General features: G+C 39.5%; 5 protein-coding genes and 2 pseudogenes across 8 annotated transcripts in view; 3 read left to right on the top strand and 4 right to left on the bottom strand.

Annotated features, from left to right (window-relative positions):
- GH9A4 (glycosyl hydrolase 9A4) overlaps positions 1–653 on the bottom strand; it is a 5,361-nt gene extending 4,708 nt beyond the window's left edge. The window contains exon 1 of the mRNA XM_078585483.1: positions 1–653. This exon is cut by the window's left edge and continues 19 nt beyond it. Within this exon, the coding sequence (XP_078441609.1) occupies positions 1–191 (191 nt within the window). The 5' untranslated portion in view covers positions 192–653.
- Positions 654–26,065: 25,412 nt separating this feature from the next.
- LOC144711059 (PHD finger protein ALFIN-LIKE 4-like) lies at positions 26,066–29,536 on the top strand. The gene is made up of 5 exons (XM_078584979.1): positions 26,066–26,355; positions 26,501–26,533; positions 27,206–27,434; positions 28,464–28,587; positions 29,063–29,536. The coding sequence occupies exons 1-5, from the start codon at positions 26,259–26,261 to the stop codon at positions 29,360–29,362; spliced, it is 783 nt and encodes a 260-aa protein (XP_078441105.1). The 5' UTR covers positions 26,066–26,258; the 3' UTR covers positions 29,363–29,536.
- Positions 29,537–34,243: 4,707 nt separating this feature from the next.
- Positions 34,244–36,509, top strand: LOC144711057 (Mitochondrial substrate carrier family protein). 3 transcript variants are annotated; one of them, XM_078584974.1, is made up of 4 exons: positions 34,244–34,522; positions 34,807–34,896; positions 35,010–36,125; positions 36,346–36,509. In XM_078584974.1, the coding sequence occupies exon 3, from the start codon at positions 35,096–35,098 to the stop codon at positions 36,110–36,112; it is 1,017 nt and encodes a 338-aa protein (XP_078441100.1). In that variant the 5' UTR covers positions 34,244–34,522; positions 34,807–34,896; positions 35,010–35,095; the 3' UTR covers positions 36,113–36,125; positions 36,346–36,509. The 3 variants fall into 3 exon arrangements, with proteins under 3 accessions (XP_078441100.1, XP_078441102.1, XP_078441101.1); XM_078584976.1 differs by having other exon boundaries at positions 34,785–34,896; XM_078584975.1 differs by lacking the exon at positions 34,807–34,896.
- A 33-nt stretch (positions 36,510–36,542) lies between these two features.
- Positions 36,543–39,810, bottom strand: LOC144711058 (protein Brevis radix-like 4). Of its 2 annotated transcripts, none has more exons than XM_078584977.1 (5): positions 39,659–39,810; positions 39,389–39,558; positions 37,457–37,592; positions 36,853–37,139; positions 36,543–36,785 (listed from the first exon to the last, which is right to left on the bottom strand). In XM_078584977.1, the coding sequence occupies exons 1-5, from the start codon at positions 39,773–39,775 to the stop codon at positions 36,707–36,709; spliced, it is 789 nt and encodes a 262-aa protein (XP_078441103.1). In that variant the 5' UTR covers positions 39,776–39,810; the 3' UTR covers positions 36,543–36,706. The 2 variants fall into 2 exon arrangements, with proteins under 2 accessions (XP_078441103.1, XP_078441104.1); XM_078584978.1 differs by having other exon boundaries at positions 36,853–37,136.
- A 3,605-nt stretch (positions 39,811–43,415) lies between these two features.
- PDAT (phospholipid:diacylglycerol acyltransferase) lies at positions 43,416–52,897 on the top strand. Its single transcript, XM_078584958.1, has 8 exons — positions 43,416–43,516; positions 45,785–46,348; positions 48,050–48,272; positions 48,606–48,889; positions 49,632–49,959; positions 50,676–50,941; positions 51,428–51,920; positions 52,718–52,897. The coding sequence occupies exons 2-7, from the start codon at positions 45,831–45,833 to the stop codon at positions 51,909–51,911; spliced, it is 2,103 nt and encodes a 700-aa protein (XP_078441084.1). The 5' UTR covers positions 43,416–43,516; positions 45,785–45,830; the 3' UTR covers positions 51,912–51,920; positions 52,718–52,897.
- Positions 52,898–53,451: 554 nt separating this feature from the next.
- Positions 53,452–54,723, bottom strand: LOC144711398 (putative tatC-like protein ymf16 pseudogene; annotated as a pseudogene).
- Positions 54,724–54,886: 163 nt separating this feature from the next.
- LOC144711397 (putative ATP synthase protein YMF19 pseudogene) lies at positions 54,887–55,318 on the bottom strand (annotated as a pseudogene).
- Positions 55,319–71,172: the final 15,854 nt, after the last annotated feature.

The following is a 71,172-nucleotide window of genomic DNA, read 5'->3' as shown; positions in this document are numbered from 1 at the left end:
TTGAGGCCAGAATCTCCCCTCCATCGGATCCTTGAAGCACTTGGAAGCCTGCCTGACCGCTGAGCCTCCAAGAACATGAGGGACTTACCAAGAACCTCTCTATAATTGTAGTTGCCTGAGGCCAGGAAACCATCAGAGATGGTGACCCAGGCAAGGAACAAACAGGCCAGCCAGCGACTGAGAATCCTCATGGGACCCGCCGGAGATCAACACAAGGGCAGGTTGCCCACAAGGAAAAGCAGCCAAAGTTAAGTAAATTTTGGAAGAAATTCTGAATGGCCGGGGCAGAATGAGCTTTCCAAAACGGAGTATTTATGTGGGGATGACGTTTGGGCCCAGTGGCTTGGATTGGAGCCTGTTGACTAATATCCCCTTGGCAAATGCTGATTGGAACTTAGCGATGCGCCGTCTCAATTTAGTAAAACAACATTCTCCAATTTTGGAGGATGCTGCGGGCTGGCACCTATTTTTAACAAGGTTAGACGTGTCTGGAGTTAAGGTGAAAACAGAACAATGCGTAAGGGGCGGCCATGACATTCAGTGTAGTAAATCCTCTATGTATAACTAAATGAAAAGTTGCATTTCAAAACTTTCACCAGAACTTTTTATCAATTAATGGTACTATCAAAGTACAAGTAGCCCCGACTAGCCCACAAAGGATTAAAGACCCAACATCAGGCATAGTATAAGGTTAAACATGGATTCATGTGCGATAAAAAATGTGCTATTGTATTTAATTCATAATATTAGATTGCACAAAGAATATATACAGCAGTAGATATTTTTTATTTCTCCAATATGGGATAACAAATGTGCTGTTGTTTTTATATCCGCATCGGGATGGGGTGATAAGCAACAAAATGATCGTGGCCCAGCAGACCACGATCTTAAAAAACACATAAGAAATTGTGACGTGGCTTCGAGCCAACTTGGCTCGAAGCCCGCATCATTTCAGGTGATTTTAAAATAAATGGACACAATCTCAGCCATCCGATCTTCTTAAAGAATATCAGATGATGAGATCTACCCAATTTTATCTAATAGTATTTTCTGTTTTTCAGGCTGTCTGATTGACAAAGACAACTAACGTGGTCTGGGGACCACAAGAAGTAGCAAATCAGAATGGTTGAATGCTTACAGGGAGGCTGACGTGGCAAATTGACATAAACGAAGTGGTACACCGATTAGGGATCGGTCCACAACTGTGATTTAATCGCAGCTGTAGACCCATTTTGAAGGAAGATTGAATGGCTGGCGGGCAATACAGTCTTTCTTTGCCCTGAATTCATCATCCTTGTATTCATATACAAGGCCATAGGCCGCTGATAAGGGGACCGCCATAGGCCGCTGATAAGGGGACCAAGGGCCGATCCCACGGTCCTTGGAGGGCCGTTGGATCAAGCTTGATCCCTTGACAGTTTGAGAAGAACACTTTTAACCCCTTAAAGGGAGTTTGAGTGATCTATTTGCACCATCTCTCGTTGTAGGGACAAAGACAGCCAATGGAGGTCCCTCTTGAAGTTGGAAGCTTGTGGAGGTGTCGTGACAGCCTGGGCGGGTCTGTGCCAGATCTATGCCAAGGAGGCTTCAGGGAAGAGTTAGAAGAGCTCAGATTTCTGCTAGGACGGAGGAGAAGAGCGAGGGAGATATCACACCGAAGCTAGGTGGCGGTGACCGGTGCGACTACACTCGCTCTTGGAATCAGAGTCAATCTGGTGATTTTCTGGTTTGATTCTTGTGCAATAGAGTATAGGATTTACATATACTAAAATTACGCTATTTTAGTCATCAATCAAAGCCCATAATGCAGTTTTGTTTCGGGATTCTGTTGAACACTTTGTATGCTTGAGGAATACTCTTCAAGTTATACACATATTTCTTTTAAAAATCTTATAACAACATATAAAAATACATACATATCGAACACCTCTCGAGTGTTGGACAGAACTACCATCTTAATTTCAGTTGTTGCTTTATAAAAAACATACAAATATTATACACAAGTATTCATATATCTGAATTCGATCTCCTTTGGACCATTTTTTTCTAATACCTCAAGGGTGTTCGACAGAACTTCCTATTAACTCCAGAAATGTGAGTATAAAAATGATTAAAAAACATTAAAAACATATGAAATAGATATCTCGATTTTATAGTTAATATTGTACCTATAAAAATCAGATTCTACTGCTATAAGTGACTTTATAAATATATATATACTCCCTAATTACCTTTTAGCAACCTCTTTATTCTCTCCAACCACTATCTCTATATACTTAATTAAACCCCTATAAAGCTACATAAAATATATTATCACTGCTATCATTCTATTTAGCTCTTTTCATATCAATCTATCTGTAGATATCTATATTCTAATATATATCCTAACTAATTTTAGTTAGGATATAGATTAGTATTATTATTATTTCCTATTAGTTAAATAAATATCATTTACTCCTATCAATAGTATCTTAGTAATATATCTATCTTAGTGGTCTAATCTACTTCTTAACTACCTGTATTAATATCATCTTCAACTCTAACAATACTAATTTATCTCAACATCATATTTCTTATTACCTTTAATATCTAGAAGAAATATAATTCATATCTAATATTCTATCCGTATCCAATCTTTCATACACTTAATATTGATAATCTACGAATTTGGGGTCTAGGTTAATTCTACGAAATATCACTAACCTAGGTCGAGTGAGAAGTTCCCATGATTAAGCAATAGATTTATATTCCTCACTATTAGGGGTGAGGGTTGAAACACAGAGAGTAATGTACCAAATCTGTGTGGATTTAAGCTAAAAAAAGGTGTATAAGAATTCTAGGAACTATATTCAATTTTAGTTTGACAAAATGGAGTGCAAAAGATAGTGAATTATGACTTTCTCCATTGAAATGCTTTTTAACGAGTGTAAGAAAATTTTGGTATGTTCAGAATATGTTTTAGTGATTTTACGAAAATTTTTATATTTTTTTCCTTATTTAATTTGTCAGATTTAAACCAGGAAAATATTCAGAAGAAAATAATTGCTTCTTGAACAAATTTTGGTAAAATGAATTTTGACCAATATTTGGAAGATTCAAGTTCACCCCACTTTTCTTGAATTATCCTAGTGTTGTGAATGGAATTGGGTGTGTTCTTGGGCCAAGAACACTGAATTCCCATAGGGCAGGAGGTCTAGACAGAACCCCTAATCTTGATTTTTACCACACGAAATCAAGATTATTCAAAATTCCAAGATGTTGTTCCTCCTCACACGTGGGATCTGCCAAATATTGAATATGGAATTGGGTGTGTTATTGGGTCAAGACCACCCAATTCCCATGGGGCAGGTGGTATGGACAGAGAATGAACCACTACTCTTTATTTATACCACAAGAAATCAATATTAGTCAATAAGGAGTGGGTACAGAAAGAAATAGTTGGCTTACCTGGCTGGTACGCCCCTCGTTCCACCTCCACAAGCCCTGGACGCTTCCCACTTCTGGGATCCTTTAGCATCTCCAATTTAGAAAGAGAGTGAGAGAGAGGAGGACTTCTTGGGAGAAGGAGTAGAGAGAGAAGGGTTTATCTCTCCCACCCAGGCCTTGTCAGCTCACACTCTAGAAAGACAGAGAGCAAGAAAGGAATATTCTCACTCTTTCATTAAAATTCCAAATGAAAATTCAGGATACTTTTTGCAAAGGACTCTCTAAAGCATTTTTAGACCTGCTTTAGATAATGATTCAATTTGGGCCAAGCTCATAGGCCCATTACCGCCCCTTCTAGAAGATCTGAACCCTTTTAAAGGGTCTCTTGGAGCCCGTTTTTGGGTATTCTCTCAAGAGGGAGGCCCATTAGCCCAATGAACTCTCCCTTGAGTTCATGAAAACCCTTTGGTGCTTGAATCAGATAAATTTTCCTAGTCCTGAAAAAGGTCCAAAATTATCCCAAAGAAGATATTAGATTTAGCCCACTTGGCTGATTGGCCAAGTGGGACACATTAAGTACAAAACTATACTTCTATGATATTTAAAAAGACGAATATATGTGAAGAGTTCTAACATGATATTTCACTAAATGCACATGCTCCAAATTAGAATTTAATATGAAATCTGAATAAAATGTGCCTTAATGAACTCTTTTTAGTACCTTTCTATTGATTTATCACTTATCAATTACTATACTTACTACCCTTATTATTATTATTTCTTTTTTAGTATAACTCAATTATTAAATACACTTCTGAAGTCTAGTCCCTATGAAGATGACTTTACTCCAACTACAATTGTGAGTAAGTTTACGCCTTTTATCAAATTTCATTGATTTTTGGAAAATTAAAAATTTCAACAACATCAAAAATTATTACGCAATTTGCCTTCATAACTAATTCATAACATTATTTTCTAATGGTGCACAATAAATGATGATGGGGTCATATTATTTAAATGTGAACATGGATGTGGATTTTGAGATGAATAGGATAAGATAACTGCTGGGTACTTTGATCAATCCTTGTATTCTTCCAAGATTATGATAACTTGACAGTGGGAGAGCCCTACCACTTCTCATTGGCATTTACTATTTAATCAATCATGGACACAAAAAAAAAACATAATGGATCACTGAAAATCAACTTCTATTACTCAAGATATCGATGTATGATAAATTCTAAGGTGGGTTTTAAATGGACAGAGAGTTGTTTTAATAGTTCAAAAGAAAGCGGAGAAAGCTACTCCCAAACATTTAGTGCAAAACTATCTGGCCGTCGCATATCATACACTCTCAAGTGTAATAATTGGACCTCCAATGTTTAAAAGAATCTTCTGGTTTGCCAAAGACTTTCCCATGCTTTATACATTTCAACTACCAATTTGATTTCCTCCCAGGTTCTGTGAGATATTTCTCATTTTTCTGTTATTGACTTCCCCAATTTGGCACATGCATCTGCATTTTCAGCCTGTCAGATTCTAGATGATTGAATTATAAGTTCTCAATATTAAACTAGTGGCACATATTTTTATTCATTGTTCCATTCGGTTTCATTTAAGAAGCTGAATTTTCCAGTCCACAATTTTTTTGGATGCATCTATTGCATATATTTGCTGCTGGCATGTGTTGTTGCCAATTAGAAGACTGGAATGCCTAACGTAATTGGGTCATTATAGCATTGTGATTTGCAAGGCCAAAATGTCAACTGTTGTAACGCTAATCATACCTAATTTTGGACAAATCTCAGCCCTCGGTTCTCACCCAATAATTCTGATAGTGACATGTGGAAAAGTTGAGCACAACAAAAAAAAATTAACCCTTAAATATATCCATGAAGTTCTTGTATCATATCTATGTTGTGAAAGTGAAGTCTGGATTAAAAATAACTTATTGTTTAATATCAAAACATGTTAGGAAACGGGAGACCTTTTTCTTGATAGAATGTCTCTAAACTCCATAAAATATCAGAAAGCATTCAGCATTAAAATACTTCTTTAATTTAAAAAACAAAGATCATTGAGATAATCATATGGTAAACGCATGATTAATTGATGCAAAAATTACAAATTTCATGTAATAATTGTAATAATTACTATGTCATGAGCAAACAAATGTATTACTTACCTAAGCATGTAACATGGCATGACTCAAAGTCAGATACATATGGAATTTATGCTTCTAGAGGGCTCTTATTTGTTAATAAATTCACCCCTTCAGGGTCCTTAGAAACTGACGCAATAGACTTTGCAACAAAATATATGATTTTTTTACATGGTGGTTATCTGATATTTTCTACCACTTAACAGAAACGACTTAACAAATGCATATTTTTCTACCATAAATTAGGCTCATTCTAATGCTAATAGAAATGATAGGGCTTCCCAGTGATACTCAAGTAATATCTGTTAGCAATTATATTATGTTTTTTAATGCCTTGGGTATTTATTTTAATTTTAATTTTGATTCTATCAAAGACTCTTAAATACTCCTGAATCACCAAGAACAACTAATATGCTATGGAGTTCAATCCTGTATAACATTTATCTTAAAACTTGTTAAACATTCACTTTTCCCTCATCACATTAATAAACATGTAAGATTGTTTCACAATGAAATATCTCAATCCCTAAGATCTATCAAGGTCATACGTAGTGTCTCAAAGATCCTCCTTCATTTGGAAAATCCTCATTAGTTTTCAGCATAGTTGTTATTTTATCCTGACATCGCTACCAGTAAAGAGAGAGCCGAGGGAAGAATGAAGAAGAATGGTGGCCATCTGAACAGTTCTAGTTTTGAGGAAATTCATTTAGGGACTTCCCCTATTTAAAAGTACTCTGAAGTTTTCATTAAAACCATGAACATTAAGTACATCTTTTGAAATACAATGCAAAATTACGTGTTACCCTTTATCATTCCATTTAATGACTCCAATTGCCCAATAACCTTTATTATCCTTTTAAATTAACTATATATATCATCATATAAATAAATTTATTACTCATGGTACTAACACATGGACTATAAGGTCAATTCCCATGAAGTTTACATGAGTTATACATTTGAAAATGTATAAATGAATGTTATTAAGCCTAAAAGACTCCAATATTTTTAACAGAATATTTAAATTATTTTTAAAATTACCGATAGTTCTAACAGTTTTTGAAAATGTTATTTTAAAATAATTTATTTAAGTTAAAAATATTTTAATGAGTTGTAAGAAATTTATTCACATTAAAAGTTGGGATATGTATGTCTGTATATTCTAACTTATATTTTAATTAAGTAAGAATTAATGAATACTATTGGGGCCAACATGTTGTCTATTTGATTCAACCAAGTGGCAACTAATTATCTAGAATTATTAGTGTGTCTAATCATCGTGGAAAGGCCGTTATGACTGCATTTTGTGTAACACGTAATTTATAAATACTCGATGGATTAACCTGTAAGGTGTAGGATCACGTGAAGTCATTGGAAAAAAAAACACATAAAACTATAATACTTGTGTGGGTGAGGACTGATGAAATATCACTATGTTACATAATTTAATAAAAACTAAAATATTAAGAAAGATGTCATGCTTGTGTGGCTTTACAAGATCGGCATGAAAAGAACAAATACGAAAGTTGCATCCCAATCTACATCGCCGCATCATGCATATATGTCATTTTTTAAAGAGAATGACATATATCAGTGATCCAGTTGAAAAGGGAGGGTGTTGGCATTGGATTTGAGTTGATAGTGAGCTTGTTTGTGGTGTTCTTTTCTAGATCATTGAATTTGCTTACATTTTTTGTGGGATAATTGAAAGAGACAGAGCTTCTATGATCCATCAAGATTTTCTTAGAGTGATGGCTGTTTGAGGAGACACATTACATAAGGGGGTCTGATCTGGACTAAGAACTCTGTAGTACGTATATTAACTTAGATTATTTATTTTTATCATCACTTTTACATTACACCCACATTATCATCACCATTGCATCATGTTTTTATTATTTCTGTCACACCACATGTCTGACACATGACTGTTTCATCTCAATTACGTATATCATTATATCATTTGATCATCACTTCACACTCTATCTCGCCCATTCATGTTATATCTATCATATCATTATATCATATCCAGAACAGTTTATATTAGTTATCTTAATATTCCTAATAAGTATCATCGCTGAACGCACATTTTCCTTGTCTCACTGTCCCATTTTTTATAGGTATCTCACATCATGATATTTATTACTATAAAATAATATATAGTTATGAGTTATCCTCCACTGGAGAGAAGATTCATACTAATTACTAGCTTGATTTATTTATAGGACTAAATGCTTATATATTTATTTATTAAACTTGAAAACCCATAAGATAAATTATAACCGTAATTTTGAGTGTATCTGATAGAGTAAACCCAATCTATAGATTGTATATCAAGCAGGTGGGGGTGCCAAGCTACACGTCATATTCAATAAGATACTTAGGAGACTATTCACTCAAGCATGGAACCTTCCTGTCATCGATTAATGTGTGTAAAATTGCTCATGTGCTTCATGATCCTATTATGACACAAGGTACAATCAACTATCAAATCCTGATGCTTTTGTACTGATGCGTTTACAAGTCAGGTGAAAACTCTTCGTTAATAATCCCCTGCCTGGGCCAAGCACTCTATCCCATCATCCACATTGAGCTGATTTCTCTTCTGCAGAGAGCGGGTCGCTCCATCTTGACATTCAATCATGTTGATGCACTTTTTTTTGCACATGAGATAATACTGTTGGAAAATCCATCAATGTAAAATCTTAGGTAAAGTCGAAGTGCAATTCTTCATTTACACTGTCTTTGGTGCCTGAATCTTAAAATTAATGAAATCCATTTCATGATTTTAAGACTATATTATGTCTTAAATGTTCAATTACAAGGAATATAAACATTTCATGCATTGATTCACGTATGCTATAAAGTTCCCTATTTCTTCATAAATTCACATAAAGGAAAAATTAATCTAAGCTCAAAATTTTAGATATTTTATAAGGCAATTGGTTTCTCATAATAAGTTTAAAACATCTATTTTAAACCATAGAGAGCTTCAGAAACATGCTTAGGGATAGAGACAAATTTATGGTCAAAACTAGGTTGCAGTGGATTAAAAGTTAAATCAGCAAAAGTCAGAACTCGGTACATAATTGCTCTAAGCAGGTGATGAACGACGGTTTTACCCACATGGATAAACTTAAGGGTTTTACAATATTTAGGAAGTGTTTTGGGTGGAAAGAGGAATATGTCTAGGACAGGAGGGAGTGGTGCGATTAAGATGGTGATCTCAGAGGGGTGGTACTAATTGCTTATTGAGGACGTGATGGTAAATAATAATAGAAATATGTAGGCTAATAAGAATAGGTCTAATGGAAATAAGAAAGTAAGATATACAATGATGTAAGGGGATTCTGATGGATGTAGAAGATAAGAGATAAGGTGAGGAAATTAGTGATTAAGGGTTTATGATTTCCCGGAGAATAGAATAAGGGGCATGACTGGGATGGGGTATAAAATATGTCATAACATCGAACTGTGACGATAAGGTGGAATTGAGGTGATGACATGTTAAAGATGTAACAACATTATGTATTGAAGAATCACACATGTTATTTAACTGATAGAATTAAGTAAATTTGCTTATCCCTATCAGCCTCCCTACATATCTATGGACGCGATTTCAGAAGTGAGGAGACCAAGAAGCTTTGATAGGTGCTGAAAACCCCCCACTCTAGCTATTTTATAGATATGCGAGACATTATATCGATCTTGCCTAGAGATGGATACAAGAGAGCAATATGAAACCATTCTCAAGTTTTCAGCTCAATGGGCCTTCTAGATTGTCAGATTTGAGCCTTGCACTGAGATGATTCATAGTTGTTTAGTTAGACCAAGTTATCTATCTCCTCATTCTCATAGCCACTGTTATGTTACTTGCAGGTTTCTATATTGATTTCTATATTGGCCAAGAATCTCTTGTGTTACTATAGAAAACAGAAAAAATAAGAAAAAGTATAAGACTAATAATAATCATAAAATGATGTGCATCACACGGGTCGGGATTGAAGAAAAAATAGAGACCTTTTTAAAATGTTGTCCTGGCAAGGAGGTCGTCCTAAACCAGAACTTTTTAAAATTAGTTGTTTTAATATATATCTGGGACCTTCCTAAAGGAGTTCAAATGGTCAGGGCAAATGCACAAACTTTCTTGCAACTTTCATCTTTTTCCAGCCGTTAATAAGCTAAAGATATGCTAACATGGGTAAAACCAATCTGATAGTAGTTGCTGACTGGGTAGCACTATAAGGGATCGAAAACCATCTTTTATAAAGAGGCTCCATGCCAAAATTTTAATTGAAACTGCTGAACCCCTTATTTATTAAGAGGCAGTTGTAAGGGGAAAAGCTGTATGTTTCTAACCTGAGCCATCATTCGCCATCAGCGAGCCACTTTAGGTGACACAGATACAAGAATTCTAAGAACATCTTAGTATATTAAAACCCAGTTTTTGTCTACCTTGAAACAGTCATTTTAAATAAAGGATGACTTATTGAACCTTAAATGGAGGATGACCCTCACTTTACTATCATAAATTCCTCGATTCTTTCAATAGCAGAGCCTTGAATTTTAAATAAAGGTATGGAATGAGTGAGAAAGGGAGGAGTATTAAATACTAACTTGAAGGTGGATGCCCCTAGAAAAGGATGGCTTGAAGGAGCCAATGACCCCCCATGACTGTGACCATTTCTAGAAAGTTGGCTACTGAATAACCCATATATGTTGTTCTTAGATGAATATATAAAAGAATGAGGCAAACCAATACTTGCATAAGTCTTTGATTTTATTGTGCCCATTGCATCAAACACCTGGTCAGTCCTATTTTCTGATTATGTTTCCATATTGTTGTCCAGAAACTACATCAATAAAAAATATGATATTAAAATAAATTGATCGGGTCTAATTCCCATATATTTATACCATTTTCCTGGTTGCAATGAAAAAATAAAATCTGTGGTAATTATTGTGAGTACCCAGTATCTGTACTTAGTGTTTCTACACTGATTTTTAAATGCTTAGCCATAATCATCAAATGCGTGGGACTTGGTACCTACATATGCTGATTTTTGCAAGCATCCTTCAAATATGGACATTCATATTACAACACCATGTTTTTTAAAGAGCAGTGATCTTTGTATTATGACAACATTGCTATTTGTTTAAATAAATCATTTATTTGTGGACTTCATCATAACGGAAAGACATGCATTGTAACAGATATAAACTATTAATGAACCCTAAAAGAGGTATAAAATGTGTCATTGGCTTGTCAACGACATATATTTCCATCTACCATCACATTATTTTATATGTAGTCTTTGGCTCTCATTTCACGAGTAAATAAGACCTACACAACTTACTCCCGAGTAAATATGAGTGAGTTTAATACATAAGAAGGGTGCCAAAATATGAAAATGGTGGATATTGTAGGTCTGTATTATCTCACAAGGGAATGGTAAGATAATCATCAACCGTTCCAAACAAATGTGACCTTCTTTCATAAAATTCCTGTAATTCTCTTTCTATTTTGATTTTTTATTTGTTTTTTATACCTTTCGTTTCTTTAAATTGATAAAAAATTAGAAGTTTGTTCATAACACCAAGGAAGTGTTGAGCAAATAAATAGTTGTTGTATACTCTATCCATGATACTAAGAAAGAAAATAAAAAGGTTGAGAAGATCTTGGGGAAAAAATCATTGGGGAATAAGAAAAAAATATTATTATGAAAGCTAGATATCAGAAACGGTAAACCAGGAACTCATGGGTGGACTACGTATCATTAATTGTTAGGGAAATATTAGATAATTGATGCTATCGAAATATGTGACGAGGGTAAAAATTGGTGAAGATGGCATAGTATGATGCTACTCTTAGATGCTTAAAGAAATTGATATGTTGATCCTAGAGTATGTTTCAACTAGTTGGTGGTGAACAGAAATAAGTAGGTTTGCTTCATAGGTCGTGGTGATCTGTGGATGTTCACACTTGTCCATTATCAATCCAAATATTGTAGTATGTAAATTCATTCATTTCATGTCGGTTCTGTCACAATATGAGTTACCCTTGCATTGGGGAGTTCCCCACATACTGTCTAAAATCATTGTTCTAGCTATTTCAAACATGCTTCGAACATGCACCAGGACCTTACTTCTGTACACATACAAATATGTTCACATGTGGCCTGAAAAGGTTATTCTGGCAGACTAAAAGTGTTATCATGCAGCTTATATCAAGGGATCAATTAAAAAACCTATGAAACATTGTATGAAAGCTACCAGCTACTATTTCATGCATAAAGCTTAATTGATAAAAGATGGATAATTTAAGAAATGATGTAATTAAAAATCAAAAGGGGTAGTTATTTTTCTTCGCGGATCATGCCCTTGTTTCCATTGCTTGTTATCCTCAAAGCAGTTTTTTCCCATAAAAAAACATAAATTTGTGTGATGGAAAATGTGCCCACTAAAAAAAATAATAAAGGAAGAAAATAAATACGAAATAAAGTTTAATGTAATAAGTTGGTTGCATTTTGTTCTTCAGTGGATAGCTGCAGGTGGATAGAAGTTGATTGATAAAGTAATTCAGTTTTTATGTGCAACTTAAGGATGCATACATTGACTTTGAAGCTTTTAAATGTCTAATGATGGGAAATAAACACATCCTTACATTTGAATACTTGAGAATAATAAAAGTCCCATTATATATAGACTCTAAGTTCTGAGAAAAGCTTGGAACTCCTAAATTTTGAACTTAACTTTTTTTTACTTTCAACATTTAGATTTAATGTTTTTGTCTAGGAATTCCTTCATTTTCACTAAATAGGCGCTGGATTTCTAAGAACATCATTTCCAATTTACCTGAGACTTTGATGGATTTAAATTGTTCTAACTGTTTTTGCATCATTTAATAAAAATGTAGTTTCCTTATCTCACAATAGTTGTTGTGCTTCTAATCCACTCGTAGATGACACCATTTATGAAAGGTTATACGTAGAGTCATTATATGCAGCTCTGTATGCCCATCTTTTCTCATCTAAACTTATCGATCAGTTTTTTCTACCCAGTCTAAAAATTTTATTGGGAATCTTATTAGTCTTCCCATTTGATTGTTAAACCTTTCTATTGGTACTGAATGGTGACACAATACAGCACACAAGATGGACTAATTTGCCTTAGAAATCATATTGAGTCAAGTTTTTCATCACAGCAATCATTTCCTCAATATTAGATGCTTGTAACAAAGAAAACATTTTATGTAGAAACTACAGTTTTTTAATGTCAGGAACCATAGTCTAGAGCAGATTTGCACAATACATTTTTACACGAAGAACAAATCAAGTTGCTCAATGTTGCCACTCACTGAAAGTTGGAAGCCACTTCTCCTGAAAGTTAAGTAATTTGAGAGTATTTCAAAACTTCCCTTTCTTTTTTAAAGAAGCCCATGAATTTAACAGTTATATTATGCTTGCCATCATTTTTTTCAAATCCATGTTTATTATATTTGTAGGTGGTTATAAGTAATAGGCACTAGAAATAATGGAGACAAACTACTTTCTAATTTTATCTATGTTTACCGGATTTGGTTATCCTATAAACATTGTTTATGACAATCTCTCTCATGCTAATAACCTTATATGCATTGATGAGCATTGCATGAGTGCAAAGGCAGCCATGATGGTTCTTTCCTAGGATAGATTTGTATTCCTACATGATAAATATTAGTCTCAAAATGATTTGGAGATATCCAGTGTTCACAAAGTGTTTCATAAAATTATCTGACTTTAGAAGTTACTGTAGACTGTCCAAAAATATGAATCACTATCATCCAAAGACTTTAACAAGCCTTCCCTGACACCATGTCAATTAAGCAGAGAGTGACTCATGGTATTATGATACTTTATATTTATCCTCAAGATTGATTAATGTGGACGTCTATTTGTCTTGAGCTCATTTCTTGATTAGACCAACTGATGGAGTGCGCCCAAACGACATCAACGAATCATCATCAGAGCCATTTTCACCGTCATCAGCATCACCACCGGCCCGTGTCCAGCCCGACTGGCACGGCAAAGCAACCATGAGCATGCCCCAGTTTAAATACCCTGGGTAGAGCACGACCATGCACGTGTTCGCATTTTAATTTACCTGTTTTGTTCGTCCAATTTCATGCTCGTGTTCATCATGGCGAGCTCACCGTACTCTTCATGACGCATCCGTATCATTGCATTTCACCCCTCATTTTATTTTCAGTCGTTTTAATACTTCTTTATGTTTCTTTTTCATTTTTAGTGTTGTAAAAGGGATCCCTTATTTGGCCCCTATGTGTACTGTGCATTGGGTCCGTCATGGCCCTATATAAGGCCATGATGGACCACGTTCAGAGTCAGATTCGTTGTTGTTTGTTGGAGTTACTTGTTCTGAGAACCAGGTCTCGTCTCGAGAAGAGAGGAAGGAGAAGAAGAGGAAGAGAAGGAAGAAGCAGAGCAGGAAGGAGATGAAGAAAGAGGAAGGAAAGAGGGACCATTGCAACCTAACGTCGCTACCTAGGTTGCTACACCCTTTTACCATTTTTGGGGGGGGGTTAAGAACATGAGCACCGTCTGGTACGGTGTGCGTTCAAGGCCTACGGCATCTCCCGTGAGCAGTCTTAGCGCTGATTCTGGACCTGATCGCATGACCGAATACGCTGGAAGTTGTTTGGACTACCTTACCCGGTGCCTCCCTTGTGCGTGGTCAACATGACCGCCCGACCTAAAGGGCCCCTTCCCCGCCCGCGCTGATGTTGCATGTAAGAGTGTTTGCATGTACACACCACACAAAATAAGCTAGAAATGATAAAATTTTGTTTGATTGTAAATCAAATATTTTGGTACTTTTTTGCCGACCCATCTACATGTACATTTATTAAGATTGGTACCTACACATTTGGTTTATATGTGCATGGTATGCCTGTAAACTAAAAAACGTGCTTCATTAGTAGCTGGCCTGTGTGACATTACAATTTGAGATTTCCTGAAAATGACACCTTTTCATAATGGTTAAATGCAATAATGAGTTCCAAATAAAATGTCAACATGTGACAAAGGGAAACTTAGGAGAGTAAAAATTAAATCAAATTTAGAAAATATATATATATATCTTAAAGATACACAAGTAAGATATTATCACACTTAATGTGAAAAGATTTCATGTAAAATATAATTAATGTGAAATTATTTTTTAATAAGGGATAATATGCGTTCAAAATACACATTATGTTTATTTTATAATATGTATTAAAATAATGAATAAAAATACACTTAATCCACAAACATAAAATATATATTCAACAATATTTTATTAATTGTAGGTTTTATAAACAAACATATATAATAGTTTGACGTTTGAATCAGGACTATTGAATTAATATGTGTTCATATTAATTCAAGTTTTATCAGCAAACCTTTAAACAAAAGGAATGAGTCACTGTGGGAAGTTCTAAATTTGTGTGATTGTCATTTATTATATTGGTTGATCCAAATCCTTTGAAGTGAACATGGAGAGGGAACCATGGTCCTGTTTATAACATTAGGCAGGGCTAGACATTCACTGTGCTTGTCCTTTGTTGTAGTCATTAATCACAATCTCTTTAACTCTAGTTAGTAATGTACAATAAAGGTCAGTCAATATAGAGGATGAACCAATAACTTATTTATAATAGAATGCAGGACTTTTTTTTTAACATGCTCTACGATTTCACAAAGATATATTCTCATGAAGTAACAAATACCCTTCTTAGTCCAACTTACTCTAGGATGAATAAGTATTTGGGATCAAAGTAGAATTCCATCTTGCCCCAAGTTGCATAAAGCTGCAAGTCCAATGGTGTTAATCAAGGTGGTACTCTATAATATATATTATGATTCTTAGAGAAAGCACGATGTCACTATATGTTTACTAACAGTTTAACCCCCATAATGGCATGGCGAAGTTTTCTGCTTTAATACTCTTGATGGTTGTAAAAAATGATCAAAAGACACAATCGTATTCTTCTCAAGTGCAAACATGTACGATATGTCCACTAGAAAAGTAGTTTTGTTCACACCGTATCAGATGCAAATAAACAAAGTATTGAAAATTGGATGATGTTTTGACATGTGACACTACATACAAGCTTATAGATGCAAGCAGTTGCAGAGGAAACATGAAGATATTCAGCTGAGGCCAATTCTAATTAATTTTATACTGTAAATATCAGAGAAGAATACGGATTAGAGAAATGTTATATCAAAAGATCTATTCAAAGCGTGCATAGATGGGGTATCATCAATAAAGGACCACATTGTAAAGAGAATCCCGTATCAAGAAGAGCATATAATTCATTCAGAAGTCAACAGCAGGTCCTAACGATATTTGGTAATACATAATTTATCCGCCATTAATATCATGTCAAACCAGAGCTGTGTTAATCTTATTTTCCACTCCATAGAGCCTTTCAAATCATTCATCATATCATCAAGCTCTTCGTAGACCCTTATATGATCTACACAACTTACCACATTTTTTTTATGAATCCATATAGTACCTTAGGAACTTGTATCAAAGCACAGACTTCCGGGTCAATTAAGGTGGGCCTTCAATCCATTGTTGAAATGTTGTCAAAACACCAAATCAGAACAAGTAACACATTAGCACACGTTGTAAGTTCGATAATGGCCTAGAGGCCAATTTTCATGAGTGTTTATCCAATGTCCTACCTCGCATTCATAATGATTATAAAATAATAATAATATCATAAAATAATTTGGAGGATCAGGCAAAGCCAGAGTTGACATCAAATGGACCATTAAAAAGTGCACAAAATGAATCCAAATTGATGCATCAAATGCTATATGTATTTATTCAAGGGTATTTCATATTATTTCTAGAGATATAATAATGATTTTAAGATTAATTGAAAACTGATGCATTTACTGGTTTTGTTTATTAAAAGCAGTAATTTATTTTTATTGTGATTATTTTTATTTTATGGGGCCATTTATTTATAATTGCAAATTATGGCTTAACATTATGTGTTTTAATATGTTTTTATTATTTTATACATTGGCTGTTCTTTATTGGGCACAACTGAATTAAAATAAATATCTAAAAATAAATAAACAAAAATTCTTTAATCGGGCACCAGTGAACGGTCAATCCCACTGACAGCTAGCACGATAGTAACACATGGAAGGTAATACATCATTATCCTCCATTAATATTATGTCAAACCAGAGCTGTGTTAATCTTATTTTCCACTCCATAGAGCCTTTCAAATCATTCATCATATCATCAAGCTCTTCGTAGACCCTTATATGATCTACACAACTTACCACATTATTTTATGAATCCATATAGTACCTTAGGAACTTGTATCAAAGCACAGACTTCCGGGTCAATTAAGGTGGGCCTTCAATCCATAGTTTAAATGTTGACACAAAACAAAATCAGAACAAGTAACACATTAGCACACGTTGTAAGTTTGATAATGGCCTAGAGGCCAATTTTCATGAGTGTTTATCCAATGTCCTACCTCGCATTCATAATGATTATAAAATAATAATAATATCATAAAATAATTTGGAGGATCAGGCAAAGCCAGAGTTGACATCAAATGGACCATTAAAAAGTGCACAAAATGAATCCAAATTGACGCATCAAATGCTATATGTATTTATTCAAGGGTATTTCAGATTAATTTTAGAGATATAATAATCATTGTAAGATTAATTCAAAACTGCTGCATTTTGGTGGCAACGACGTCAACGTATCAACACTGGAGGCGTCACCATCGTTATCTGAAGTCAACATGACCGCTGAAGACATGCCACCATCGTCAGCGGATCAAGTCAACACACCAGCATCACGCACGTCTCCACCCACACACGCCCCCTCATGCGTCCTGACACGTCGCCTAAAGCAGATCCAGAACTGCCCCCTGGCGTGACGCAAAACCACGTCGCTCGTCACGTCACTCGTCTTTATTTTTATTATTTTTAATTGTATTTTCTCTTTCCTCCAAGGCCTATATGTATAGGCCAATGTTTCAAGAAACAGTTAGGTAGTCATTATTCAAGAATTGAGTTTGTTTTAACTCTTCTTGGAGGACTGCCCAGCCTCCCCTATCCCATCTCCACCCCTACTACCGTCGCTGCCACCGTCGTCGTCGTCTCCGGCCTCCCTCCCGCACTTTCTTCTTCTTCTTCCTTTGTCTCTCTCTCTCTTTCTCGCCCTCTCTTCTCTCCTCCTTTCCACCCACTGCCCTTGCATCAGGCCGCCCAGTGCGCTCGCGCAAGACCGCCTCGCGCCGAAGCACTAGGCCGCCCCGCCCCTAGGCGCAAGGCCGCCCAACGCCCGAGTGCCAAGCCGGCCCGCGCCCTAGCGCCAGGCCGCCCCCGCACCCTAGCGCCTCATTGCCCTGCGCCAAGGCGCTAGGCCACCCAACGCCCTCGACGTCGTCACCAACCGCTCGCGCAAGCGACACGGCACAGGCCTCTAACCCGGTCGCCGACGCCCCGAATGCCCTCGCCGCCACTGGTCGTCGTGCATACCGTTTTGGTGTCGGGGCGCTGCCCCGCACCCCGCAAGGGGGCGACTCCCTCCTTGACCCCCGCCAACTGACCACGCAGTTGGATCCGCGACACCCTGTCAAAGTGCACGTCAACTGCCAGGGCCTCTCAACACCCGGAACTCCCAGTTATTTTGTCCTGTGGGCCATACAACGCCCGAAACGCCAAGCCTCGCCACGATCAGAACTACCCGCATCCTCTTCACGCACTCTGGTGCCGAGGTACACCTGAACTCTTTGGTGTCGAGTGTTTTCCGTCCAGTGCTCCGCGATAATTCATCCACCGCCATCGGATTTGTTTCTTGATTTTATTGGAATCTTAACAACTTGTGGATTAGGTTTACTTGTGATATTTTCTCGCGATGTGAATTCGGATTTGTTGAATTTGGAGCTTTGATTTCGTCACGGTGGTTGAAGACAATACTCCCGCCCTTGACAAGGAAAGGGACTGCACCACTAGTATTTCACCGAATTTAAGTTTTTGAAGCCAAATCGTGTGAATTTTTGTGGTCTATTTTATCCCTCTACCCAAACCCGTCCTGCCTTTTCCACCATCATTGTCATACCCATCTCCCTAGTCATCTCTTCCCTAGTCGTCCTGCATCATATTTACTGGTTTTGTTTATTAAAACCAGTAATTTATTTTTATTGTGATTATTATTATTTTATGGGGCCATTCTATTTATAATTGCAAATCATGGCTTAACATTATGTGTTTTAATGTCTTTATTATTCTTTACATTGGCTATTCTCTTTGGGCATGGCTGAATTAAAATAAATAAGTAAAAATAAAGGAACAAATATTCTTTAATCGGGCACCAGTGAACGGTAAATCCTACCGATAGCTAGCACGATAGCAGCCCATAGAAGGCCTGCCATGAAGATGAACCCTCCTCCACATACCCACTAGCAAACAAACCCTCAACATATGACCTAGTTGCACATAGGGATCATCAAATGTCATCCGTCACATCACACGTCACTGTGATGGACACGTAACGGATGACATGATGGTGACAGGGATGAATTGGATGAGGCGTGACGGTGACGCGTGATGGGTTGTCTGTGACGGTGACGTGATGGTGACGGTGTAGTCAGGACGCGTGACATGGCAAAAGGTTCGTCGTGGATGACGACCGTGTCGGAATTTTAATACAATTTTATTTTTTATTAAATATATGTGAATAATTAATTTGTTCCTGGATGGATATGTGTAAAAAATGAACGATTTTTTGGCATATGTATATATATATATATATAGAGAGAGAGAGAGAGAGAGAGAGAGAGAGATCCAATGCTCGATCTGTCTGAGCATTCAATTGATTATTTGGGCTAGAAAATCGATTTGGGCTCGATCTAGTACGTTGGGTTAAATCACATTAAATGATCCGGCCAATGTTTAGATCAGACAATTCGGACCAATTCAATTGAACAACTCGGTTTGGATTGGATTAGACTGAGTTGTTTGAACTAAATAAAAACAAATAAAACGAGAGAGAGAGAGAGAGCCGGACAGAAAGTTTGATAAACCACTAGTCACAGAAAGAGAGAATGAGAGATAAGGAGAGAGAAAGTGAGACAAAGAGAGCCAGAGGGGTAGAAAGAGAGAGCGAGTGGGAAAGAACACAAGAGAGAGAGAGGGGGAAAGAGCTAGAGAGAGAGAAAGTAATAAAGAGAAAGAAAGAGGGAGAGAGAGCGAACGAGAACGAGAGAAGGCCAGATGGAGAGAGATCATCAGAGAGAGAGAGAGAGATGGAGAAAGAACGAGAGAGAAAGATAGAGGGAGAGTGTGAGAGAATGAGAGAGGGAAAGAGCGAGCAAGAGAAAATGAGAGAAAGACAGAGCGAATGGCATTGAGAGACAGAGATCGAGCAAGAGAATATGAGAGAGAGAGAGAGAGAAAGAGAGCAAGAGAGAACGCGAAAGAGACAGACAGAGAGAATGAGCGAGCAGGAAAGAACAAGAAGGAGAGCACATGTGACAGAGAGAGAAATAATGAGTCAGAGAGAATGAGAGAGAGTGAAAGAGAGAAAAAATGAACGAGAGAGAGGGAGAGAGACAACGAGGGAGAGATCATGAGAGTGAGATTGAGGGAACGAGCAAGAGAACACAAGAGAGACAGAGAGAGAAAGAACAAGCAAGAGAGAGAGATAAAGAGAACGAGAGAGAGAAATAATGCGAGAGAGAGAGAGAGAAAGAACAAGCAAGAGAGAGAGATAAAGAGAACGAGAGAGAGAAATAATGCGAGAGAGAGAGAGATAAAGAGTACGAGAGAGAAAGAATGCAAGAGAGAGAGAGAGAAAGAACAAGCAAGAGAGCGAGAGATAAAGAGTACGAGAGAGAGAAAGAATGCAAGAGAGAGAGAGAGAGAAAGAAAGAACAAGCAAGAGAGCGAGAGATAAAGAGAACGAGAGAGAGAAAGAATGCAAGAGAGAGAGAGAGGGAGCATGAGAGAAAGAGAAAGAGAGTTCTCATTTTTTTGATTCGACTTTTTGATTTTCTGAAATTGAATCGACTTAAAATCTAGATCAAAATCAAGCATTATCCTTTTCGATCAAAAGATTTCATCAGTTGAGATCAAATTCCGTCTTTTCGATTAAATCGTCCGATCAAAATTCAATCGATTCAATTTGAGTTGTAATCTGATCCCCAGTTGATCGGCTAAATTCCACTAAGAAATGGTCTTTACCCAAATAAATCATAATATTTTTGACACTACTTATATGCTTTAATAATATTTGTGAAAGTTACTAACACCATTTATATATTTAATCATTTATTTGATCTCTCTCACCTCTTTATGTTTCTCCATCATTTCTCATCTCTCTATTTTGTTTCATCTATTTCTATTCGCTCATCTCTTTTTTTAACATCTCTCTGATTGATCATCCCTCCCTTATCTTGCTCGTTTCTCCCCTTTCTTATTTCGCATCTTTTTCTCTCATCTCTTGATTCTTATATTTCCATCATCTGGCTACATTGTCTCTCATTTATAATTGTCTCCTCTCACATCTCTTTCTCATCTCTCCCTCAATCGTCTCTCTTGTCTCTCATTTATAATTCTCTCCTGTCACATCTCTTTTTCATCTCTCCCTCAACCATCTCTCTTGTTTCTTATTTATAATTATCTCCTTCCAAATGTCTCTTTCATTTCTCCTTCAAGTGTATATCTTGCCTCTCATTTATAATTCTCTCCTCTCACATCTCCCCCTCAACTGTCTTTGTTGTTTCTTATTTTTAATTCTCTCCGTCCACATATATCTTTCATCTCTCCCTCAAGTGTCTCTCTTGTCTCTCATTTATAATTCTCTCCTTTCACATCTCTCTTCCATCTCTCCCTCAATTGTCTCTCTTTTGTCTTATTTATAATTCTCTCCTCTTACATCTCTCCATCAATTGTCTCTCGTGTCTCTCATTTTGAGATATCATTAGTGTTTTGCTGTGTGTTTCAGAATTTTAAATGATAAACTCAGACCCTATTGAGAATAACTGACATATAATTATAAGTTATAGAAAGCATCATGGTCCAAGAATACCATTTCGAAGGCACTAGCAATGAGCTAAGTTTGAGGTAAGAAAACTTGCATACTAATCATCTATTTATATTAAATTTATCTATCAAGGCGAAATGAATTCACAGAAATAAATATCCATATATGAATATTAATATGATTCATTCATAAACTACACATTTCTACCATCTTAAGATAATTAGATCATCAAATGGCTCTTGGAAATGGTATTATTCATGTAAATACAAAATAGTTTTTTTAGCTATTTATAAATTTTATGATTTTTATTAAAAAAATTTATTTAATAGATAAATAAATTTTGAGAATACGTCATAGATTATTCTGGGCTTTCAAAAATGTTTTCCACAGTTATTTAATATGTTCTTTGAAATTTAGGGGTTATATCACGGTGTGGCCCGAACTTTTTCGAAAATTCGAGTTACAGCCCATACTTTTTTTTTGCCGCGACACAGCCCGAAGTCCCATTTGGTCCGCAGCCTGTGACGTGGAGTCTACGTGGCTGCCAGGTGGAGTTCCGGCGGAGTCCACCTAGGCGGAATCCACGTGGCAGCCACGTGGATTCCACGTCACAGCGCGATTTGAAGAAAGAAAGATTTTAGCCCGCCCAATGTGAGTCACCCGGGAGAGAGCTGAGAAAGGCGACGAAGGAGAAGGAGACGGTGGAGAAGGAGGAAGAAAGGGCGCGAGGGAGAAGGGGCTTCTTCTTGGCTACGGGAATCGTTGCGAGCTTCTTCCTGGCTATGGGAGTTCCATGAGGTAGGGTTTCTCTGTTCCATTCATGTAACTTTCTCTATCTCTCTCTAGATTTCATGGTTTACTACTTTTTTAGCTACGTGTGGGTTGCTTTCTCTCTCTCTCTAGATGGACATACATTACTGCTTCTCAAAATACCGATGATCTTCTATCTTTATCTTGAAGCCCATATTTTATTGCTCTCTCTTCGATTCATGTAACTTTATGTGTCTCCCTCTAGATTTCATGGTTTACCGCATTCTTTAGCTACATGTGGGTTTCTTTCTCTCTCTCTCCAGATGGACATACATTACTGCTTCTCAAAATACCGATGATCTTCTATCTTTATCTTGAAGCCCATATGTAACTTTCTCTGTCAATTTTAAGATCTTGTTCAATGACTTTTGATAGTTATTCTCTCTGTCCCTCTCGTAAATAAAGATTACCCAGGGCTGCTATTAATTTTTAGCATTCTGTTCAGTAACATTTGGAAAATTGTGCAGTCTCTCTCCCTTTAATGAAGACTACCTTGGGCTGTTTGGTTGTCTCTATGTAAAACTTTCAAACTCCATTCTTGCAGCTTTCTCTCATTTTTCACATCTTGTTTAGTGACAGTTGAAAATTTTACGATCTCTTTCTCTCTTAAAGGAAGATTTCCTTGAGCTGCTCTTTTGATTAACAAGACATTGGGAAATTACAGTCTCTCTCTTAAATGAAGAATCGCTTGGGCTGTTGTTTTTTGTCTCCGTGTAAAACTTGCAGACTAATTGATATGGCCTCATTGAACGCTCGGGGCACATCAAAGGGGGCGGGCAGGATCGAGCCAAGCAGTCCACCTCCGGGCCACCTCCGGTCCGTGCTGGGCCAACCTCCAGGCATGGTTGAGCTGCATGCTCCCCGTCATTAGCTCTCTGATAAGCTGATAAGCTGCATGCTCCCCGTCATTTCAATGCCTCCTTCACCGTCCCCTGCTCTCACCCAGCAAGAACATATTTTAAATTCAAATTGCCAATCAAGAATAATGTTTAACTTTATTGAAATGCTGTTTATTAATAATAAACACATGGTGCAATATAGTTGTTCGTCTCACCTGGCATAGAATGCAGCCCGGCTGTGGGGAACTCAGTCTCCTACGTTGGAGTTTTTTATCTGTGGGGAACACAGAATCCAGCCAACTCACTTGCTTTTCTTGCCTGAAAATTTCGCTATCAACCGAGATAGGAAATTTGAAATATGTTTTTCAATAAATTCTCAAACGACATAGGTGCATATCTAAAAGCGTTAAATGAAAGAGAATAAAATAAAGGCAGGTTCACATCTGTAGGAGGAAAAATAATGTTCAACTGTAATGCGCCTTGGCCAGATCCTGGGGCTGTAAAATTTCAATAGCAGAACTAAGTTATCGTTCATCGACCAGCTCAGAAATTTGCGACTGGAGAAAATCCTTAGTGACACTGCTCAAATAAAGATGAGATTTCAGAATCGCAATCAGATGTACATCATCGATCAAATGCAGGAAAGGCAGGAGAAGTTATTCTGAGGTGTTTCTCCTTTTTTGATTGATTCTGCTTTCTTATGGAGGGCTTGGCGTTCCTCAAGGTAATTTCTAGCAACAACATCTTCAAAGGTGCTCGACAAACCATGGGAGATTTATGATCTTTCTTTTGCCTATATTGCTGCAACTGAATAGAAATGAGGATAAAAAATGAGAAAAATAGCATGAAATATCCGTAAAGAGAAAGAAACTGATGCTTGGAACAATGAAAAAGCAACATGAAAGGGAATTGGGACAAGAAAAACCTTCTTCCGTCCGGCGGCTAATAGATCCGTCGTGTTCTTATTTCTTTCCATTAGATCTTGCAGCATAGGCCAAGAGGGAACCAGGGGGTCAACGATTCAATCCTCACATGAATCTGCTCTGCAAAGAGACCCACCAATTAAAGAAGCAAGAAATTGAATCCTGAAGCAACCTAAATCCATGACGACCGCAAGAGAAAAGGCACAGATCTACCAAGAGAAAAGGCGACGCGGAAAGAAGGCGTCAAACCTAGGATGAATCAAACTAAGAAGCAAAACAGTCAAAGATGAATCTGTTCATCAACAGATCCATCCGTCGGATAACTGTACTGCTTAAAATAAATCTTGATTCAAATCACGAGAAACCAGATTTCCAACAGAATTTGACAAAAAAAGCATATGAAAACAAATTCGCTGCGTTTGGAGAATTGATTTCTTGGCAAATTGAAGACAATGCTCCGATCCGCGGGAATTCTTCTTCCCCCCCTTCTCCTTCATGCGAGAGTTCTACAGAGAGAGAGAGATTGAAATTTGAGATCCAGTCAGTCCACAGTCTACCATCACTCGTGGATCAAAGCAAAAAAGAATCGGCGAGGAAGAAGAATTGAAGATCAAATTTCAATGAACCCTAGAACAGCAAGCGCAAATGAACGAATGGGTATGGAAGAGCATGAATTTAGCTCGCCCATCTCCTCTTTATCCCAGGGCACCTCCGTGGCCCGAGAGCAGGCATTGATGACGGTGTTGTAGGTGAGGACCGTTGGCGCGATAGAGTAGGGCGGCCGCTTCAGCCGATCGAGGAGGGCGAGGACGAGGGCGTGCTCACAACGATTCCGGCGCCGACGGCGTTGATCAGCGCGGAAGCCCCTTCTCCCTCGCGCTCTTTCTTCCTCCTTCTCCACCGTCTCCTTCTCCTTCGTCGCCTTTCTCAGCTCTCTCCCGGGTGACTCACATTGGGCGGGCTAAAATCTTTCTTTCTTCAAATCGCGCTGTGACGTGGAATCCACGTGGCTGCCACGTGGATTCCGCCCAGGTGGACTCCGCCGAAACTCCACCTGGCAGCCACGTAGACTCCACGTCACAGGCTGCGGACCAAATGGGACTTCGGGCTGTGTCGCGGCAAAAAAAAAGTATGGGCTGTAACTCGAATTTTCGAAAAAGTTCGGGCCACACCGTGATATAACCCCTGAAATTTATAATGTCAAAAATCTGTCGTGCATAAGAAAAATATATAGGTCTTTTATTTTGGTAAAAGGGAGAGTGAGAGAGAGAGAGGAAGGGGGAGAGAGAGAGAGATAGGACGGAGAGAGAGAAAGAGAGGAAGAGGGGGAGAGAGAGAGGAAGGGAGAGAGAGAGAGAGAGAGAGAGAGAGAGAGAGAGAGAGAACCTGGGCGGAAACTACTGTGCTTTGTCTACCCCTCTAGAAAAAGACTACGGAGGGCAAAAGGAATGTAAGCCTATGAACAGTTACTGTGCCACGCTCCCTCGCAGGTCGATCGTGTGTATATATATATACAATTTTAAATACTATTCCAGAATATTAAGTTAGTACCATTTACTTGCCCTAATTTCAGAATCCTCGGCCCTTATCCGTCCGATCATCACCGGACGGTTCTCCTAACAGGGGTAGAAAGGCTAGATCTGGGGAAGGGAGGGACCTAACTAAAATGATTCTTATATTACTGATAAATATCATAAATAAAATATAATTATGTCATTTATGCAATATTGCTTCGATGACGTGGCGGACTTGTCTACGTTCTCTCCAATCGAGTTAACCCGGCGTTCCACGTCCGTTGTTATTCTGAACCTTCACTCAAACTAACTTCTCTCTCTTCAAAACCCCACAAATCTTCGAAGCGGAGAGTTCTTCCGAATACCATTTTTGTCAATCTCTCTCTCTAGAATTTTCGAATCTCCTCTCAATTTTTTGTTCTTGCGGAGATTGAAGTTCATCCAAGTTCGGATTCTCGGAATCTCGAAAGTTGGCCACTCGTTTGGCTGTTGTTTTTGTTGGAGTAACGGCATGGATGGATCAGCGCCTTATAATCCGAGGACGGTAGAAGAAGTCTACCGAGATTTCAAGGGCAGGAGGGCTGGGATTATAAAGGCTCTCACTACCGGTCGCTTCTCCTTTCCAGCGTTAAACCCTGCGCCTCTTTTCGTTTTTTTATTTTTTATAAATTTGTCTTTCCCTCGCTTTTTTAATTTTGAATTTCCGTTTTCTTTGCCTGATTTCCATCTTCTGTTTGTGTCTTGTTGTTCTAGGCGTGGAGGACTTCTACCAACAGTGTGACCCCGGTGGGTGGATTCTCCCTCTCGTTTGTTCCCGCTTTCGAGCATATTTTATTGTTTTTTTATCTTTTTCCGCGTCGACTGCCATTTTGATATCTTATTGGTCTCATTTCGATGTTCGCAATTGAGTGTCTTTCATGGGTTCCTGCACACAAAAGTTAAATCAGTATTATTTTTTGTTGAGTTGGTTGTCTTCTACTGCCGTTTCATTATTCGGTTCTTGCCCCCTTACCTGAATTAGAATTTTTGAGTTGTCTTCTACTGCAGTTGATTGAATGAGCTTTCGTAAATTAGGCGTCAGTTAGAATTTTTGTTCATTTTCTTGAAAAACTGCTATTAGAACTTGCTAGATACTCTCTCTATATCATTCATTCTGGGTTTTCCCCGAAGCTACATTTTCAAAAAGCCTTATTCCTATGTATTGGCATGCTCAGATTTCTGGGGTTCGATGGCTACATGATATGTTCGATTTGTCAAAAGAGGGCCTGAAGACAAATTAGTATGGTTTTATTCCATTTTATTAAACTTCACGTCCTGGAACTCTATGGACTGTTCTTTCCGTCGTGATTTTTTTTTTTTCTGGTGTTGAAAACTTGAAGTTTTTTCCCAATAATCTCTTGGTGAGTGCTCAATTTAAATTTCATATTTTGGAACTCAAGAGGATGCATTGACTTGCAGAGAAGGAGAATTTATGTCTCTATGGGCTCCCTAACGAGCACTGGGAAGTCAATCTGCCAGCCGAGGAGGTTCCTGCTGAGCTACCTGAGCCTGCATTGGGGATTAATTTTGCCAGGGACGGGATGCAAGAAAAAGACTGGATTTCTTTGGTTGCAGTTCATAGTGATGCGTGGTTATTAGCCGTCGCATTCTACTTTGGTGCAAGATTCGGATTTGACAAAAACGACAGGTACCTTCCTCAAATATGCTCTAAGAGTTGTCGATTCGTTCAGAGAAACTGAAATAGAACTGTTGTTCTAGTGGAATTAAACCCTTGATGGGAGAGTCACCAATTTTGTGTAATCTCCCCTATCTTTCTTCAAAATAAAGTATTTTACCATTATTTTTCCCTGTTAGTAGTATTATTCTGGTTTTTTACCTTTGTTCCAACCTTTCTCCACTAAGGAGGGTTCCCTTGTCTCTTTCTCTTTCACCCACCTTCTCTCGTTTTCGCTCCTACATCTGTTCTATAGCTATCTTTGCTCTCTCAGTAGCGTTCTTTCTGCAGTAATCTCTGGCTCCTGCAGAAGTTCTCTTTCTCCTTTTTCCTCATTTACCTTATAAACATATTGTGTCAACTGACACAATCCTCAATCCCTGCTGGGGGATGTTTTTGTCGTGTGGCTTTCATACAGTTCCGTTTAATACTTGTAACCCTTCCATAAGGAGTGCAGACATGAAGTTGTCAATGGATAGGCTGGGACATCCCCCTGAATGTGGTTCAGAGACCGTAACCATTGTACTTCTATCTTTCACTCTATCGATTTATCTTTCCCTTCTAAGATCATTTTCTGATGGAGACATACTTGAGGTCTATATCATCAACCCATGCGGAAAATACTATTTTGAAATTTTGATCCTCCAGGTGTTATGCTAAAAATAGATCGATTGATCTGTTAGTTTCTGTTTCTCCAGCTTAGTGAGCCGGAAGTCATGGGGGGGATTGGGGGGGAAGACTTCTGCTCGCTTGATTTTATATTTCAGACATTGTGTGATATTCTTACTCTTATGCTGGAGTTAGCGTGAACTCTAATTCATTTGTATTTTGCTTGAACTTCAAAAGACAAAATCAATGTTATCTTGATTCATATAAGGGACTGTTCGCTAGGTCTTTTGCAGTTTTCTCCCTCCTCATTTGTTTTTAAATTTTTTTGCCTGTAGTCGATTTCATTATAGTTATTATGATTTAAGAAATGTGCTATTGCTTCGTGTGACACAGGAAACGATTGTTTGGCATGATAAATGATCTTCCCACAGTCTTTGAAGTGGTCAACGGGAAGAAGTCGGGGAAGACATCGAATGGTAACAGTGGCAATGGCAAGGCCAAGTCAAATTCTAAAGTGGTAAGAGACCTTCCTTGTTTGCTCTGAGTCTCATTTCTTGTTTTAAAATTTCTTACCTGAACAAATGCAAAATAATAAATCGCCTTTCATTTTCCAATGTTCTTATATATATCCAACTGTGGAAGCCAAAGTCCATGGTCTTAATATTGTTGGTTTAAAACATTTTGCTCATTAGGGAAATATAGGCATTTTTCCCTATTGACCAATGTCACTCTCATATTGCTTTTTAAGACTTCTTGGAAATAAGATGGATATACAGTAGATAGAGCAAACACAGATGGTAGACAGCCGTGGACTTAGGCAGATACATACATACAGAATATGTGATTGTTTCAAATTTAATCATTAACTCCTATCCATCGACCAGTGGCTCCTGGAAATATAAATGGATATATAGATAGAGTGAGAGCATTATAGTTTCTAAATACATGATTGTTTTGTATCCGATCATTGATTCCTTGTCTCCATCGAGCAGAGGCTCCTGGAGTCACAGACAAAGCCTGTGAAGTCAGGGATGGCGATGCCAAAGGAGCAGCTAGAAGACGAGGACGGTGTAGACGAGGCAGAGGACGAGGAGGAGGATGGTGAGCATGGGGACACTCTCTGCGGTGCCTGTGGCGAGAGCTATGCCTCCGACGAGTTCTGGATCTGCTGTGACATCTGCGAACGATGGTTCCACGGGAAATGCGTCAAGATCACCCCGGCCCGAGCCGAGCACATCAAGCATTACAAGTGCCCCTCCTGCAGCAAGCGGGCCCGCACCTCTTCTTCTTAATTAATGGGTAATTATCCTCTCCCGCTCTTCTCTCTTCTCTCACTAATATTTTACTCAGCTTTATTATATGCCAGCTAATTGGGACAACACACACTTCACCTCTTGATTGTGATTTATATAGGGTTAATGTAGTTTAATGACCAGTGAAATTCTGCCATTTGGGCTTGCATTTTCTCTTCATTCTCATTTCAATTCTACCTTACAATCACATGATCTTCGTCCATCTCGTTGTTCAACTGTTTGCACTTGCATTTTCTCTTTCGCCTAGTCATTATCTTTTTACAAGGGCTTGTCTCGTCGATGGACCAGATTCCTGCTGGATCAGAAAATTGATCAGGCCCACTGGATCGATCGCCTATATCAAAGCAATCCTTGATCAATCTCGTTGATTGATAGACTTGATTTCTAAGGAATAAAATCCTATCAGTCCTTACTCGGCCTGGCCACTCCGATCAGATCGCTGAACCATATTTTTTATCATGCTTTAAGCGGTAACCCCTGCCCTGCCTTCCCCCATATTACACAGTTATTATTGGCTGTTGGGTTAATGTAGTTTAATGACAGCCTATTATTGATTTATCATGCTTTAAGCGGTAACCCCTGCCCTGCCTTCCCTCATCTTACACATTTATTTTTGACTGTTGGGTTAATGTAGTTTAATGACAGCCTATTATTTATTATTGATTGTTTGGGCTGGGATCAAACTTTCCGTCCCTCCGTCTTCCTTTACCTCTAATTATTGATTTATAGGACTAATCTTCCATAATATCCTTTAAAATTTGACACAAGTGCATTTTAGTCTTATGGTTATGATGTATTTCCTTTAAATAAGGATGCCCTTCTTTTAGAAAAGGCAGCCAAGAAGAATGAAGCAAGACACTTGCCTCACCTCTCTATGTTTAAGTACCCTCTCTCACTTTGAGATCCCCGTCCCTTGTGATGGCTATATACATCACTGTGACTTCACGTATCTTGTCCCCAGTTGACCCCTGCCTTGCCCATTTGACCTCTCCTCGTCTATCCTCCCCCCCCCCTCCAAAATATGAGTCTGCATCAAGGTTTGTACCATAATTAGCTACCTGGGCTTGTATTTTCTTTCTTTCTCTCCCTCTCTCACTCACTAATCCTTCCCTTAGATTGATGCCCGCAACTCATCCACCTTCCTTCACCTGGTGAATGTGACTCATCTAGCTCAATGATTGACGTCCACATGCTCTTTGGGCCTGCATTTTCTCTTCCTCTTCCTATCTATGAAGGAAATACTCCTCAGGTTTTCTATGACTCCATCTGCCTTGACCTCGCATCTGTGATTTAAAGTTCATCTAGCTTCATTACCCTTAGAATTTTAATACCTGCACTTGTTTGTTTCTTAGATGTATGATTTCATTGGGTCATGATTAAACGTGGTCGTTTTGTTCTTTTTGTGCAAATTGTTCGTTCTGTTCAGTTTTCTGAACAGAACAAAAACGAATCCGAACAGAACATTGCACAGACCCGTGTGCGGTTCTGTTGTTCGCTTTGTGCGAATTTTGTTCTAGTTTTGTGCGAATGTTCGAATTTTGTTCATTTAAAAAAAAGAACAGAACAAAGAACAAGGCCCTGTGCAGTTCTTTTGTGCAATTTTTTTGTTTGTTTCAAACAAACAGAACAGAACAACCTTGTCTTGTCATGATAATGGGCGATTAGCATGATGACAATGATCATGATGATGATGACTAATGGTCGATGCAAAGGCCTTAACCAAGTGATGCAATACATGCCAAAATAAGGAACCCTCATTGTCCTGTGTCTTATGACAAATGAGATGATGATAGTGACACTGAGGATGGTCATCCAGCCAAGGGTAGAAGTTTGCTTGGTATGCGATGATAATGATCATGCAGGATCCGGCATGTGTCGACTGATACGATACCTTCATCATCATCGTCACTGTCAATGCGCCTATGAGCTTCGATGACGTTGACGATGGCTTGATACGGCATATCAACCATGCTCAAGATGGTGTTGGCGATGACTTGATAGTTAAAGGCAGATCAACTGTGCTCAAGATGACATTGTCAACCTCAACCCTATGGTCATACACATGATGATGATAGGTATAAAGATCATAATCATGACGATGATGGTGGACATGAAGATCTGAGCCATGCATTGAGGTCCCCTACAATAATGAGAAATTTCTTTATTTATGCATATTACGAACCCAATAGTTCAAGTTAATGCATACAATGACTAGAACATTAAGGATGATCATGGTGAAGTTGAAGGATTATCGCTTAACTTTTGATGTTGGATGATGGCTATGGGCTCAATAAGGTACTGAAATTCATGTCCCTTCAATAATAAACCACTTGCTTACGAAGATATTAAGTATGACCATGGTGATATGCACATATACAAGCTAAACATTCATTGTTGGATGATCATTATGATGGCAAAAAGATAGCCAATTACCGAGTTCATGTCCCTTCAATTTCAAACCACCTTGTAATTTATTCAATTTATGATCCTAATAGCTAATGGTAATGGTTTAAATTACAATAGCATTAAGGATTATTTTGATGCTATGAAAGATAAAAATTCAGTATTAAATGATGGATGATGGATACGATGAAGGTCATACAGATCTTAGCATTCAATGTTCCCAATGATCAATATAATTGAAAGAAGCCTATCATTCAATGTTGGATGAGGATAGTGATGAACATATAAATCATTGCCAAATACTGATATTAGTGCCCCTTCAATAAGAAAATGCTTATGCACAATATGATCTAAAAGATATAATATAATAGCTGTAATCTGATGACTATATCAGTGATGAAGATGCTGATGCCATTCAAAGAAAGAATCTTAGTATTCACTGCTGGATGGAGATGATGATGATACTATTTAAAGTCGTTAAACAAGTACTGAGAGTTCATTCTTCATCAATAGGCAACAACCTTGCCCATTTACACCTTGTGTTTGGAGACGATCATGATCATGGGTGTGGTAACAATTACATCTATGTTGATAATTCTATTAGAAGATAGAAGTTTCGCATTCAATGATGGATGATGGTGATGATAATCACGATGACAGACACAAAGATCATAGTCAAGTGTTGTTTTTTTTGCCTGTTTTCTCTAGGAATTTCTTGTGTTTATACACCTTATGATCTTCTCATGAGGTGTTATATGATTATGATTCCCTAAACAGAGGTTCATAGAGAGCTGAACACAATTCAATTTCCTGAAATAGCTTGCAAAGCTAGCGTTTATGATCTCCAGTAGGGGATGTCCTGATCTCCAGTAGTGGGTGACGTGGTTTGAATTTTTGAACTGCACTTCGTACTTGTTCAATTCTTATGGGTGGACAAGAACTGCACTACGTGGTTGTATTATTCCATCTCCAGTAATTATTAGTTCTCGCTTGAGTGCTCTCTCTCTCTCTCTCTTGTTGCTCCCACCAATCTCGGTACTCGTCTCTCTCTCCCTTGTTTCTTGTCGCTCTCATTCCTAATCTTTCTCGTCTTTCTCGTTCCTTATCTCTCTCTTTGTTGTCGCTCTTGTTCAAAATCTCTTGATCTTGTTTCTTCTCTCTCTCTTTTTGCCCATCTCAATTATCTCTCAGTCAGTTTTGAGTGGTGTGCGTTTCAGATTTTCGTCCCATTAATGCCATTCTCACCTCACAAAGGGTTTGGGGCCGTCAGAAACTTGCACATATAGTGCAGGGACGCGGACGAGACAGTTTTATCTTCCTGGGACGAAAAAACCATCCTGTCTGCGAAGTTGGATGAAAATCGGGACGGAAATTTGTCTGGAGACCTCTGGACAGGACGGTTTTTGTCCACTTTGACGAAAAAACCATCCCGTCCGGAGGTCTCGGACGAAAAAACTGTCCTGTCGGTGTCTCTGTACTGATTCCGGACGTTGGACGGGACGATCTTCATCCCGTTCCGTCCATTGTCCACGCCCCGAACGATCCTGAACTATTGTAGTGCAGGGACACAGAGGGGACGGTTTTTTTGTTCCATGATGAAAAAATCATCCAGTCCGCATGGTTGGACGAAAACCGGGACGAAAATTCATCCCGAGACCTGCGGACGATGGTTTTCGTCAGGACGGGACGAAAGATTGTCCCGTCCAGACGTCTCAGACGAAAAAACCGTTCCGTCTGCGTCGCTGCACTGATTTCGGACATCGGACGAGATGATCTTAGTCCCGCCCGCCAACCTTCCACGTCCAGAACGATCCGGAACTATACTTGCACATTGTAGTCACGCATTACCGGCACATGGGGCGAATTTCGGCTCCCAACCGCACATCCATCCCTAACTTTTCTTTGGTGCTGAAAGATAAGGCGTCAGGGGCATTTCTGGAAAGTCATCCTAGAGAGAGAAATGACAGATAAGCGGGTCCCACTTTCGCGCGCTTTCCACGTCAGCAGTCTCATCCTAATACCCAGACCTGAAAGTGAACTAAAGTAAATCTCCGTACACATATTATACACCTGCGAAAGTTTTAATTATTTTAATGTCCCAATCAGGGTACGGACAGAACCTCTGATTCTCGGATCGGGATCGAAGCGCTGTCGTTGAATCCAGCGATAAAGCATCGACGGCTAGGATCTGCCGATCTGTGGGAGGGCCCATCGGGGAAACCCTGGAAAGATCGGGGATTCTGGACCGTCCGATTCAAAGCGGTTTCCGGATTAAGGGTCCCCCGTTATCCGAAAAGCGGTCGCTCACATGGCAAGGCGGGGACCGACACGTGGCGGTGTCCCACCGCCACGTCACGCTAGAGACCGGCGGTAACCGCACCGCTTCCCGGTAACTCCCCAACGGCCTGCCGGCACGTGTCAGTCGCTGGGTATTTATATCCATATCCCCCCCAGTTAAAATCCTTACCCCTAAGCTTGGAGGAGAGAGAACACCGCCGCCGCTCTGCCTACTCCGACTTGCTTCGAAGAACGAGGATCGGATCGGATCGGGGCGCGGTTCATCCCAGGAGATTGATCAGAAGCGTAGAGTGTAGCTCGCCAAGGCGGTAATCGTTTGGATCCGGCGGAATCCGATGCCTCCTCCGCGGCTGAAACGGATTTTTCTCTTCGAAGAACGGATTCCAGGCGTAGGCAGCGTCGAGATTCGGCCTGTGTTCTTGTATTGATCGCGAAGAGGTAGATTGCGCGACGTTTTTTTTTGTTTCTCGATTAATTGTTTGGAGTTTGATCCGGCTCTGGTTTCTGGAAACTCTCCGGAGGAACCGATCTGGATTCGGTTTATTTCGGCATTTCGGATGCGCGCGAGATGGATTGGAGTTTGATTTTCTTGTGTTATCGGGAAATCACCGTAGGAATTGATCTCGATACGGTCCGAGAAGTGATTCGATGGACCGCGGCATTTGGAAGCGCGCGGTTGATTATATTTTACCTCTCGCAGTTTTCTGGAAAATTTCCTGCAGAACCTTTTCTGGATTCCATTCGGCGAGTTTCGCAATCGACCGATCGTCGGATTCGCGCCGATCTACTGCTCGGAGCTAACTCTCGCACAGGTTTCTAGAAATTTCTAGAGAAAACTTTCGCGGAATTCGGAAAGTTTCGATCTCGCGCAGGTTTCCGAAAATTTTCAATCACCGCACTCATCGAATTTTAATCTTGCGCGCAGGTTGGGTATAATTTAGGGGGAATTCGATCTGGATGCGACATAAATAGATCGAGAAAAGCGTGGATCCAACGGAGGAGGAGGAGCGGATGATGAGCCTGGCGGAGGATGAACAGGCGGCACAGACTGCAGAGATCCGCCTGCCGGCAGACATCGACTGGCAGATGCTGGACAAGTCCCGGTTCTTCCTCCTCGGCGCCGGCCTCTTCTCCGGCGTCTCCGCCACGCTCTACCCCATCGTCGTCCTCAAGACGCGCCTCCAAATCGCCTCGTCCCCGTCCTCCGCCGTCCGCACCGCCGCCGCCATCCTCCGCGTTGAAGGCCCCCTCGCCTTCTACCGCGGCTTCGCCACCTCCATCACTGGCACCATCCCCGCCCGCGCGCTCTACATGACCGCCCTGGAGGTCACCAAGAGCAGCGTCGGCGCCGCCACGCTCCGCCTCGGCATGCCCGAGCCCGCCGCCGCCACCGTCGCCAATGCCGCCGCCGGGCTCAGCGCCGCCATGGCCGCGCAGGCCATCTGGACCCCCATCGACGTCATCAGCCAGCGCCTCATGGTGCAGGGCACGGCCGCCCGGTACAGCGGCGGCGTCGACGCCTTCCGCAAGATCCTGGCGGCGGACGGCGTCCGCGGGCTCTACAGAGGCTTCGGCATGTCCATTCTCACCTACGCACCGTCTAATGCGGTGTGGTGGGCGTCTTACTCGCTCTCGCAGAGGACGATATGGAGCGGAATTGGCTTCTATCTGTGCCGGCACGAGGCGAGGGCGGTGACGCCGGACTCGAAGACGGTGGTGGCGGTGCAGGCGGTGAGCGCGGCGGTGGCGGGAGGGGTGGCGGCGCTGGTGACGATGCCGCTGGACACGATTAAGACGAGGATGCAGGTGCTGGATGGGGAGGACGGAGGAGCGGCGGAGGGGAGGAGGAAGAAGGGGGTGGCGACGGTGGCGGGGACGATAAGGAGTCTGGTTAGGGAAGGCGGCTGGGCGGCGTGCTACCGAGGGCTCGGCCCCCGCTGGGCTTCCATGTCCATGTCCGCCACCACCATGATCACCACCTATGAGTTTCTCAAGCGCCTCTCTGCCAAGGACCAGCCCGCTGCCTGAGCTTACCTCCATCGTAGACTTTTTCTTCTTCTTTTTCTTCTTCTTCTTCTCCGTCTCGGTCTCTGTCTCCCTCTCTCTCTTCTTCTTCGTCTTCTTCGTCTTCTTCGTCTTCTTCTTCTTCTTCGTCTTCTTCTTCTTCTTCGTCTTCTTCTTCTTCTTCTTCTTCATCTTCGTCTTCTTCTTCTTGGTTGTTTGCTTCTTGGAGGAGTAACGTGCGGTTGTTCGTTGGACAGGTTGGAGGGGAGTTGAAGATGGATGCCACTTCAGATACCCGCCAGGTGACTCAGCTTTCCGTTTCTTTTATCGCGTTATCCTTCTGTATATATTTCTTTTTCTCCGGGAGTCCGGGTTATGAAGCATGGGGGTGGAGGCCCACGTCGGGTTAGTCAAAGGTCAACTATGTTGCCGTTGACTTTTGGAAGTAAGCTAATGGAGAGAAGCATGAGTCTCTTGTTAACTCGGGTGTGGGCCATGATGTCAAATAGTCAAAATGGCCACACATAAGACAATCACGATTCGTTGACTCTTTGGAAGGCAACGGCAAGAGAGAGAAAAAATTCTCTCTCTAACAAGGCAGGACGGTAGATTATATCATCAGAGGTACTGCTGGTGAACTCTGGCGCGGTTCTGCTCCCACCACAGCCGCGCGTGCGTCTCCGAGAATTTCTCTCGACTGCGCGCAGAGTAGAACCCTCCGTCAAGAGATTGGCCGGGGCGGTAGAGAGAGAGAGAGAGAAGACCTGAAGCGAACTCGGCGGAGCTCGCGGCGGCTGCCGGGGAGAGCGCGGATGGTGATGAAGACGCCGGGGTTGTCTTCCTCGACCCATTCCCTGTCGAGATCTCCGGCGATGCTGATGGAGGCGGAGGTCTCATCGCCGGAGGAGCTCCTCTGAGAATTGCCGTCGCCAGATGTCTGTGTCTCCGGCGCCACAGCTGCTGGCTTTGTCCCTCCCTCTGGAGCTGCCATGTTGCTCTTCACCTCTCCCTCTGCCCTCGCCTTGGTCTCGTTTGCAGACTCCTCGTTCTTCTGCACCACACAAACACAACAAGAGGAAGACGAAGAAGAAGAAAATGGCGTTGACCATGACGACGACGACGATGATGATGGCTATGACGACGACGATGATGATGATAATGATGAGGATTATGATGATGATGACGATGATGACGACGATGATGATGACGGCAATGATGACAATGATGATGACGGCAATGATGACAATGATGATGATGATCATGGCGATGATGATGATGATGACGATGATGATGATGATTATGATTATGATGATGATGATGATGATGATTATGATGATGAAAGGAGAGAGAGAGGAGGAGAAGAAGAACCTGGGAATGGGGTCTGGGAGGGGTGATGAGAGGGACTGCGTGGCGGCTGAACCTCTGAACGTTGTAGAGCTCCATGATCTTGTCGTAGTTCTCTGCCCACCACCTCTGCGCGTGCCACCTGTTGAACATCTCCCGACTTTTCCCCACCCCCAGAAAAACAAGGTCAAATTCCAGTCTCTCAAAAGAAAACAAGGTACCTTCTCTTTTTTCCCTTCGTCTTTTCGTTTCCACTTTGGGAGACATCCTTTTATTTTAAAAAGGAAGAAGAAGAAGAGGAATAGAAAGGCTCAGGAGAAGAAGAAAAAGGAAAGGGAGACGGATGAAGAGAGATTAAAAGAGAGAGAGAGAGAGGAAAGAACGAAGGGAGAAGGAGAAAACAGAGACTTGGAGAGAGAGTTGAGTGGAATAAGAAGATAAAGAGAGTGACGTAGACAGAGATAGCAAGAAGAAGATAGAGTGAGGAAAAAAAGAGAGAGAGAGAGAGAAAGAACAAGATGGAGGAAAAAAAGAAGAGGAGAGAGAGAGCAAGAGAGATAGAGGGAGAGGAAAAAGGAAGAGCGAGAGAGAGGGCAAGTGAGATAGAGAGAGTAAGAGAGAGGAAAAAAGAAGAGGGAGAGGAAAAAAGAAGAGTGTGAGAGATAGAGAGAGAGCATGAGGGCGAAAAAGAAGGGAAGAGAGAAAGAGCAAGTAAGATAGAGAGAGGAAAGAAAGAAGAGTGAGAGAGCTAAAAATGGAGAGAGAGAGAGAGAGAGAGAAAGAGCAAGTAAGAGAGAGAGAGGAAAGAAAGAAGAGTGAGAGATAGAGAGAGAGCAAGAGAGCTAAAAATGGAGAGAGAGAGAGAGAAAGAAAGAGCAAGTAAGAGAGAGAGAGAAAAAAAAAGAAGACTGAGCGAGTGAGAGAAAGAGAGAGAGCAAGTAATATAGAGAGAGAAAAAAAAGAAGACTGAGCGAGTGAGAGAAAGAGAGAGAGCAAGTAATATAGAGAGAGAAAAAAAAGAAGACTGAGCGAGTGAGAGAAAGAGAGAGAGCAAGTAATATAGAGAGAGAAAAAAAAGAAGACTGAGCGAGTGAGAGAAAGAGAGAGAGCAAGTAATATAGAGAGAGAAAAAAAAGAAGACTGAGCGAGTGAGAGAAAGAGAGAGAGCAAGTAATATAGAGAGAAAAAAAAAAGAAGACTGAGCGAGTGAGAGAAAGAGAGAGAGCAAGTAATATAGAGAGAGAAAAAAAAAGAAGACTGAGCGAGTGAGAGAAAGAGAGAGAGCAAGTAAGATAGAGAGAGAAAAAGAAGACTTAGTGAGTGAGAGAGAGAGAGAGAAAAGGAAGAGGGAGAGAGAGAGCATGTTAAATAGAGAGAGAAACGAAGTGCCAGTGAGCAAGTGAGAGAGAGCAAGTTAAATAGAGAGAGAAACGAAGAGCCAGTGAGCAAGTGAGAGAGAGCAAGTTAAATAGAGAGAGAAACGAAGAGTGAGTGAGAGAGAGAGCAACGGAGATACAGAGCAAGAGAGAGATAGAGAAAAGATAAGCGGGTGGTATAGAAAGAAGAGTGAGACTGCGCGAAGAAAAGAGAGAGAAAGATAGGAAAAAGCAAGAGTAAGACAGAGAGATAGAGAGAGAGAGCTAGAGATAGAGAGAGAAAAAGAAGAGCTAGAGAGAGAAACAAATCAAGAGGGAGAAACTGACCTGAATCGGACCCTCTTCAGATCGTTCCCGCCTTGGGCAAAAGCAAGAGAAAAAAAAGAGCGAGAGAGATATACAGAACAAGAGAGACAGAGGAAAAGCAAGAGAAAAAAAAGAGCGAGAGAGATACAGAACAAGAGAGACAGAGGAAAAGCAAGAGTAAGACAGAGAGATAGAGAGAGAAAGTGCTAGAGATAGAGAGAGAAAAAAGAAGAGAAAGAGAGAGAGAGAAACAGATCAAGAGAGAGAAACTGACCTGAATCGGATCCTCTTCAGATCGTTCCCGCCATGGGGCAATGCCACGAAGGTGATGAGCACGCCAGGCTCAACCTGCGCCACCCACTCCCTCTCCTCCTCATCCTCCTTCCTTCCCCCACCACTCCTCTCCGCCGATTCCCCCTTAGAATCCCCCTTACTCGCCGTCTCCTTCATCAATCAACCGCGCCCAATCAAGAACAGCATACCCTAGCCATCCGCATTCCAAAAATCTCCCAAAAATCGATCAAAAACAGCGAAAAAAACAAACCTCGGCGGCGATTCCTCTCGCCTCCTTCCTCGGCGTGGCTTCTTCTTCCTCTTCCTCCTCCGGATCTTGCCCTAGCGATCCCCCCGTCCTCTTCGTGCACGCGATGCAAGTCAGCATCCTCTTCCTCTTCTTCTTCTTCTTCTTTATCTTCTTCTTCGACGACGAGGTCTGTCTGCAGTGGCTCAGGCCGCTTTAAATAGCCTCCATCAATTCCCTACGGGCCCTGCCCTCCCGTTCCGTTCCGTTTTTTTTCTCTTTTATTATTTATTTGTCATGTCAGAAAATTTTATAAATTATAATTAGTGAATGACGGTTTCGGCCTAGGTAACATGCCTCTGAAAAAAGTCATATAGAAAGTTTAAAAATAAAAGTCAAAATTTAGGTAAAATTACTAATTAAAATAGTTAAATAAACAACTGGACTACTAAGGATTCCATTTTTCCATGGATTCACTAAAGAATCAAAGGCAAAACTGTATTTGTGGACATTTTTATATATTTATATTTGAAATTATGTATTTACCGAATTTCAATTCGGTTTGTTTGCCGAATTTTGGTAAAAAATGGCGAGCCCTGATTATGATGCACGGACATGGACGGGATGGTTATTTATTTCATGGACAAAGACATCCTCCTGTCTAGGATGTTGGACAAGTGACGGGTCGTAGAATCAAAGGCAAAAGGTTCCTTTTTTCCATGGATTCACTAAAGAATCAAAAGCAAAACTGTATTTGTGAACAATTTTATATATTTATATTTGAATTTATGTATTTACCGAATTTCGGTAAGAATGGCAAACCCTAATTATAATGCACGAACAAGGACGGGATGGTTATTTCGTTGATGGACAAAGACATCCTCCCTTCTGGGATGTTGGACAAGTGACGGGTCGTAGAATCGTTGGCCAGTCGGCAGATGGGATAAATTTTTGTTTAGTGGGAGCCGAGCATCCATAAGGGTGACCTATTGTTTCAGCCCCAGACGTCGGACGATACGAAAATCATGTGTTAGGGTTGCGGAATATGTAAGTTTGTGAGGATGGGTTGACGTCTTTGGACTGATTGGAGATTAGAAGGGTGAAATAAGAAGCTAGAGAGAGAGAGAGGAGAGAGCTATGAAAGATAGAGAGAGATGGAGGGAGGCAGAAGAAAGACAAAAGGGGGGAGAGAGAGGGAGAAGAGAGAGATATGAAATATAGAAAGAGAGAGAAAGAAAGAGGGAGAGAGAAAGAAAGAGGGAGAGAGAAGGAGGCAGAAGAGAGAGAGAGAGAGAGAGAGAGAGAGAGAGAGAGAGAGAGAGAGAGGAAAGGCTAAGACAGAGAGAGGAAAAAGGAGAAAGAGAGAGAGAGAGAGAGAGAGAGAGAGAGAGAGAGAGAGAGAGAGAGAAGCCTGAGACAGAGAGAGGAAACAGACGAAAGAGAGAGAGAGGGAGAAAGAAAGAAGGAGAGAGAATGAGGCAGAAGAGAGAGAGAGAGAGAGAGAGAGAGAGAGAGAGAGAGAGAGAGAGAGAGAGAGAGAGAGAGAGAGAGAGAGAGAGAGAGAGAGAGAGAGAGAGAGAGAGAGAGAGAGTGCGAGAGAGAGAGAGGGAGAGAGAGAGGGGAGAGAGAGAGAGAGAGAGAGAGCCTGAGAGAGAGGTGTAGAGAGAGAGGGGAGAGAGAGAGAGAGAGGGAGAAAGAGAGAGAGAGAGAGAGAGGAGGCGAAAGAGAGAGAGAGAGAGAGAGAGAGAGAGAGAGAGAGAGGCAGATGAGAGAGAGAGAGAGAGAGAGAGAGAGAGAGAGAGAGAGAGAGAGAGAGAGAGAGAGAGAGAGAGAGAGGAAAGCCTGAGGCAGAGAGAGGAAGAGAAAGGAGAGAGAGGAAACGGACGAGAGAGAGAGAGAGGGAGAGAGTGAGAGGAGGATAGGGAGAGAGAGAGAGGAGGCAGATGAAAGAGAGAGACAGTGAGAGGAGAGGGAGAGAGAGGAAGAGAAAAGAGAGAGAGAGAGAGGAGGCAGATGAAAGAGAGAGACAGTGAGAGGAGGAGAGGGAGAGAGAGGAAGAGAAAAGGGGAGAGAGAGAGAGAGAGAGGAGAGAGAGCTGGCAGAAGGTAGAGAGAGGAAGAGAAAGATTGAGCCAGAGGAAGACGAGAGGGTTTTCTAGGGTTTTGTGGATCTCAAGGAATACGAAGGGTATTTGAGGTGAAGAATGGGGTGGGCCCCACGAGTGAAAATGACTGATCTACCCTTGGAATCTGTCGGGAAAGACGCGTCATTGCGTTGCTTTTTGGTCCTTTTTTTTATTCGTCAGAATAAATTTATGTGATGTTGGATTTTTATACGTTTTAATTTCACCTGTTATTCCGGGGGAATAAGAAAATCGTGAATAATATTAATTATTAAATGTGTAGGCTGCTGGCACTGACGCCTAGGCATTCACTGCATGCTTCAACACGTGCCTCTCTGCTCTCTCTCTCTCTTATTCTCTCATTCTCCCTTTCTCTTCCTCTCTCTCCTTTCCCTCTCTTCTCTTATCTCTCTCTCTCCTCCTCTCCCTCTCTCTTCTTCTCTACTTCTCTCTCCTCCTCTCTCTCTCCTCCTCTCTCTCTCCTTCTCCCCTTCTCTCCCTCTCTCTCTTTTTCTGCCTCTTTTCTCTCCTTCTCTCCTCTCTACGTTTTCCCTCTCTTCTCTCCCTCTTCTCTCCCTCTTCTCTACTTCTCTCCTTTTCTCTCCTTTTTCCCTCTCTTCTCTCCCTCTTCTCTACTTCTCTCCTCTCTCCTTTTTCCCTCTCTTCTCTCCCTCTTCTCTCCGTCTTCTCTACTTCTCTCCTCTCTCCTTTTTCCCTCTCTTCTCCCCTCTCTCCTTTTCCATCTCTTCTCTCCCTCTTCTCACCTTCTCTCTCTCTCTCTCTATCTCCTTTTCCCTCTCTTCTCTCCTTCTCGCTCACCTTCTCTCTCTCTCCTTTTCCCCTCTCTTCTCTCCTTTCTCCTTTTTCCATCTCTTCTCCCCTCCTCTCTCCTACTCTCTCACCTTCTCTCTCTCTCCTTTTCCCCTCTCTTCTCTCCATCTTCTCTACTTCTCTCTCACCTTCTCTCTCTCTCTCTCTCTCCTTTTCTCCTCTTTCTCTCCCACTTCTGTACTTCTCTCTCTCCTTCTCTCTCTCTCTCTCTCTCATTTTATCCCTCTTTCTCTCCCTCTTTTGTACTTCTCTCTCTCCTCTCTTTCTCTCCTTTTCTCCTTCTTTCTCTCCCTCTTTTGTACTTCTCTCTCTCTCTCCTTTTTCTCTCTTTCTCTCCCTATTTTGTACTTCTCTCTCTTCTTTTCTTCCTCTTTCTCTTCCTCATATCTCCTTCTCTCTCTCCTTTTCTCCCTCATTCTCTCCCTCTTCTGGACTTCTCTATCTCCTTCTCTCCTTCCTCTCTCTTTCTCTACATCTTTTTCTCTCTCTTTTTCTCTGCCTGTCAACTCTTCTTCTCTCCTTCCTCTCCCTCTCTCTGCCTCTTGTTAGATTAATTTCTTAATCTATGGACAATTATATATATGTATGTATATAATTGCATATTGTTAAGCTATCAGTTATAAATCCCAATTTATGTATGATTCACTTAATGACGTGATTAGGACATTTATAACAATAGGTGTGGTAATTAATTGTGTAGAGGCTAAGCCTGTCTTAATTATAATGATCGGATTAATTAAGATATGCTTAAGAGGCTTAAGTATCTCCTCTTCCTATAAATAGGGGCCAGGTCCTTGGGTCATAAGACAATTGACTTTTCTCTTGAGCATCCCATTACTCAGAGAGACTTCAGAAGTCATCCGGTATTGATCCAAAAGGCCTCCCCTCAAGCTTGCTCGATTCAACAAGAGAAGACGCGATGGATCGAGGTATGTTTTACATTGATTTACATTCACATACGACCTTCATCATCCTTGAGAATCGATGCAAGCCTCCTGCGGATCTAACACCTCTCTCTTGATCTCTTTCTCTTCCTCTCTCTCTGTCTTCTCTTTCACTTTCTCCGCCTGTCTCTCTCTCTCTCTCTCTTCTCTACCTCTCTCTCTGACTGTCTCTATGTCTTTCTCTCCCTCTCTCTTTCTCATCCTCACTCTCTCTCTCTCTCTATCTTCCCCTCTCTGTTTTCTCTCTCTCTCTGCCTCTTTCTCTTCCTCTCTCTACCTCTCTCTCCCTATCTCTCTCTTTATCTTCCCCACTCTGTCTTACCTCTCTTTCTCTTTCTCTGCCTCTCTCTCTTCCTCTCTCTATCTCTTTCTCTTCCTCTCTGCCTCTTTCGCTCCCTCTCTCTCTTTCTCTCTTCCTCTTTCTCTGTCGCTCTCTCTACTTTTCTCTCTCTTCCTCTCCCTCTTATCTCTTTCTCCTACTCTTCCTCTCTCTGCCTCTTTCGCTCCCTCTCTCTCTTTCTCTCTTCCTCTTTCTCTGTCGCTCTCTCTACTTTTCTCTCTCTTTCTCCTACTCTTCCTCTCTCTGCCTCTTTCTCTCCCTCTCTCTCTTTTTCTTCGTCTCTCTCTCTTTCTGCCTCTCCGTCTCTTCTCTTCTGTTCGTCTCTCTTCTCTCTCTTTCTCTGCCTCTCCTCTCCTCTTCTCTTTGACTCTCTTCTTCCCTCTCTCTCCTTCTCTCCTCTCTCCGTTTCTCTCTCTTCCTCTCTCCTTCTATCTCTCTTCGTCTCTCCTTCTATCTCTCTTTCTCTCTCCTTCTCTCTCTCTCTCTAACTCCCTCTATCCATCTCTCCACTTTTGAGCATCTTTTCCTCTCTCTCTAGTTCACAGCAATTTCTCGTTCTGTCGTTTACTCTTTGTCTTCCATTCATTTCCTCTCTCTCTAGTTCACTGCAATTTCTTGGTGTTTCATCTCTTTATCTCTCTTTCTACGTCTGTATCTCCTTCGTTCTGGCTCTGAGCCTTACGATCTCTTCATCTCTCTTTCTACCTCAATAATTATCTCTCTACCCATCCATCTCTCCCCAGTCTCGTCTCTCTCTTCCAACCTCTCTATCTCCATCCGCCCAGCTCATCTCATAACTTAATATCTCTCTTTCTAATCTTTCTCTATCTCTCTCTCCCTAAACTCATCCGTTTCCTTCATTTATCTCTCTAGCTTCTAGATCTCCTCCAATATCTCTCAGTCCCTATCCAACCAGCTCATCTAATGTAAGTTTATCTTCCCCATAATCTCTCTTTCTAACTCTCTGTTACTCTCCATCATTGAATCTCTCTCTAAACTCGTCAGTTTTATTCATCTCTTTTTCTAGTTCTAAATCTATAATTCCACCATCCTCTAATTCATCCCATATCATTGTATCTTTCCCTCTTTCTCTCTCTTGTTCGTTTTCTATCTAAATTCATCTGTTTTCTTCATCTCTCTTTCTAGTTCTGAATCAATCTTTCCTCCTATCTCTCTCTATCTCTAACCCTGTTTCTTCCCATATCTTAGTATCTTTCCCTCTCTCTCTTTCTAGTTATAAATCCATCTTTCCTCTCATCTCTCTCTATCTCTATCCCCTGACTCATCCCATATCTTTGTATCTCTCCCTCTTTCTCTCTCTTGTTCATTTTCTCTCTAAATTCATCCGTTTTCTTCATCTCTCTTTCTAGTTCTGAATCTTCCTCTCCTATCTCTCTCTATCTCTATCCCGAGATTCATCCCATATCTTTGTATCTTTCTCTCTCTGTCTCTCTAAATTCATCCGTTTTCTCTCTCTCTTTCTAATTCTGAATCTATCTTTCCTCCTATCTCTCCCCATCTCTAACCCTGACTCATCCCATATCTTTTATCTTTCCTTCTCTCTCTCTAAATTCATTTGTTTTATTCATCTATCTTTCCTCCAATCTCTCTCTATCCATCCCCAGATTCATCCCATATCTTTGTATTTTTCCCTCAATCTCTCTCTCTCTCTCTCTCTTTCTAGTTCTGAATCTATCTTTCCTCCAACCCCCCTACATCTCTATCTTCTCATCTTTCCCTGCATCTCTCTCTCTAAACCAAACTCTCTCTCTCTCTCTCTCTAAAACCCCAACTCCGGTCCCACCTTTCTCTCTCTAGCCCAAAATCCACGTGTCCTCCAAACCCCCGACCCCCAAAAATAACCCAAAAAAAAAAAATCCACCGTCACGTGATAAACATTCGTCTTCTTCCAGGCCCCCTAAATTAAGAACATGGCCAATTAAAACCCGCCACGTGTCCATGACAAAGCATGACGTCACCCGATTCGTCTCCTTTCTCCCCCGTCGAGAGAAGAGAAGAAGACAAGGGCAGAAAGCGGAGCTCCTGATCGAATCCATGGCGATGCTAAGGCGGCGGAGAGGCGGCGCTCCTCCGGATTCCGGCGAAGCTCCGCTCAACGGCGCGGCGGAGGAGGAGAAGAAGAAGGAGAAGGAGAAGAAGAAGGAGGGGAATTGGTCGTGCGTGGACAGTTGTTGTTGGTTTGTGGGGTGCGTTTGCTCGTTGTGGTGGTTTTTGCTCTTCTTGTACAACGCGATGCCGGCGTCGTTCCCGCAGTACGTGACGGAGGCGATCACGGGGCCGCTGGCGGATCCGCCGGGGTTGAAATTGAAGAAGGAAGGGCTGAGGGCGAAGCATCCCGTCGTGTTCGTGCCGGGGATCGTCACGGGGGGATTGGAGCTCTGGGAGGGCCATCAGTGCGCGGATGGTCTCTTCCGGAAGCGCCTCTGGGGAGGAACGTTTGGGGAAGTTTACAAGAGGTTTGTGCCTTCTCGGTTGGATTTTCTGGGAATTTTTTCGAGTAATTTTGCGTCTGGATATCATGTTTTTTCTTCTTCTGCTGCTGCTGCTGCGTTGAGAAGTTTGGAATTTGATCTTTTCAAGAGTTTATGGGTCTTACATTTAGCTGGTCGCCGTAAGTTGGATTTTCTGGGAAGTTGTTTGAGTAATTTTGTGCGTAGATATCATTTTTCTTCTTCTTCTTCTTCTTCTGCGTTGAGAAGTTTGGAATTTGCTCTTTCTTGAGTTTATGGGTGTTACATTTAGCTGTTGGCAGAAGTCTATGAGAGGTTTGTGTCTTCCCGGTTGGAATTTCTGGGAATTTATTTGAGTAATTTTTCGTCTGGATATCGTTTTTTTTCTTCGCAAGTTTGTGTTATTTCTTTTTTTTTATTCTTCTTCTGCGTTCAGAAGTTTGGAATGTGCTCTTTCTTGAGTTTATGGGTCTTACATTTAGCTGTTGCCAGAAGTTTATAAGAGGTTTGTGTTTTCCCGGATGGAATTTCTGGGAAGTTTTGCCGTCTAGATATCATTTTTTTCTTCTCTTTTTTTATTTCTTTTTTTTTTTTTTAATTTTTCTTCTGCGTTGAGAAGTTTGAAATTCACTCTTTCTTGAGTTAATGGGTCTTACATTTAGCTGTTCGTCGGAAGTTTGTAAAAGGTTTGTGTCTTCTCGGTTTTATTTTCTGTGAATTTTATTTGAGTAATTTTGCGTCTAGATATCGTTCTTTTTCTTTGCATGTTTGTGTTATTTCCTTTTTTAATTCTTCTTCTGCTTTCAGAAGTTTGAAATTTGCTCTTTCTTAAGTTTATGGGCCTAAAATTTAGCTGTCACGAGAAGTTTAAATTTGTTCTTTCTCATGTTTCTGGTCACATCGAGGTATTGCGTTTTATTCTGCTATCATGAGAAGTTTGAATTGACTCTTTTGAAGCTTTAAGGCTACGTCAAGTACTTATTTTTTCTTTTGTTGTCATCAGAAGTTTGAAATTTTGTTTTCTGATTTTACTCTTACAGTGAGCTATTTTTTTTTCTTCTACTATTATCATAAATTTGAACTGGGTCTTTCTTAACTCTCTGGGTACTTCGACCTTTTAATTATTCTTATTCTATCATCAGAATTTTGGACTAATTCTTTCTTAACTTTCTTGTTGCTTCTAGTAGTCATTTTTCTCTGCTATCATCAGAAATTTGAAGTTGTTCTTTCGTAACTTTATTGTTACATCGATTTATAGTTTTTCTTTCTAATTTTATGGTTACGTCGAGCTATAATTTTTTCCTTCTAATTTTATGGTTTCATTGAGCTACTATTTTTCCTTGTGCTATCATCAGAAGTTTGAATTAATTGTTTCTTATTTTTCTTTTTACATCGAGATTCTTTTCTTATTCTGACACCAGAATTTTTGCCTATTTTTTTAATTTTCCTGCTTTATCTTGCTATCATTTTTTCTTTTGCTGTCATCAGAAGTTTGGATTAGTTTATTTCTTGATTTAATGGTTGCATCGTGCTATTATTTTTTCTCCTGCTATCATCAGAAGTTTGAATTGGTTATTTCTTAACTTTCTGGTCATATTTAATTCAAAAAAAAAACTTTCTGCTCATATTGAGCCAGTATGTTTTCTGTGATTGTCAGAAATATGAATTAGTGATTTCTTAATTAACTGGTTGGCTAAAAATCTGTAGGCCTTTGTGCTGGATCGAACATATGTCCCTGGACAATGAAACCGGCTTAGATCCTTCTGGCATAAGAATCAGACCAGTTACTGGTCTTGTGGCTGCTGACTACTTTGCTCCTGGGTACTTCGTTTGGGCGGTTTTAATTGCTAATTTAGCTCGTATCGGCTATGAGGAGAAGACCATGTACATGGCAGCATATGACTGGAGACTATCCTTCCAGAACACTGAGGTATCATCACATAGAATTGCTTCAATCATATTGATCTATTTTTTTAAAGGTAATAAAGAGGTACAAGATTTCAGTTCACGAATAATCCAATTTCCATATTTTTCTTTCTAGTTTTTACCCATCTCCTTATGTTATTTTCTTATAGTTGGGAAGAATATTCTGGGGAGTAATGATCTTATATATATATATTAATGTGTCATTGTTGGTTACTTTTTATATTTTGTCTATCTTTTTTATTTAAAATGTGAAAGATTTTCTATTTTGGAAGAGTTTTAATTTATTTTTGTTATCTTAGATTATTTAAATTTACTGTCAACGGGTCTGATGGAATAGGTCAGAGATCAAACTCTGAGCAGGATCAAGAGTAACATTGAGCTGATGGTGGAGACAAATGGGGGGAAGAAGGTGGTGGTGATTCCTCATTCAATGGGCGTTTTGTATTTTCTACATTTTATGAAGTGGGTTGAAGCGCCGCCCCCGATGGGTGGAGGGGGCGGCACAGACTGGTGCTCCAAGCACATAAAAGCTGTGATGAACATTGGCGGGCCGTTCTTGGGTGTCCCAAAAGCAGTTGCTGGTCTGTTCTCAGCTGAGGCAAAGGATGTTGCTTTTGCAAGGTACTCTTTTTTATTTGTTTGCAGGCTTAGTGTTTAACTTTTTTGAGTTTTTTTTTTCTGGAGTTCACTTCCATTTTAGGAGACTGATAGGGACCTCGGCGGGGTTTTCATTTTAGGAGACGTAATGCATTTTTACAATGTATTATGGGGTATTTTTTTGAACTTTTGGGTTTAGTTTCTTTCCTTAAGGAGTGGAAATGTATTTGTGCACGAAAATGCATTTTGATATTATCATTGCCTTGTCAACAATCTTGATTTACTATTTTCAATGGGGAAATAGTATTTAGGTGATTCTGTTGTATTTTTCCTGAACGAAAAGAAACTGATTTATGGTGTATTTATTATTGAGGCCTCCTACGTGTGTAGGTAGGGAAATTAATATATTTGATTCCTGCAATGTCAAATTCCGAGGTGATCATACTGAATAAAATGTCCGATTCTCCATTATGTTTAGTTTTTAGATGTATAAAAATAACAACCTTAAAAATCTATTTTTACAAGTGCATTGATACATTCCATTAGTATATATGTTATTCTTTTATGTGCAAGGTGAATTAGTGTGAATCCGTCTCTGTATCAAGAACATGAAGGATTAAAAATATTGAAATAATCGTTGGAGAGGTTCTTAATTTCTTAATTTAACTTGACCGCTTTACTACAAAATATTTCATTCTTCAAGATATTAATGATTTTATTTTGTATCTAAAGATTAGTATTTTTGCTAAATTTTGTGGTGTTGCAGGACAATTGCTCCTGGCGTCCTAGATTCCGACCTGCTTGGCCTTCAAACCCTACAGCACGTGATGAGGATGACTCGCACTTGGGATTCGACAATGTCCATGATTCCCAAAGGGGGGGACACCATCTGGGGTGGATTGGATTGGGCCCCTGAGGATGGATATGAATGCTGCTTTAAAAAGAATAAGCAGAATGACTCTCATGTCTCCGATGATGCCAGCCCAGGGAAAGTGAACCCTGTATCAGTTCGTTCCAATTATGGGAGGGTTGTATCTTTTGGGAAAGATCTTTCGCTCGCTCCTTCATCCACCATTGATCGCATTGAATTTCGGGTAACATTTAGAACCTATTTACTTCTAAATTTCATCTCATGGAAGGACAACTTTGTCCTATTTTTCATTTTGATGTTGTCGTTGATTTTCAGCTGAGTTGGTAATCCTTTTCTTTTTTGAAACTCCATTCCCATGGGTCGTAGGTGTCGGCCATGATGTCTGACAGAATGTCAATTGATCATGATCAAATTAATCTGATCTGCTTTTATCTTTCAGATCGACCAGTTGATCTGGTTGATCTTATTAAAAATCCAATTGCTCAGCAAACCCCTTTAAGGGTTAGGGTCCGGCCACCAGATCTGAATTAATTGAAAGATTAAATTCATCAGTCCTGATTATGATCAGATCAATCCGATCTGATCAATCAGGTCTGCCAGATCAAGATGGGAGCAACTATCCTGCTGATCCAATTAATCACTGACCCCACATTGGGAAGATTGCATTCAATCAGTCTTATCTGATCGAATAGTCATTTGATCCAATCGATCTGATTGATCACTGAATCCTCATGGGAAGATTATATAGGTTCCCTATCCTCATCGTCCCCCTTTAAGAATATCTGGACAGAATTCCATGACTTTTATAATATCTGTACACTAGCCTCACATTTTTTTATTAGACGATGATTTTATTTATGAGGTACTACGGATGAACAAGTGCAAATTCTGCAAGAAACTGTCTTCGTTAACAAATCACTAAGGAGACCTTTTTTGCAGGGTGCTGTGAAGGGTAATGCTAATCTTGCTGTAGTAAATGCCACGTGTGATATCTGGACAGAATACCATGAGATGGGATGGGGAGGGGTTAAAGCAGTGGCAGATTACAAAGTCTACACTGCGAGCTCCATCTTGGATCTTCTTCATTTTGTGGCCCCAAAAATGATGCAGCGTGGGGACGCCCATTTTTCATATGGAATCGCTGATGATCTTACAGACCCAAAGTATCAGCACTACAAGTACTGGTCCAATCCTCTGGAGACCACGTAAGTTTCTTTTCTTGGATCTTGAATTCTAATTCGCTTCAATTCATTGCCGATTTAATTATTATGAGTTAACGGAGATTTTGTACTATATGACCATGGATCCCCCTAAGGGGTATATGCTACATTTTAACAGTACAGGGGTACTGCAGTATTTTGCCTTTGGGGTTTTCTTCCCTTTAAAGATCTTGCAGCTCCCTCCAAAGCGGTATTTCTTATGTTTTGGATTATAACGCAAATATCTTTGTAGCTCCTTCTGGGGCAGGCTCTATTTATTCTTAGAAATTTCCTAGTTTTGGGAAAATCCTCTGGGGATTACGATAATTATCCGCGATCAGGATCTATATAATCTTCAAACTTTCTTATTTTCTGGGCCATCGTCTGGGGACTACGATGATTATCCACTTAATCTTAGTATTGATGTTTTCAAGTTCTTATTTTTTGTCTAATTTTAGTATTGATGTTTTCCTTCTGGGATGTGTTCTTCAGCCTGCCAAACGCCCCAGAAATGGAGATATACACCATGTACGGAGTGGGGATCCCCACTGAGAGATCCTACGTGTACAAGATCTCATCATCGCTGGAGTGCAACATCCCTTTCCAGATTGACACGTCAGCGGAGGGTGGGCCCGGGCAGGAGTGTCTTCAGAGCGGGGTATTCTCGGTCAATGGGGATGAGACTGTGCCAGTTCTAAGCGCCGGGTTTATGTGTGCCAAGGGCTGGCGGGGGAAGACCCGGTTCAACCCGGCTGGGCTGAAGACTTACATTAGAGAGTACGACCACGCACCGCCAGGCAATCTTCTAGAAGGGCGTGGGACCCAGAGTGGGGCCCATGTTGACATCATGGGCAACTTTGCATTGATCGAAGACATCATCAGGGTGGCGGCGGGGGCCACCGGTGAGGATCTCGGTGGTGACCAGGTTTACTCTGGCATATTCAAGTGGGCCAAGAAGATCCCTCTTCGTCTATGAATCCCCAGGGTAAGTTAGTTTCTTCCTCTAGCTTTTGCCCTTTTTTTGCCTAGTTTTAATCTATAGGATACCCTCTTCCCTCCTCTCTCTCTCTCTCTCTCTCTTCATGGTTATCTGTTTTGAGCCTTTTGCTTACTTGCTCTCCATCTGTCCCTCTCAATGTTATTTCTCTCCCTAAAACTACTCTCATTTTCTAAGAATTTCCAGGGTCAGTTACTTTTTCCTCAAGTTTTCTCTCTCCCTCTCTCTATCTATCTATTTGACCATGTTTTTTTTTACTGTTGATGCCGCCTTCTCTCTCTCTCTCTATCTTCTGGGTGATCGTTTTTCTTCCTTTTGGCTTGCCGGCTCTGTTCTGTATTTCCTTCTGTCTCTCTCAATGTTATTTCTTTCTCTAAAATCTCTCATCATCTATGAATCCGGGCGGTCAGTTTATCTTTCTAATTTTCTCTCTTCCTCTTGCTCTTTGACCATAATTATCTGTTGATGCCCTCTTCTCTCTCTTTCTCTTTGTATATGTATATACATATATCTTCTTGATGATCTGTTTTGGGACTTTTGGCTTACCAGCTCTGGGCTATATTTCTCTCTCTCTTGATGTTATTTGTCACTATAAAACCTCTCTTCATCTAGATCCCAGGGGCAAGTTAGTCTCTCTCTCTCTCTCTGCTCATCCCATCTGCTCTGGGCGGCAGCCGCTTTCCATTTCCAGATTACTCTTCCTCTCTCATCCCTCTTTCTTGTTATTCCCACTTTCTCTCTCTAAGCTGATTTGCATCCATGTAAGGAGTCTTGCTTCTCTGCAGGGAGTCCAAGCTCGGCCTTGAAGGGAATTGGGACCTTTTTATGTGCTTCAGCTGCACATAATGATTATTTAAACGACCCTCTTCTCCTCTCTTATTATTTATGTACCCCCATCAATCTGGGTAATTAAAATGATTCGATTAAGCCTCATAATTTAATCTGTCTTTCAGTTTTTGCGATGACCCCGGCCGTTGAGTAAAATTTGACATTTTTAGAGTTGGGAGTGTCTGGGGCGACGCATGGAAATTCAAGTTGGGCCTGGTCCAGAAACTTTTTTAAAATGATTAAATATTTTCCCTGATATTTGCCATATCCTGTTTACTATGAAGCCACTCTTAAATCTGTTCTGACATCTAAACTTGGTTTACGGGACTTCTAAGAAAGATGGGTAGTATGAAATGCTCATTATCAACTGACTCCCAAATTCTATCACTCCCGTGTTTACAATCAAAGTGTATTATTTCAGAACTGTCTTTGAGAACATTTATGGCAAATCCATAAGAACTCTACCAACCTCAAAAGAAGAAATCCAAGTCAAAAGGATGACTTGATAACCTGTAAGAATTTAAGCAAGAGAGTGTTTCAGTGTTATCATATTGAAGATGATAATTGTTATCTCTTATATCTGGCCAATGCCATTCTGCCCAGTGGTTCTTTATCGACTACTTTAGAACGGCTCAGGAGTTCATTGATAGCTACTTTGCCAGGTTCTAGGGGGTTCCCTAATTTTTGTCAATCAAGTTGCTTTCTGACATTTACTCGTCCAGTCTTCTTCATGAGCTTGTACATTCGAAGTCACACATATAACCAACTCTATTATTGTAGAAATAAGGAAACAAGCAACAATTTAACACCAGATGTCAGGAGGTGTGGAAAGAGTTTATGTGAGAAGCACACAAACCATTAAAAGTTACGATTTGTCCTGAAGGTTTCCACAGAAAGGTACCTTGGTTCTGGAAAATGGATCACAATTACTAGAGCTTGGGAGCACACTCATGGCATGAACACAATACAGAGAATTAACATATTTTTGTTATTGTTATTAGGTTCTTAGGCTTAACTTGGTTACTATCAAATTTGTTGATGTTGCACCCACAAAGTAGGGAACGTGCCAAACATGGGAAACTACCAAGGCATGAGTTAGGAACAGAAACAAAAAGAAGGGGGAATCACTTAAATGGAGTAATCAGTTGTGATTTTTCCTCTGTTCGCCATAGTGAAAGGAGATCAAAAAACACCAAATTTGATGACTTCTTAAGGGAAAGATGAAGTAAGAGCATGTTATAGAAGATATTGCAACATATGTGGGGGAGGTTTCAAGTGATTGCAAATGAAGAAACTAAAAGTGCAATGGAAGGGGTAAGAAAGGGTTTAGCTAATTGAGAAATTGGCTCTTGTGGAATTTGTCTACCAAGAAATAACATCAACATGTTGATATTGTCTACCAAGAAATAGTTGTGGAATTTTTTTCCTTCGCTGAGACAAAAGAGCGAAGTAAAGTCATGAGTTTTGAGCAGGGGTGAGGGTGCTTAGGAGCAAGGTTATGAAGTCATTTAAGATGAAGATGAAGATTTACCAACGATGAATCGTCATTGTAAATGAAAAAATTTAGGAGAATAAGGTGCACATTGTGAATGCTAGAAACATTCTACATGTTGATTTTATTTTTCACATGAGCATTCAAATCACAATGTGTGACTGAAGAACAATACCAAATGTTCAACATCTGAAAGAATGTCACTGAGAGAGGGCAAGGACTCATTTGCATGTGGCTAAAGGAAGTAGGGCTCCTATTGAACCGAGAAGTCTTCCTTCGAGTGAACATTCTAAGCCAACAGATGTATAACTTATCTTGTAGGCATAGTGAACTTATATTATAGTTGCGAGCATGAAAAAAAAAGTTAGAATCAGGTTGATTCATTTCCTTGTTGGTCTTAAAAGTTTCATTTACTTGAAGAATGTAAACCGTTAAAATTAGAATGAACTGCTTCTTCAACTTGAGACACATCTAATTGGAAGGAAAAGGTTGACTCTCTGTTCGGCTTACTCGTATCCCGCACGCCTAGAAGATCTATGATCTCAAGAAACTTCCTCTGTGTGTTGATTATTAGACAGAGTCTATTTATTACCTAGTGGTTGCCATGAAAGAATATCTTCCAGGTATAATCAGATTAAAAGAAGATGATTCCTTGACCATGTGGAACACAGATGAACATCATGTCATTCCTACAAGTGATCCAACTGTAAGAAGTTCTATATGAGGACTTCAAGATAAAATGTAGAATGTTTATTTCCATTCCTTGTGAGCCACTTGTTTCCCTGAAACAAGATATCAAAGTTATTTCATCATTTTCCCCAATAAGTTAATGACCTTAAACCATTGGGATAATTCAGATAAAGTTGAGTACATTTGGTAAAGCTGCTAGGGTCATTGCTCTAGATGTTGTTTCCACGGTGTGAAACAAGTTGGTTCGATAGTTAGAGAATTCTGCAAAACGCAAGTACTCCATTTCCATCATACCATATGGAAATATAAAAAATAATAGGAGAAGACATGAGCAGAAGAATTGTGTGAAATAAGTAAACTTATCCAGTTGAGCATTGTTGATTCACCAAGAAAGGTTCCCTCTAGACATGGAACTAAGTTTACATGTATAAGTCGTGAAGAACTAAAAATATTGGTTGGTTGTTGATAAATGGAAATCATGGATAAACTTATATAAACTTGTCAAATGAAGAAACCTACAAAGATTGCTATCCATATCCCTCCCCTTTTGCGATAAAGTGTGTGGACACGGGTGTGACGATGATTTCCTCCAAAGACAGTATGTTAGTCTTGTGTTGGGGCTTTGGACCTGGATGATTTTGTATTGTCCTTATGTTCGCTCAAAAGAAGGATATTACAAACTTTTTTTATTCCAGGAGAAAAATATCCCGTTTGAAAGCAGTATATGGTGGACGATGATAAAATGAGAAAGAGATACATTATTTTTTGTCTTATCCCTTTTATGACTTTTTATTTAGAAATTTTCATTAAAAAATATGTGCTCTACTCTTTGTGACTACATTATGTATGATGTGCCCATATTGGGCTCTACGATTCATACAATTGGGCTTATTTTGTTCTGGGCTAGACCAAGTATGAAATATTAATTGAAAACTTAAATAAAATTAATAAATTCTCAAACATAATATATATAGCTCCCAATAGATTAGATTATGTTATAAGTTATTTTAAAACTATTTCTTTTTGTGTGTTAGATATTGAAAAAATATCAGGATGCAAATATCAGGATGGATAATGATGTCAGATATTGGTATTGTTCCAAATGATATCCAATATTGTTATCTGGTATCTAGATATCGGTATAGACTAGGGAAGAATAAACATAATCCATCCTGTCATTTGTCACTGTGATGGAACCGTGACATATCTGTGACAAATGATGTTACAAAATACCCATGACAGTTTAAGTGATGGTTACTGAGCATCTCGAATAGGTGACGTGACAGTACAGCCGTCATGGATGACGTTGGTGGCAGAAATTTAAATGATGAAAAAGGGGGAAATAAAATCATTTAATTTTTAAAACAAACGAAGAGATATGGTGGTAAAATAAAAAATTAAAATTATTGAAATATTTATAAATATGTCATGTTATAATATGTATATATTTCGTAAAGGAGGGCTAGAGAGGGAGTTTAAAAGAGAAGGGGTGCTTGAGAGAGAGAGGGAGTCCAAAAGACAGAGGGTATATGAGAGTACGAGAGGGAGAGGGACACCGAGACAAAGAGTGAGTAAGAGGGACAGAGGGGAACATTGAGAGAGAATTGAAATAATCAGAATGTAATTGTGGTTATATACTTTCATTCCCTGTGACGGGGATGCTGTCTAGTGGCGGAATAAGGACGAGATGAGCAGTCAAGTGATGGGTGACAAAAATGTGGCAACTTTTGTCAAAATCTAGAGACACATGACAGGACGAGGGATGTGACACAATTTACATCATGTCCTTGTCTGTCACCACCCTTCATCTGACCCCTAATGTCCTAGCCATCATGTCTAGGATGGATCATTCACTAAGATCTATGGATATCATATTAGCCCATTTTTGAGATCCAATTCAACCTCCATCCTGATATTTTCATCCAATATGGGGCTTGGACTGGAAAAAACTAACATGAACTAGGCAGTGGAAGAGATATAATCATGTCTATGATGAAAGGGTTGTTGATGCCCAAAGTCATTGTTCTCTGTAACTTGAGTTACAAAAGACTCTAAAATACCTTTGTGATTGGAGAAACTTGAGGTGGAAGCACAAGTCAACTATGCCCAATTTTGAAAAAGAATCTATTACTTCTGTACTTTCAAATCCCTAATAACACCAAATCAAACTCACATAGTCTGAGACCATTGGATGGATTACACTGGATGCCATCTTGAGAATGTCCATATGTTTAGTGGTTGTTGACTAAAGTAACCTTTGATATGGTAGTTTCTTAATCCATCAAACAAACTCCAAACCATTCCACAATGGATGGAGGATTTCAACATTTTTGTGAAGCATGCCATAATCAGTATTCACACTGTTCTTGTCATTTTTTGGCACACATATGAAGTAGAAAGACTTTTATCTTGGAGAAAATAATGGATAATATGTGGCCGTCAAGCCAATTACATCATCATGTATTTTTTTAAGTTCATTGAATGTAATGTCTGTTATTATTTTGTGTGATATTTATAATGATTATATCATAATGGAGTAATCACTAATATGTAAACATGTATTCTAAATGCTCCTATCTGATGGATAGTCGAGATGGACATCGAGTTATACGAATAGAGTAGCATAATTTAATCCTACTTATATGATAAATGTGATTGATCTTATGGTCATTAGTGTGGAGACGTTAAGGAAAGGTAGTGGTTGCTCTTTGGTGAAAGAGTTCACTTAATTGATCCGCATGAATCCTTGAATGGCATTATACTTAAATGTAAATTAGGTTGATGATGGAAATAAATGTGGTCGACAAGCCAATCACACATTCCATATCATGTTCCATTTTAATTAATAGAATTAAAATGGAACTTATTCATTATAGTGCACATGTGATGCTTACGATGAAGTTGATGAATACATGATTACACTTAGTGAATTATGTCTTCAAGCTCGTGTTCTAAAAATTACTATTTGAAGAACTCTCAAGAAGGACATTGAAGTATCCAGATATAAGAGCACTATCTTACCTCACTCATATGATGAGTGTGGTTGGTCCCGTAGCCATTACTATGGAGGGATAGATAGTGGGTGCTCATTAGTGAAAAGAATTCACTGAATTATACAAATTTCTGAATGGTATTATACCGAATTGTCAATTAGGTTGATTCATGTCACAGTTGTGTAAGTGATCCTTAGACTTGAGACACCAAAGATGTATTGTGGATGTATACTTGTACTTTGACTATGACCAACAAATTTCTAATCATGGGATTGAGTGGTCAAGATGGGATCGTCCACCCTCAGTATAAGCGGTGACAAGTCAAGGAAGATGATGCAATGAAGTCCTTGACCAAGGCAGTGAAATATCGGAGAAGAATTCTTTGATGATTTTTGAATGCATTAGTACTGAATTAAAAGAACGATTAGAGTTTTACAGTTGACCATACCCCAAGTCATCTTAGGAGCATCAAGTGGATGGTGTATAATACATATATGATAACCGATGATGAACAAACTCCATGAGTGAGTCATTATACACTCATTTGTATCTTCTAGAGCATGAGGTGTAGCTTGGCACCTCTCGAGTTGGAGACTCAACCCATCGATTAAGTTAAATTGATCTGACATTAATTAATCTAAATGAAGAAATATAATTAATTAATTTTGAAGGCCCATAAAGGTTATTGGGCCGTTCAAATCTTTAACCAGGTTGATACATGGGCCTAGAGGGTCACACGCGAATAGTCTTTTGGATGTCAGAAGATATACTTGCATTTTGGGGGGTTTTATAAAAAATACACACTTAATATAAATAGGAGAAGGCCTTGAACAAAATTCACCCAGGCTAGAACTATTCAGGGGCCTTCCCCTTCTTCTCCCTTCTCTCCATGGTTCCTCTCCATTCCCAATGAGATCCATGTTGGGTTCTAGAGGCCTTGACATGGATGAACAAAACAAAACGATATGCAGCGGAAGACTTTTCCGAATTGAATGGCATCAACAAAAACCATTGAAACGAGTACCTTTGCATGGATTGCATCCATGATTTCTTGGATCCTGGAGTGAGACGAGTCGAGGTGCTCATGTGTGCAGCCTCTAGACCTATCCACGCGATCCTCGGCTTGCTGGATCTCCTCCTGTTCATTTGACAAGCCCGGTTCTTTCTCCGTCGGCGTCGTTATGTCGTCCCGATCACATTAGGGAGGGAGAGGGGGTGTTGGGAGAAGGGAGAAGAAGGGGAAAGGCCCCTGAACAATTCTAGCCTGGGTGAATTTTGTTCAGGACCTTCCCCTATTTATACTAAGTGGGTATTTTTCATAAAAACCCCCAAAACTTAAGTATATCTTCCGACGTCTAAAAGGCCATTTGCGTGTGACCCTCTAAGCCCATGTATCAGTCTAGTTAACGACTCCAGTGGCCTAGTAACCTTTATTGGCCCTCCAAATTAATTAACTATATCATCATATAGATTAATAAATGTCGGATCGATTTAACCTAATCGATAGGTCGAGACTCCTCGTGTCCTAGAAGATGCAAAAGAAGTGTGTATCGACTCACTCATGGAACCTGTTCGTCATCGGTTACCGTGTATGTATAATCCCTCATCCACTTGACGCTCCTTAGATGACTGGTCGAGTGTATGTATGGTCAAGTGTCAAATTTTAATCGATCATCCGAGTTAGTACTGATGCATTCCAAAATCATCGGAGAACTCTTCTCCGATATTTCACTGCCTTGGCCAATGACTTCATCACATCATCTCCTTGAGCTGTCGCCTCTTATACTGAGGATGGAGGATCCCATATTGACCACTCAATCGTCTTTGTGAACTTCTTGATGTACCCGAACTAAGACCATTTAGAATCCCATGATTAGAGACTCGTTGGCCATCTCCAAAGTACAACCCTCCATCCACAAGACATTTTCGGTGTCTTAGGTCTAAGGACTACTTACACAATCATGACGTGAATCAGCCTGATTGACAGATTTATATAATACCATTCTGGGATTTGTACGGATCAATTCAGTGAACTCTTTCTACTAAAGAGCACCCACTATCTATCCTTACTATCGCCACACTAATGGCTATGGGACCGACCATACTCATCATATGAGTGAGGCTAGATAGTGCTATTCTATCCGGATACTTCCATGTCCTTCGCGCGTATCCTTTAAATAGGAATATTTAGAACACATGCTTAAAGACTAGTGATCTCCGTATTACGATCTCATCATAATTCACTAAGTCCAATAATGTATTCATGGACTTCATTATACACATCACACATGCACTATAATGAATATGTTCTATTAATGAACATGGAATGAGATGTGGAATGTGTGATTGGCTTGGCGGCCACATATATTTTCATTAATCCCGACGACAGAGGTTGAACATAGCTAGTCAATGTTAGGGAGGAGATTCGATGTGCCAAGGATTGCATGGATACTTCTAGAGGTTACACGCATGAGCAGATTCACGTGACTCGTTCAAGGATCGAAGGAATCATGGATGAGATATGTACTTAGGTTATTCGTTTGAATGATTCTGTTGATGCTGTTACGATTTGTTAAAGTCTTCCGTTATAAATTGTTTTGAGTTATTGATCCATATCAAGGCCTCCAGAACACAAAAATTGATTCATGTCATAGTTGTATAAGTGATATATTGACCTAAGACACCAATGATATCTTGTGGATGGAAAACTATGTTTTGACTATAGCTTATGGGTCCCTAACAAAGGGATTCAAATAAGTCTTAGCTCGGATGTAGTAATAACTACACGGAGGGGAATGAGTGGTCTAAAGTGAATCATCTGCCCTTGGTATAAGAGAAGATTGACTCATGGAAGACAATGTAGATAAATTCTTGGCGAGGGTAGCGAGGATAGTGGATAAGTTGTTCTCCAATGATCCATATTACACATCGGTCCTAACCAAATGATAGATTAATGTCTTATGATTAACCATACCTTAATTTTTTCGGTAGTCTTGCATGAATGTAGTATTATACATGTATGGTAATATATCGCACACATGGTTCCATAAGAGAGTTCAAAGACTACTCTATATCTTCTAGAGCACAAGGTGTAGCTTGGCACTGATTAGGTTAGAAACTTAACCTATCGATTGGGTTAAATCAATCGCTGATTCATTAATTCTGTATATGATATAGCTAATTAATAAGGTTGGTCAATAAATATTAGTGGACCTTAAATTTATTAACTAGACTGTTATATGGCCTAGAGTATCGCACACATAAAATTAAAAGGATGTTGAAAAATATACTTTATTTTAAGGTTCTTTCTGAAAAAATCTTAGTACATACAAATAATGGGGGCACCCATTTTAAGTGACCAGGCCAGACAGATCTAGGTGCCCCCCTTCTTTGAACTCTCTTATGGAACCTCAAGAACTTTTGGATATTCTCTTACGAGGGTGGAAAAAGTTCCGAACACGGTACTCAACTTATAACATATTTAGAGATCAAGTCTCAGTTGTTCTTAAGCTTAAACTACTTGAAATATGTTTCATGCACCATCTACCATAGCCCCACGATCCAAAAAAAAAACCTCCGACATGTGAACTATGGAGTTAAAACATGTCAAGTAGTCAAGGTGTACTTTGTTCAAATTAAACATCTCAAAATTGCTACAAAGTTCACCATACTTCTACATAAAGTATGTTGGGTTTTCTAGCTGGGATAGATGGTCTGAAGACAATTAATGTGTCGTAATAAAATAAGCCATAATTTTAATGGAACTTTCAAGAAAATAAAAAATCTCTATGGTTCAATTACGTTTTGTGGAATCCAATCTATAGTCATTTGGTTCCTCCAATGACAATTTTTTGAGAGTTATAAATGCACCTAAATGCATTATTTGGTTTGAAGTACTTTAAACATCCTTGTGTTCAACTTGATTAGCCCAACATTATGGTGTGATTTTTTTCTCACCTTTCTGGTTTCACTAGATGGGACGGGTACCCAAGGTAGTGTTGGGTTCTGTGCCTTGGTTCGACCATGGAAAACACGTATGGATGCGGAAGCGTGTCAATCGATTCACAATCAATCTTTAAAAACAAAACATTGAAAGTACCTTTTGGATAACTTGTTCCACCCTTGACTTTGCCGCTCTGAGATCGTTCTAAAGCCGTTCACGTGTCTGGCCTCTAGAAGTATCCACGCGATCACTCGACACTTGGATCTCCACGTCTTCTTCTTCAACTCGTCTTGAAAATCTAGATGATCTCCACACCATGAAGACACTCTTCCTTGGATGAGTGGAGAAGAGAGTGGAGAAAGGGAGAGGGGCACTCAAATCAAGCTTGCATGGGTACTTAAAATGAGACCCCTTTCCTCTTTATATTTCACTTAAGGTTTTTCTCAAAAATTCAACAAAGTAAAATATATCCACCAATGCCCTTATGACTTTGTGTGTGTGACCCTCTAGGCCCATGTATCATTATAGTTAATAACTTTATTGGCCCAATAACATTTATTGACCAACCATATTAATTAACCATATCAACATATATATTAATTAAATAAGGATCGATTTAACCAAATCGATAGGTTAAGTTTCCAGCCCATGGGGTGCCAAGCTACACCTCGTGCTATAGAAGATACGGAGTAGTTTCGAACTCTCTATTGGAACCTTTACTGTCATCGATTATCGTCTATGTATAATCCATCCTCCGCGCGAGACTCTCGAACGACTTAGGGTATGGTTTATCATCAAACCCTAATCTATCATTCGATTAGTTCTGATGCGTAACATGGATCATTGGAGAACGCCTTCTCCAATATCCTCATTACCTTAGCCAATGATTTTTCTGCATCGTCTTCCTTGAGTCAATCTCCTCTTATACCGAGGGCGGATGATCCCGTCTTGACCACTCAATCATCTCCGCAATCTTCTTCCTACTTCCGATCTATAACTTATTTGAATCCCATGATTAAAAGCTCATAAGTCATAGTCAAAATGTAGTCGTCCACTCACGAGATGTCCTTGGTGTCTCAGGTCAGTGGATCACTTATACAACCGTAACTTGAATCAACCTGATTGATGTTTAGGTATAATACCATTCAAGAATTCATACGGATTAATTCAGTGGACTCTTCTCCAAAGAGCACCCACTATTTGTCCTTAGTGTATCCACACTAATACTCACAGTATCAGTATACTTGTCGTATAAGTAGGATCAACTAGTGCTATTCTATCTGGATAATTTGATGTATGTCTTGACTATCCATCGAATATGAATATTTAGAATAAATGTTTAAAGACTAGTGATCACTGTATTATGATCTCATCATAATTCACTTTGTCATTGCACCTATTTATGGACTTCATTATAAACATCACACCGAAATAATAATAAATATAAATATTTTATTCAATGAACTTAAATAAACATAATGGTGTGATTGACTTTTACCACCACATAATATCCATCAACGGTCACGTGCCCCCACTCTCCAGTCATGCTTCCTCAGCCAGATCATATCCCCGTCATACTCCCCTTGTCCCGGCCACACAATCATGGCAAGGGAAACATGACCTGGTGGAGTGGGGAGTGCGCAAGTGGTTGAAGAGGGGAACATAATTGGAGGAAGGGAAGAGAGGGTTGGCAAACAACAAAAAATTTTTTATGTATTAATTAATAACTGATTCCAGTCTGGTTTGACTGTGTGATAAGATCCAGCCGCACAAGTGGGCCAACCTGAAATAGGGCACCGGTGCAACCTGGTTTGGTTCAGTCTGAATGGTCCATGGTTCAAAATGACAAAGCCTACTCTGAATTCCTTGCACTACGTGCTCAACCCACAGATGCCCCAAACAGGTATGTGTACCATGATCCCACGTGAGCTTATAAGGTCTAGAATTAATGCTCCATGGGATGACTATTCAGTCAACCCCCTAGAATCATCCACACTCTAGCCCCAACTCACTAAGAGTCCACCCTTTCCCTCACTATTAAGCAATACTCCCCCATAGTCACCTTAGAGTGAAATACAAGTGGTCCTAACTATACCTAAATTTAAAAAATATGTAACAGAAAGAAAATTTAATATTAACCTTAAATGATGCTTAAAAATAGAAACTAATCGATATCAAGTAAAATTTCTTCATGTATAGTTGATGTTGAATTTCTAAAATTGACTTGACTTATGATCAGGAAATTGATTCTTTGATTGATTTCTTTGTATTATACTTTGTCTTCCCTTAATTATCAAGAGTAAAAAAGATATCCCTAAATGTTAATGTATGATCTAATGAATGCTTCAATATGAGGAACCTACATGATTCTATATGATGGATGAATGCAATGCCGAATTTTTTTGTTGATCCACTGAACATAAACTTCTTCCTCAAGATAAATTAACATAGGATAAATATTGATGTATATTGATACGTAGTCACAGAAGAATCAAATTCGATTCTGATTAAATTCAAATTGAATCACTCAAATTATAAAATCACAACCATGATTTTGAGAATCAAAATCTGAAAATATAAGAATTGAGAAAGATCTCTGAATCTAGACTTCTAATAAGAAATTCCAAATCAGTCGAAGCTTGAAAGTAATTAGAAATAATCTATCTGAGATTTAGAACTAGATGCGACATAACTAGAAGGTAAAATTAGAAATAAAATTCAAGAATTCGTAGAGAAAAAACTTTGAGGTTAGATAGCAAAAATAGAGTGTGAGAAAGAAAGAAATTTGAAATCAGAAAAAGAGTTTGAGAAGGAGAGAATTTCAAAATCATAAATAGAGTTTGAGAAAAAAAGAATTTCAAAATCAGAAATAGGGTTTGAGAAAGCAATACAAGCTGGATTCAATTGGACAAGCTCTCTGTCTTATTCTTGAAGTGTTGGCTGGAGAAATCACATGAATGAATGAAATATGAAGCAACTTCATAGACACATGCTGAGATGAAAATCTCGTAAAATTTTTTTTGCCCGAGTGACTCTTTCAAAACAATTTATTGTTTATTGATCACCAAAGATAGAGGAAAAAGGACAAAAAACTGATCATCTTCCCTCTCTTCTTAAGCCTTACGTTCATGGGGTCAAAAATCATAAATAAGAGAGTTATATAGATAAATTGATTCAAACAAGTGATCTACAAAGTAAAACTCTGTAAAACTCAAATTAAAACCAAAAATGATATATTTCTAGACATTTATGTGATCCACCTTTAAATTTTTATTTATTTCATCATTTAAAATGTTTATGAAAATAATGAGATAAAAAACCAAAAGTGGATGATAATAGACGGATTATTTGAGTTGATTGATAAAATCCAAACTTAAGGTTTAATTACGTCAAACTCATACACAAGGATATTTAGCCAATAAATGATGAGTAGGGGTTGTTTTCAAAGGGAATAATGATAGGGATTTTGTATTCTTAAAATGAAGATTCAAGGGGATGAGAGGGAATTATATGGGTAAAACTCAGTAAAACCTAATGTACAACCAAAAAAATGGATTATTTCTAAACAGTGATGTGATCCACCTATAATTTTTTAATTTTTTTTATATCATCATTTACAATATTTATGAAAATAAGGAGATAAAAAATTCAAAACTGGAAGAGAATAAAATTATAATTCAAATTGATTGATAAACTCCAAAATTAAGGTTTAATTACATCATTGGAGTTTTTGAGTTCAACTAATGAATTTGTATAAACCTGATATGCAGGGATATTAAGCTAATAAGTGATGAATACAGGTCATTTCCAAAGGGAATGATGATTAGGGATTTGGTATTCTTAAAATGGTGATTCAAAGGGATGAGAGGGAATAATTTCAAAATAGGAGATAGTGATGATGTGAGAGGGTAATAATCGCTATTTGGAAAGAGTAAGATAGTATGAATAAGAGGAAAAAATAAGATGGCGTGAATAGATCTCTTGAAATTAAGAGCGAATAAGACAGATGGAGATGTGAAGAGGTGATGATGAATGAGATGATGGATAAGGGAAGAAGATGATGAAATAGGTGAATTGGGGTTAACTGAAGATGAGATAGACATATGTGATGGAAGTGATAGGATGATATGTGCTGATGATAGTGAAATTGATTGAACTAAATATAAGGGATGTATATAAATAAATTTAAGGCAAGAGATCTTACCATAGGCCCTTAATTTATGCCATGATCACATCACATAGTTTCATATCTAGAGTTTTTCCTAAGTATTTCTGAAATTCCCTCAATGATTGGATGGGACTTCTCCTTTTCCTCGTTGATCGACGAGTCACTGCATGACATATGTCCCTACACCCAAAAGACAAAAGCAAACTAATACATTAAATAATGACAATGTGTGTCATTGCGATGCGCCAACACCCTCCACACTCACACATTTTTTATGTCTGCTGATCATTTTTGAACATACAGGCCCCACGTGTACGTGTGTGCCACATGTACGCATGACACTATTATCTATGTCACATGTAGGGAGATGATAATACACATTTTATAAGCTTAATCTGACTATATTTACATGATTATTTGAATTAAAGTGAGTATATATGTGTTATCAGGCTTAAAATGATTAAATCTATTTTTATAATATAATTTTGAATTTTAAGTATTTTTAAATATTTTTAGGGATTTTTCTGACAAAATATTTTGAAAGAAAATAATTTTTTGAGTCAAGATGATTTTTTTCCAAATTTTTTGACATTAACTTCGTAAGATATGATTTTTCTGATTTGAAATACATATTTATTTATAAGGTTTGGGCCTTCTTTAATTAAATATGAATTTGGGAATATTTTAAAGCCTGTTTATTTCCGCGAAGCCACGTGTTGCCATTTGATTTGTCATACATCAACCAATAACGGTTAATGTTAATGATTGGCGACAGCCAATCATTAACAAAAACCATTATGGCATTGTGATTACCGATGACATAAAAGCATTTAATGTTGAACTATTTTCTTTTAACTTTTTTCAGCCCAAGGTGATTTGGCCCAGTCAAAATGAAGAACGACTTTTTTCACGATAAATTCTGTATGGAGACCAAGGCGTGAGGACTTAAAAAATACAATTTATTTTCTCTTTGACTAGTCAAAACTTGCGGTTGTGCCTACAAATCATGAGACACATGGTGCGACGTGTGCATGTAGCGCGCATGTGTCATTTTTTAAGTGACTGCTAAAGAGAACACTCTGGCGTTGCGAAGGCTAACGTGCCACCATGTCACACACACTTTCAGTTATTTATTTATTCTATTCTCTTTTGTCTTTTTCTTTCAGGGCCACATGGCACAATGTCCGGCATGGACAGAGACGACTTGGAATGATCTAATCCATTCGTCACCTTGTGTTGCCTGCATTGAATGCCAACAACCCTATAAGCGGCGGCAGGGACGAGGTTGATAAGAGAGAATATTTAGATTAAATCTATTACTGAGGATCCTCCTACTTCTAGGCTTGATATCTAATGATCCAGAACATTGATTGAGCTGAATTATTAAGGGAACCTTTGTATCCATTTCCTCTATCCATCTATATGGTTGGATCTATAACTTGAGCTCCGATCTTTGATGACAATGTCTTGAAGTACACTTCCTCCAAGAAAGGGAACTTGAAAGAAGTTGAAGTTTTGAAGGCCCATCAAGGTTGTTCCTGGTGTCTTTAGTGCTTGGAAAGGGTTAATATAGAAGTAGAGAGGTCGATCTGCATCAGGAAGATGCCTTGATTCCAGTGAAATATAGGGATGTACGGTTAACCTCTTGTCCTACATTGATTCTTCATCAATACATTCAGGTAGATCATTTGCTACATTCATCTATTACTCCCATCCATCCTCAAAATCCATCCTCATCCATTATCATCCCCACTAACATCCGGTACCATCCATTTCACTTGTCAATTACGCCATCACAATCCCGTCTCACCTTTTCGCCCTCCTATATTCTAAACCCTAGTTTATAAAACCCTAAATTAGAGACCTCATATTATTAATTCCCATCTTGTCTCACCATCATCGCTTTAAGCCTTCTTACACTCTAGTCCTACTAGCGTTACTAGTTCAATACTTGTCCCATCTTATCAAATTACTACTATCTCTAACATTATTATTATCTTCGTCCAATCACCACCTCTTATGCTATACATAGTCCTCACCTTCTCGAATTCACCCGATGTAGAGAGCACTTTCCCTAATATCCATTCCTTGTGGAGACGACCCTTGCTCATTACTAACTAGTCAAATTATTTTATGAGTAAAGGTTTATAAAAGTTATTATTTAAATTCAATTTCCCAACATCATAATTTACCCTAATTTTGAGTTTATCAAGAGGCACTGCAACCGTTGACTAATAGTGTGTGAAAAATAAATAAATATATAATTACTTAAATCATCTTTTATCGATCCACATAATGATATTTATCTTAGAAAAATTCAAAATTTTTTATTGGGCCAAATCATCACTTGTAATTAAAAAATTAGGAAGGTGCTAATCAATAATTAGCCACTATGGCATGACGATTTGCGGTGCCATAATCATATCTTTTCAATGATTGGCCAATGTCAATCGCTGAGGAACTTGATATCTATCACCATTCAATCAAATCAAAAGCCAACATATGGCATCGCAAAAGATTAACTCCAAAAACTGTGATTAATTTTGTATAAATTTGAAGATAAGCCCAAAATTATAGATAAATATGTTTTTCGACTTAGAAAAATTATATCTTATTGAATTTAATGTCTAAAAAATCAGAAACAATCATATTCTGATTCAACATTTAGTTTCATTCATATATGACGCCTATTCCTTAACATACCTAAAATTAAAACATCATTTTAAAATGAAATGGAATCATTTTACACTTGATAACACTCATATATAAATAACTTAATAGAAAAAATATGTAAACATGAGTGCCATCAATGATCTAGCACTGTCGTCGTCGTATGATTGCTTGATCTCCGGTACGTTCATTCACAAGACATACCTTTTCGAGGAGATTTTGACTAAAAATAGTCAATCATTATCAAAAGTACGCATAGGATATTTCATAAACATCAATGACCCAATTATGAATTTAACAAACCCTTTTTACTCACAATGAGACCATAATCCTGATAAATCTTTATCCGTACATCTAGTTCATTAGCTATATCCTACAAATATATCAAGTAATCTATGATCGGTGTAACCCAATCAATAAGCTCATGAACCCTTTTTTGAACATTTCTCTCATCAGTTCTTGTGTATGCATAATCTTTCATCTCCTCGAGAATACTAGGATAGAGGTGATGGATATATATATGTGGCTGGTAAGCCAATCACACATTCCACATCTCGTTCCATGTTCATTAATAGAACATATTCATTATAGTGCACGTGTGATGCTTATAATGAAGCCCATGAATACATTATCAGACTAAATGAATTATGATGAGATCATAATACGAAGATCGCTATTATTTAAGCATATGTTCTAAACATTCCTATTCAAAGGATACGTGAGAAGGACATTGAAGTATCCGGATAGAATAACACCATCTAGCCTTACTCATATGATGAGTATGGACGGTCTCGTAGCCATTAGTGTGGATACATTAAGGATAGATAGTGGGTTCTGTTTAGTGGAAAGAGTTCACTGAATTGATCCATACTAATCCCTGAATGGTATTATTCCGAACAATTAATCAGATCAATTCACATCATGATTGTGAAAGTGGTCCTTAGACCTAAGACACCAAAGATGTCTTGTGGACAGACAGTTATACTTTGACTATGGCCAACGAGTATCTAATCATGGGATTCTAAAACAGTCTTTGTTCGGGTACATCAATAAGTTCACGAAGACAATTGAGTGGTCAAGATAGGATCATCCACCCTTGGTATAAGAGGTGACAGCTCAAGGAGTCGATGCGATGAAGTCCTTGGCCAAGGTAGCGAAATATCGAAGAAGAGTTCTCCGATGATTTCTCAATGCATTAGTAATAACTTGGATGACCGATTAGGGTTTGATAGTTGACCATACCCTAAGTCGTCCAAGGAGTGTCAAGTGGATGAGGGATTATACATACAGGGTAACCGATGACGAACATTTTCCATCAAGTGAGTCGATACACACTCCTTTGTAGCTTCTAGAATACGAGGTGTAGCTTGACACCCCACGTGTTGGAGACTCGACCTATCGATTGCATTAAATCAATCCGACAATAATTAATTTATATGATAACATAGTTAATTAATTTGGAAAGCCAATAAAATTTATTGGGTTACTAGAGTCGTTAACTAGACTGATACATGGGCCTAGAGGGTCACACGCAAATGGTCTTTTCGACGTTGTAAGATATACTTAAAGTTTTAGGGTGTTTTTATGAAAAGTACCTACTTAGTATAAATAGGGGAAGGCGCTGAAAAAAATTCACCCAGGCCAGAATTGTTCAGGGGCCTTTCCCCTTCTTCTCCTTTCTCCCCACACCCCTCTCTATGCTCGATGCGATCGGAACAACATAACGCAGACCATGGAGGTTGAACGAGGCTCGTCAAGGAGGAGGAGATTCGACGTGCCGAGGATCGCGTGGATACGTCTAGAGGCTGCACACGTGAGGAGCTCGACTCGTCTCACTCCGGGATCTAAGAAATCAGGGATGCGATCTGTCTGAAGGTACTCATTTTAATTGTTTCAATGATGTCGTTCAATTCGCAAAAGTCTTTCGATGTGTGTCGTTTTAATTTCTTCATCCAGATCTATGCCTCTAGAACCCAACAAGAGGGAGGGGCGCAAAGTGGGAGGGAGAAAGAGAAATAGAGGGAGGGCAAGAGGTAGAGAGAGAGGGAGCAAGAGGGAGAGAGAGTGACAGGAAGAATGAGAGATAACGAGAGAGAGAGGGAGGGAGATAGAGGGAGAAATAGGAAAAAGATGAGAGAGATGATGGGAGAGGGAGAGAGAAGGCAAAACAGAGACATGGAGAGAGAGAGGAGAGAGAGACGTAGACAGGGAGAAAGAGAGAGAAAGAGAAGACAAAAGAGAGACATAAGGAGAGAGAGATAGAGGAGAGACTGAGACATGTATAGAGAGGGAGTGAGGGAAAGAGAGACACTGAGAGAAGAGGGAGAGATAGGAATAGAGGAGAGAGAGAAAGAGATAAAGAGAGAGAGGAAAGATAGCGGGAGGGGGAGAGACATAGAGTGAGAGAGAGAGGGTGAGAGAGTGAGAGTGAGAGAGAGAGAGAGGGAGAGAGAGTG

This window comes from Wolffia australiana, chromosome 13 (genome assembly GCF_029677425.1).
Source record: "Wolffia australiana isolate 7733 chromosome 13, ASM2967742v1".
NCBI lineage: Eukaryota > Viridiplantae > Streptophyta > Magnoliopsida > Alismatales > Araceae > Wolffia > Wolffia australiana.
This window is presented reverse-complemented; position numbering and strand designations above follow the sequence as displayed.

What these genes read in the sequence shown, in the direction of transcription:
- LOC144711059 (XM_078584979.1), top strand. Translation starts at nt 26,259, where the DNA reads ATGGATGGATCAGCGCCTTATAATCCGAGGACGGTAGAAGAAGTCTAC. An exon ending in GGATTTGACAAAAACGACAG is followed by an intron (nt 27,435 to 28,463) that starts GTACCTTCCTCA and finishes CGTGTGACACAG; the next exon opens with GAAACGATTGTTTGGCATGA. An exon ending in CCAAGTCAAATTCTAAAGTG is followed by an intron (nt 28,588 to 29,062) that starts GTAAGAGACCTT and finishes TCCATCGAGCAG; the next exon opens with AGGCTCCTGGAGTCACAGAC.
- LOC144711057 (XM_078584975.1), top strand. Translation starts at nt 35,096, where the DNA reads ATGATGAGCCTGGCGGAGGATGAACAGGCGGCACAGACTGCAGAGATC.
- LOC144711058 (XM_078584977.1), bottom strand. Translation starts at nt 39,775, where the DNA reads ATGCTGACTTGCATCGCGTGCACGAAGAGGACGGGGGGATCGCTAGGG. An exon ending in CGAGAGGAATCGCCGCCGAG is followed by an intron (nt 39,559 to 39,658) that starts GTTTGTTTTTTT and finishes TGATTGATGAAG; the next exon opens with GAGACGGCGAGTAAGGGGGA. An exon ending in CTGAAGAGGATCCGATTCAG is followed by an intron (nt 37,593 to 39,388) that starts GTCAGTTTCTCT and finishes GGTGGGGAAAAG; the next exon opens with TCGGGAGATGTTCAACAGGT.
- PDAT (XM_078584958.1), top strand. Translation starts at nt 45,831, where the DNA reads ATGACAAAGCATGACGTCACCCGATTCGTCTCCTTTCTCCCCCGTCGA. An exon ending in TATCCTTCCAGAACACTGAG is followed by an intron (nt 48,273 to 48,605) that starts GTATCATCACAT and finishes CTGATGGAATAG; the next exon opens with GTCAGAGATCAAACTCTGAG. An exon ending in AAGGATGTTGCTTTTGCAAG is followed by an intron (nt 48,890 to 49,631) that starts GTACTCTTTTTT and finishes GTGGTGTTGCAG; the next exon opens with GACAATTGCTCCTGGCGTCC.